General features: G+C 37.8%; 1 protein-coding gene across 1 annotated transcript; it reads left to right on the top strand.

The window, feature by feature from the left end:
* Positions 1-46301: 46301 nt before the first annotated feature.
* Positions 46302-54847, top strand: LRATD1 (LRAT domain containing 1). Its single transcript, XM_039569316.1, has 2 exons — positions 46302-46419; positions 47010-54847. Exon 2 carries the CDS (start codon positions 47047-47049, stop codon positions 47899-47901), a length of 855 nt encoding a protein of 284 aa, XP_039425250.1. The 5' UTR covers positions 46302-46419; positions 47010-47046; the 3' UTR covers positions 47902-54847.
* The last annotated feature ends 17242 nt before the right edge of the window (positions 54848-72089 follow it).

Here is a 72089-nt window from a genome sequence, read left to right on the forward strand (position 1 = left end):
GGTTACTTAGGAAATGAGACATTCCATTTCATCTTCACTCCTAGTAAAATTGCCATTACACAGGTCTAAGTCATTTGCTGGTCATGCCTTGTCTAGCTCAGTTCAATTAAATCATAATTTTGTACATTTTCCAAATCGGGGTTAAAGATCCTGTTACTCCAATATGATAAATTGCCATTGTTTAGATAGCATAACCTTGACAACTCAGTTCTAGTCACACAGTGTCTGACAGTAAAGCCCTAGACTTCCCATATAACTCAAAAATTTGCCAATCTCACACTTGATTTTCCACCTGCTCTCCTCTGAAGTTTTCATGCATTTTTTTCATGTTTATAATTTTTTCAGAATTATTTTTGATCAAATAATTAAGAATCATAGTCTTTAAATCCTTGATGTAAATGTTATAAACATGAAGTCAGATTCTGTTTCTGAGTTTGTCTTCCTTTGGATCAGTGGTTTCCAGCTATTCCCATGTTATAGAGAAGTTTGAAATCTCTTTTGTTTAGCTGTAAAAAACTTTGGTTCTGACAACACCCTGTACTAGTGGACATGCAGCATTCCTGAAAATACATGTTCTAGGAGCTCTTTTTATGTTGAAACACTTAGAGAGCTGAACTAGGCATCCTTGTGCTTTCCACTCTGCCCTCCTCTGCTAGAAATCCTGGCAGAGAAACTAAACTATAAGGAGTCCAAGCTTTAGACTAAACTACCTTTATACTGTCAAAGAACTTAGTCCCCTGGCTCCTTCTCAGAAACCCATTCACTAATTGTGTTGGAGCCTCTTATGGAGAGAACCAACTAGTGCTTCCTGAGATGAAACTTAGGTGTGCTTCAGAGAATAATTCACCACAGGGCCATTCTATTGGAAATTTGATTACCTTTCTTACTATTTCAGTGACTTCTGGACCTCCAAATGGTTATATATGCCTTTGTGCCTCCCCAGAAATTTCATCAGCTGATCTTAGTTTCAAATTATAAAAAAAAAAAAAAAAAAATCCCCCAGAGGCTTTCAGACATTTTAAAATAGATAAAATATATAAGCTAATGATTGTTTCTCACACAGCAAGAGATACAACATATGGTGCAAAGCAGACTTTTGCCTTCTCTGTTAACTTTGACTGCAGCAATGCTTTGGACACAGTCACGGCATCCATGAGCATACTTTTGACCAGAGTGTCCTTGAACACAAACTAAAGAGTCGGACTGGGTGGGTAACCTATGAGTTGGGTTGAAGTTGGTTTGTGCCCTGACTGAGCACAGGGCTCAAAGTGTCGTGATTGTCAGGAAAAACTCTAATTTGCAACTGATTACTAATAGGACTCCCTAAGGGCAGTGTCTAGGGATAATACTGTTTAATAACTTCATGCATGACCCAGTTTGCAGAGGACACAAAACTGATGTGGAAAGTGATCAATACACTGGCAGGCAGGCTGCTGTTCAGACACATTGACTGCACATGGCAAAAACTGACTGTCAGTAACCTCATTAACTCAGCAAAGGCAAATGCAGCGTCCTGCACCTGTGATGAAATAAACCAATGGAAGAGTAGTGCATCTCAGTATTATGAAATGTTCCTATTGTAACATACAGATTTGATTTTTCTAACTTGTGTTTCCACATATTAGATATTCTTGAAATTTGTTGGGCTTTGCTGACTGAGGAAGTTGGTCTAAAATTATTCTTCATTACTAAAAATATTACTAGTGTGTTTCATCTTTTAAACTATGTCTTTTAACTCACTGAAGTCAAAGAGTTGTGTTTGCATCCTTCCCCACTCTGCAGCCTTGGGTTTATGCTAGTGAACTCCAGGTCACTCACTGTAACTTAGTTGTCTACTGCTAAAATATTTTCATGTTTCTTGACATTATTTTTGCCTAAGCCACCCTCCCAAACAAGTCCTTAGAGTAATTCAAAATTTAGCTGGGTTGAGGGACATATTTAAATTGATTTAATTACTAGTAAACACACAGATTGAATGCAACTATCCTATATATTTGATCTTAGGAGAGTTTAGTAGCATTTATTTAATAAGTATTAGTCTGGCAGTCAGAAAATGAATACCTAAAAATTTAGTCCTGTATGTAGTCATTTGGTTGGGGTAAGGAAAAAAAGCAAACCAAAACCACACCACAAAACAAACAAAGAAATAAAAAAGAATCTTTCCAAGGTGTTTATAGCTTGGGTACATTAATTTTCTTCCTTGTCTAAATAATGATAATGGATAAGTGTAGTTAAATACACAAGCAATACTGCAGACTTATCCTCACATTAATGCATGCTGGAAAGGTTTTACAGAGGGAGAACAGAATAAAATCAGAATTGCACTCACACAATTAGAAGGACTGAGTGTTTCATTCCCATGAAAGCCCTAGATTTACACTAGTCCCTCATACATGATTTTTGTGATATTTCAAGCTGTTGAATTGGAAATGGCACATATTTTAAATAAATTCTCCCAGTGGGTTTTGGGTACTGTGTCCAGGAGTCCAATAGGCCCTCAGACTCCCTCTGGGCTCCACCTAAATAGAACGAAGATCAGCCTTCCCATACCTACAGAGCACAATATAGTTGTTGAGAATTTTGGGTATGAGTCACCCAATAAGTATGTTGGATCTGCAATTAATTTTTTACTAGCTTCAGTCGATGAAGTCAAGTCTTCTGTAGTATCCAAGACCTTTCTATTATTATATCTTGGAACTGTAAGTTTGAGAAAGCAGAGAAAGCCTTTTAATCAGAAAGGTTTTTAAATACTTGAGAAAAATGTGAGACCCCAAAATGTACTGAAAGGGCTAGAGTTTCACAAATGTTAATGCCTTTTATATATTCACGTACTTAATTCACAAATGAGCAATATTGATTGAGAGTGTTTCATTAGTGACAATGCCAGGCAGTGGAGTAGAGGTGACATGTAAATTGTCTTTTCCTCACTTGATTTGAAAATGGATTTTGCCATTATGAGCCATTGTTTCTATTCAGTAGGCAGTTCACAGCTGAAAGCATTAAGAACTGAGTTATCACAGAATAATGGTGACATCAACAAGTTCCACTTTTGTAAGATTGTACATTTAAGGTTTTTTTCTGAATAAATTTTATTGATTTAATATGTTTCACAAATGTTCTAACTTTAAAAGATTTATATAGTCAGTATTTCCAAGATGTAGGTTAACTGAAAGCTTTTTGCTGTTAAAATTATAGAAATGACCTTTGATTTCATAAACCTTAGCTTTTGAGTGCTTAGTACAAGGTACAGAAGGTATTTAATAGGCAGAATTTAATTTGACTGGTTTACTCTTAATAGTTCTACAAATCAATTGGTATTTTGACCATTTTTTCTGTTTATTTCTGTCTAATTTAATTTTCTGGAGGTTCTTTTGGTTTTGTTTTGTGGGGGTTTTTAATCTAAGATTGAGGACCAAATTATGTAATTTCTTGTAGGGAGTTAATTTTCATGTCACAAGAAAACTTATGGATCAATTAACTCACAATCATAAGTGCAAGAAAATGCTGCTTCTAATAGAACAATACTTATTAACATATATGTTTCTGTGTCTCCCTGTTTTTGGAAGATTTTCTTAGTGAAAGACCTAATTTGTTCTAAGTGTTGTCAGTCTGTTGGCAAAATGCTTTGCACCCCTACTTAAAACACACTAAAATTACTGACTTGGTCTTAATTGTCAAAATCTGCTCTCAGTCTTGCTAGGTTAAAGTCATCAAATATTATTATAGTCTGCCCAGAAAAAAAGAACATCCACCCTTGGAGATATTTACAAGGCCACAAGCAATGTATTGGATCAGTCCTCAACACACTTCAGGCTTCCAGAAATAATTCCATTCTGATTCCTCTAGAGAAACCCACATCAGCAGAGTTAATGTTTGAGTTAATGACACAGGAAGACTGGTTCCAAAAGTTTCTTTGGAAATGAATAGCCAAAAATTCCTGATGAATTGTTGTTCCTATTTTCAGCATAATTCCCCTCAGAATATCCATAATGTAGACCAAACTGACAAGCACCAACAAGAGAAATGAGAGAGCAGTTTGCAAGAAATTAAAAAATAATTGTCCAGAAGGAAGAGGAACATATGATAAAATGTGAAGATGCAAACTGAAGAGGTTAAAAAAAGGAAGAGTGGGGGATATGACAGACAGAAAGGGAAAGGAATATGAAACTGCAAATAGATGATAAATAATAGTCCAGCAAGAAAGGAAGAATATAAAGAATTGAATGGAAACGACTTACTGTTATCGCCTTTGCATTCTAATCTTAGTAGCTGTAGAACTCAGAATTACGGCACATTTCCCTGTCTCTACTATCATCACTCTTTTAATCCACTTTCTGCCTGCTTATCTTCTTAACCTTTCATTCAAAAACTTGGCCTTTGACTGGCTGATTTGGGTTTGTCTCACTTAATATGACACTCTCATTTCATCTTTTCCCATGGATCAGATATGTTAGTATGTATGGCCGTACATGAGGAAGTATATATAGCTACTTGGTTTTACCAACCTGCCTGTTCTAAATTTAGTATGTGTATTTCAGAGTCTGAAATGTCTGAAACACCTCTATCAGTATTGTCTGGATCCTTAATGGTATTCACAGAATATACAAGATGAGATTTAGGAAGTTACTGTTCAAATAGCTGAAATATTAAAAATTCTAGCATGCACCTCACTGCTTTTCTTTACCTTGATCCCTTTTTGTTTTGACAGATGAAACATACCAAACACACTCCCCAGTTTTATCTCCACTTACTTGAAACCTAATAGCATTATAAGGAGATTTGCTCTCCTGGTGCCTTTACTGCTAATCTCAGATTATCACACACAGAGAAATAAAAGAAAGCAACATTTGGATTCATACCTATCTAATATCTACCAGAGGAAGCCATATAGCAGTCTTATCAATACAATAGGTGACATCCTGACCTCAAAAATATTTTACTTAGTACACCTATCGATAAACATTTACTTGTAATAGCAGGGCTCATTAAAAATGTGTTTAAAGACTCTAATCCTACCTAAGAAGAGAAAGATAGCATGACTGTTACTAGAAGAGAAATACTAAAATTTATTTATAACTCCAGAGACTTAGTACTGCACACTTGATATTGCCATGTTTGCACTTGTCTCCAGCTAATAAAGTCCATTTGAAGAGCAGAATGGATGCTTTTCACTCACTGGGACACATATACTGGGATACCGTGTACATATAAATCACATCCTCACTTGTAAATTAAAATCTTGGATTTGCTGTCTCGCCCTTAGGCCAGGCTGCATGCTGACTCCCACTTTGTACCAAAGGACAAATGCCAGCTGGCCCCAGTCCTACCCATAGTAAGGGCTGTTGAAATAATTTAGCTGTCTAGATGTGGGTATTTCACTGGTCATGCAGATCACTAGTTTAATTTGCTAATACAATAGCTATGGATTTAACAGCTATTTGGAACATTATCAGCAAAGGAGCATTTTTCTGTCCAGATTCCCTGAGCTTCTCATAGTAAATCAAGAAATAAAAATTTCTGTGTGTTGTGCATCTCAGCTGGAAATAGACTTCCTAATGTGCTAAAGAGATTGGGTTCTAAAATATTTTCTTTGACTACAAAGGAAGATGAAGTTGGTTGCCAGAAAGTCAAAGAATACCCTGCAGATTTCTAAACCGCAGTAGAATTAATCCTCTTCTGGATAGGTGATATCACCCACATTTCAGTTCATTCAGAGTTGGAAAGAAACTGTATGAGATCATGAGCATTTTTTGCTAATTCTGGGAAGTTTGAGGGAAAGCTTTGCTTATTTGCATTGTTTAATGTATTTAAATATGCTGAATTTAAATAAGCTGTCTGTTGGGAATAAATTGATGTGAAAGCTATCATTTTATTCTATCACACGTGATGGAATGAAATAAAATGGCAAAACTCAGAAAAAAGCATTGCTGTATTTTAAGAGGTGCCTGTCAATGATTTGTAAGGCAATCCCTTCTATCCCCATTGACCAGGGTACAACACATTTGCAGTGGCACATCACTGTCAAAAGAGTAGTTTATGTTCTCACGTTTCAATGAAAGCAGTTCTGCAGCCTGTAACTGTTGTAACTATACCAACAAAATGTTTCTATAGCAATTTGTTGACTATATTCCCAAATGTTATATCAACAGTACTTAAATAAACTTCAGAGTAAAAACCAGAATTTTATTTGGTATCCATAGGTATATTCACTGGTATATCCATACTGTATATTGAGTCACAGAGCTGTTTTCCTCAAATTCAGTTTTACTCTCAGGAAAAAGATGGATAGGGAGCCTACACTGGATTGCACAAGCAAAATTAGGATCACAGGAAATTAAATATGTCTCTCATGTTAAATGGATTATGAAAAAATAGGCATAGGACTCAATGAATCAGAAACATATTTTGTTCACGTTTTGCTAATATGACTCTTCCAAGTTAAATAAAGCAGTCAAGAGAACAGGTAGATATTAACATAAGCAATTTCAAATGTTATTTTCCTGCTGCTTAGGGAGATATAAAATTCAGCCAAAATGTCACAGTAGTTTTTTAGCCCAAATTTTTAACACAGAAAAAGAAACAAAGAGAGGAAGAGCACGGAGTGAAGCAGTCAGAAGTGCATAAATATCAGTTTTATCGATTCCAAAGGAAATATAATGAGTTGTCTTTTTTGCATTCAGATTTTGATACAGTCTTTAATTACAGGTTCACATAGAGCTTTTTTCTTTACTGTTGCTGTCAGGGCAGAGAATGGCAACTGTCCACATAATGAGCAACTATTCAATAGCTGTTTTCTCGTTTATGCCCAGTGAGTGGTTCAACAGATTACTTACTGTGTGTTATTTAAACCCTGCTCTGAATACAGAGTTATTCATTTCCTGTGGGTTTTTTTCTGATACTTGTCAGGGTAGTATCTGAGTGCTCTTCTTAGACTAATGACTACTTCCACAGCCATCTGATGAAATTATCATCCCCATTTTACAGATTGAGAACTGAGGCACACAGATACAAACGTCCAAAGTGCCCACTAATTTTCTCATTCAATCAAAGACACATAGAATCTGATTTTTTGAAGTACTTAGAATTAGACAGCAGTTTAGATGTTCAAAGTAGCATCCCACAGACAGTCATGGCAGCTGTGACTGTACACAATTTCTGCAAATCAAACTCTAGAGCCTCAACAGAGGAAGTCAGAAAATAAGGATCACACAATTATGTGTCTACATGGTATGTTGCAGATATTTGAGAGATATCTAGGGCAGGAATGAACAATTTGGATACAAGAAGCAGCATAGCTGTGCTTATACAACATTCTAAATTAACTATGTAGCTCTGAGAAGTAGGGTATTTCAAGCCTGCTGCATCATTTTGCTGCTTTCCTCCCAAGACCTTCTCACCCCCTCTCATGGCCTCCTGCCTCACTCGCTGTTCACCTGATATCTTCTGCAGCAAACTACTCCAGCGGGCCTATGACAATGACAAGGAGGGCTTTTTGTAACTGCACAGTCCTGGGCTATTCCCTGAGGTGCCTCCTTACTCTATGCTTGATGAAACAATGCTCAGTGGAAAAAAAACAGTATGTAATTATGTAACTCTATCAAAAAAGCGTAGTCACTAGGAAGACAAACTAAGATAGCACTGCCATTTCTTTGACTGCTTCATGGTCACCAATCCTGAGCAAAATACTCTGGTTTAAAAAATAAAAACATTCCCTTTTTCTGGTGGAAAAAAACAAACAAAACAGAACTGGCTGCATGAACACCTCTGGGTAATTTTAGCCTAAGTGACTCACTTAGGAAAAATTCAAGCTTAGCAAAATTATCAGCAACTAAAATCGAGTCCAACATTTAGCAGTCTTGAATTTTTATTTAATACTAATTAATGTTAATAAATAAGATCGATTTATTATTTAATTTTTACGTTTTAGAACTGAATTTAGTAATTTGACATATTAGACATAGGCCTTTGATATGGACTGATGCTTATTGAGATGAAGCAATCATCATTACAAACTAAGGATATGAACAATATTTCCTTTGCATCCAGTTAAACATATCTAATTACTTGGTTAATGGTGGTCTAAAGAGTAAAGTGTAATTAAATATGGGACTTTCTTAAGTATATTTGGATGAAAGCATTCTGAACAGTGCATAATTCATAATGAAAAAAATTACTTTTTTTGTTTTTCACCTAGAATTTGGATTACAAAAATACAGAAATCACTAGAAAATACAATCTTCAGTGCTTTATTTTTCATTCTTATTTATCTTAGAGTCTTATGACATATTAACAGGGAGTTTTCAATCTTGCTTCTTTTTTTCCCAAAATCTTAAATCAGGAAGCTGGCAAATGTGCAAAGCAAACTCATGAATTTTAAACATGAGATAAATCAGGAATTTAGCTAAACTGCTGGCCTTTTTATTGTTTGAAATTCACCAGGTATCTGTTCCAGAGCAGTTTTAGGCAGAAGGATCATAGGGATTATCTAACTCTAGAGAACATTAATAAATTAAAAGAATTTTCAGCACTTAATAGCACTGTTAGCTTCAGCGTTTGGGACCATTAAGGAGAAATACTTCAAATACATGTTAAAATACTGTTAATTGTCACTGCAAATGGCAACAACAGCAGATAAACACATTTTCAAGGAGGAAAGAAGTGAAAGGAAATACTACATGTAATAGAAATATATTCATATTAAAATCTATTCCACTCAAAAGTAGATTTGATTTTGGGTAGAATTCAGCCCCGGTAATTCAGACACCTGACTGGCATGCAGTCTTACAAAACTCCTAGGTGCCTGTCTTGAGGGTGAATTGTGTTTGATGATCCAGTCTCCCTATCACATTCTTAACAGATGGAGAAAGAAACTGCTGAAAGAAGGGGGATCTCCCATCCCATTTTGTGTCCTTTCCTCTTTATATCAGACATCTCTGTATATATACATCCACTCCTTCTTGTGGAAAGTAGTGGAACCAATAGCAAATATCTCTGTGTTTGGGATGTTTGAGAATGGCATTTTTTGCCTCTTAGTCAAATTCCAGATTAGATAATAGCAATTAATAATAGACCCATTTCCCCAAGAAACAGACTTCAACTGCAGAAGACCAAATCCACTTCATGCAGTTCATCCATAGTCACAAAGTGCCCGTGCCAGAATGCCAGTGTCCATGCCAGCCCTTTCCTTGAAACTGGAGCCCTATCCAGACAGATGGCCTACTGAGTGTGCAGCCTAGATCTGGGCTCTCCCTCTTGTCTGGGAAGTGGTATAGCTGACAGGTTAACTAATTACTCAAGGAATGACTCCCAGCACAGGGCAAGTTTTGCTCAAAAAGCCATTCATTTATTTAAGCAATGTGTCTACAAGGCTTTGCACTGCAGTGCAGCAGGTAGGCTGATTACTGCCGACTTCGAGTGGATTTCACAACTATAACTCACAATTTGTTCAGCGTTCAGGAGACACCATATTTTTTTGCAATTAGAAACACTTATTAATACACAAAACGGAGTCTGATAAATAATGAGCAGGATTATGAAATGTAGTAAAAAATAACTAATATCTGACACCAAAAAAAGTTCAAACAACGTACATAATGATGTCTTTTGATATTTACAACTCCTTTTTGCTTCCTTTAGCCTTCCTGGCAATGCCGTTTTGACTTTGCCTCAGCTCATGGGGATGTAGTGTAAAATAGGCAGTATTCAATTTCTCATATTTTGCACCTGGGAGTTAAGGGAACAAACAGACAGATACTCAGCTGAGGTTATGTATGGGTCTCGAGTGGCTGCCTGGGTCAGGAGAGAAAAGAAAGAAAAGTCATGGGGGAAGTTTTATTATCTGGAAAGGACACTGGGAAATTGGAGGTGTTCTGTAAGGAGAGTTAGAAAGAAGGCATTAAAGCATATTAGAAGAGAGGTTATAATCTGAGTTTCAGAAAGGCTTGTATACCTGGAGGAGCAGGGTAGGTGTCAGAAAAAAGAAGGTGAACTCCTCATCTCTTTACACCCATGTGTGTGCACTGTTATTAGTGTCCCAAAAAAAAACCCCAACAAACAAACAAACAACAAAAAGAAGAAACAAGAAAACAACAAGAAAAAACCCCACCAAAACTCAACCAACACAACTTTAAATGGGAATATACTAACTGCAAATTCAGCCTCTGGGAGTGATTACTCTATAGAGCGGAGTTTCTTTATGAATTAAACCTTCCTGGCTCCATGCTATAGCAAATTACTCTCAGATGTGGAGAATCTTCTGGAAACGTGCCTTCCACCCACTGTTTATGACACTGTGAAAATGCTGAGTAAGCACTCCTTTAAAACTGGTATGTATGTGAGCTCATCTTTGGCATACAGCAGTATTGAAACAAATTCATTCATAGATATTAAATATACTGAGATAAGGAATATATGAGGTGCACTGTAAGCAGTATTAATCAGATGGAAGAGACATGATTAAAAGGAGATATTTAGAGACGAGGTATAAGGCTGGACCAATACTGTAAGAGGGAAGAAAATATAAAGGTTTAAAAAAACCACCGCACTTAGCACCATTTATCTGAGCAAAATTTAAAGTTATGTACTCCCTAGCTGTTCACGCACTTCTGGAAATTCTACTCCAGTGTGTCTGTGCACATGTTTATATTCAAATAAATAGAATTTTTATCAGAGTGAAGTAAACAAAAAAAACAAAAAACAAAAACGGAACAATAATTAAAACTGAGCTCTTTCCTATTCTCAAAGGATTTTTTTTTTTTAATGTTTTGTAGATACCAGCCATACACTTTCTGTAATAAAAATCAGTTTTAATTCACTCTGAATTCCTTGGGACATTCCAACTTCTTTTGTAGTTTGTATGCTTAGGAAAAAAGGCCTTAATCATCTGCAGCTGACAAAAACAAAGCCACATCATAAGTTAAAACACAAAATGGAAATATATTAGAATAAATTAATCTCTGCTCTGAAATTAGTTAAATGTCCTGTGGTGGAATTACAGCAGGGTGGACATTACAGGTGTCAGCAGTGTCAGGATACGAAGTTATGCTCCACCTTTCCTTTATTTCTTTAATCTGTAGGAGTTTTCCCCCACACAATCTGTGCTGCAGTTAAAAAAAGCAGCATGTTCTTGCAAGCGATAGTTTGAGTAGACAGTTGTTTATTGAGCTGCGCAGTTTTTCTGCAAAAAGTCAGTCCATGGCACGAACCAAAAGTTCTCAAAATTTTAAAGTCTCTAAAAAAATATTTGCTTTAACTTTTTTCTCACCCATCCTCCCCCTTACTCTACTTTTCTTACAGGCCATCAATCCTCTGCACTGAGTTCAGCACTAGGACCTTTAAAGTGAAATGCAACAGGTGTCAAATTCTTGGGGTGTGTTTGGAAAACTACTATTCTGGTGTGAAAACCATCCCTCTCTGAAATGGAAGAAAGAAATGAATTTTTTAAAGAGTCATCCACTTGCTGGCTTCACTTAAAATGAGCTCAGAAGCCCTCTCATGATTTTAGGTAAGCAGGCACAAATTTTTGTTTATATTTTTGCTTCATTTATCTTCAAATATTATTAAGTGCATCCCAACAGCAAAGCATTGCCAGTCAAGTCTCATGGATATATGGAGCTCCTAAAGATACTGAATTTTCTTCTACTGAGGTGTGCTAAGAAAGCCTAGCATCTGCTCTGGTATTGATATCATCATTTGTCATCCCTTCAGCACCAGCTGGATTAGGAAAAATACCTTTTATTACAAATGAAAAACATTCAGTAACTACTTTGTTTTCCACCCATTGTTCTCCAAGTTTTGTTGAAAAATCTGAGACCTATCTTCATAGATCATTGTGTGTCAGCTATTGAGCTATGGAAAATCTATTGATAAACCAATAGACACCATTTGAAAAAAAGGCCCATACAGTTGATTTTGAATAGCAATTTGTCAAGCACATTTGTACTAGTTTGAAAACAAACCAGTGGGAGATCACAAGTCAGAATTATCATTTAATAGGAAAATTAAAACAAATGCAGTAATACAAGAACACTGACAGTGTCAGAACACAACCTGACACCCTGTTAGACCGGGTGGTGGTCCAGATGAAGTGGTTCTGTTCAAGCAGTGATCCTGTAGAAGGCTCTGGTCTTTCCCTGAAGGTCCAGTGGTAGCTCTTGCTCTCTGGGAATCCAGTAGGTAGGGCTACTTGTGCTTTTCTTAACCCCAGATTATATCCAGGTGGGAATGCTTGGCTCCTCCCTACTGGGCGGAGCATCTCACAGTGGGTTGATGTAATTCTATGAGTCATGTGGTGGGTCCTTGATGGCCCATTAAATAGAGGTAGTCCCCAGAGGGAGTTATCAGGGATGAGTCATGGTAGGAGATAATGAACACTGCCCCACCTGCTTTAACAGCTTGTGAAGATAATAGAATACATACTTTTGGTTACATCTTACATTGTAACCTTGGACAACATTATGTACTGATTTTAATATGTCAGACTGTATTCCCTTAAATGTGAAATGTTTAGTATTGTTGACATGAGGGTTATAAGATTAGAGAATGGATTTCAGTGAAACTCCTTTTTTTCTGCTTGTATAGCTACTAGTATTGTAAATGATCTTATGCATGCTCCAGTTTTGTAGCTTTATAAAGCACTGCTTTTGTATGCACTCCTACACATGCCCACATGCACAGCCAACACTGACCCTTGTAGCTATGAATATTTGGCATGGAGATGTTTTATGACTGCATGATTCATTTATTTATAAACTAAAAATCTCATTTTTATAAACATCTAATTTACAAATTTAACACATTTGTTTTTATTGTCCAGAGAAATAAAATCAAAAACTTCAAAATTCGTCTTTTTATTTTGCTCCCATAAAAAAAAAAAAAGAGCAAAAATGCCAAATTTACAAACCCAACCACTGAAAACAGGAAGAACTTAGTCTTTGTCATGCTTATAGCCCACTTATTGGGCTTTAACCAGCTGTAAAATCCCCTTAACAAAACGCTTATTGCAAATTGATAACATTATAACATTCTTAAGTCAAAGATGTTCTCATGAACACATAAGAAGGCAGTAAGACAAGAACAAGCTATTCTATTGAATTAAATTGGCCTGATGATCCACTATATGATATGTCTTTTGCACAACAGAACACTCCTGATATTTAATAAAGTCACATCAAATTTGTGGAAAAAACAGGAAAAAATGTTAAGTGGATCTACAGCATACATATATATGTACAGATAATAATATAAAGCTGCCTGTTTATGCATATACACAATTTTTCATGTACTTATGTCTAGATACATATGAATATATATCTGTATACATCAATGTTATGTGTGTTTCTTTATATTTCACATTGCTATAACCATAGAGTTGCCATTTAGGTCATAAAAAGTGGCTGTAGTTCAGAATTCTGGAAGGTGAGAGGTTATTACAGGAAAGCGTTACAGTGTGCTCACCCTATTCTTACAATTTTTTACTAGGCATAAGCTTCTGGCTGCTGTCAAAGACAGGATATTGGTAGATTCTGAGTCTGACCCCATAGTGCTGTGCTTGCTTTTACGTGTAAATCATTTTTATTTTTAATACCTCAAAGTAAGATCCTGTCCTATAGTAAAATATATATATTACTCACTGCATGTGATCTTCAAGGGCTGTCTCAGCCTTGGACAAATGTTTCATAGTGGTGCCTTATACTTCAGATCTTGAAAACCAAACTTTTGCTTATCTGGGTCTTCAAAAAGGGATGATCTCTCTTCCTTCATGGCTTTAACTCTATGTGACATTGATTCAGCCATGTATCAGGAGCAGTTAAAAGTTATTTCAGGCACCTATGGAACTTGCCCTTTCTTCCCCACTGATGTCCTTGCCACAGGAACACATTCCCACAGGATCATGACACGCCATTACTCTTTCAACAAAACAGGCTTTCAGCAAGAGTTCCTTCATTTTCCGGCTTCAGATGAATTCTGCTTTGACAGCTTGTCCATAAAAGGCTCATAATTTTTGATTTTGGCTGCTAATAAAATTGCTTGTTGGCCTCAAATTGATATTGTCTGTTATTTAAAACAGTTAATTTTATATTTCTGACAAAATTCAGCATAATTGACTACCATCTTTCCAGACTGCTTTCTACTTTTCCATTCTCTTTATTTTTTTTTAATTTATTTTTTTAATTCCTCTTTTAATTAAAATGGCTATGGAATTCTCTGAGTTAAATTCATGCCTGGGTTAAGAATTTACAAAAATTCCCTTAATTCAGTAACTTCACTGTTAATTTGATTAGTGAAGATGAATCTTGCAAAGATGGCACTCCTCTGGCAGAGCCATTCTGAGCTGGAGGATTTTTTCTACCCATACAGAGATCTTTTCTATTTTAGCAAGATGATTAGCTAGAACTAGGTATTTTCTCGTTGTCATCTATCAGTAGAGACCTTATATATATAAATGCACAAATAAATGTATATTATGTGTGTGCATGAAACTGTAATGATGTTACAGACTTTTCAACAGTAATTTTTCTAATGATTCATAAGCATTCTGGTTCACTAAGATGAACAAAATTTGAGGTAGAACTTAAAAATGGTACACACAGGACTTTTCATCCTCTGACTAAATTCAAACTCTGTGTTAGAGACTGCACACTTATTAGCATGCAATATACTTTGCTCTTTTCTTTCTAAGCCTGAGTCAACACAGCCATGCTGTCTTGAGTCAGTGCTGCAAACATTTCTCATTTCATAAAGAGACCTTTTAAATTTTAGGTAACTTGCATATTCTTAAAAGCTAGCAAGATGAGTGGTAATTACCACGTAGAATTGCAGACAGTAGGAGACTTTGGTCTTCTACTCCTGCTGATATATGCTAATTTAAAAAAAGGAGAAGTGATATTGTTAGCAGTAATCTTGAACTCTGTGTGGATATAAGAAATAACGTGACATTACTGGTTCTTCTGTGTTAAGGTTGAATAGCATGTTGCAGCAGTACAGACAGCAGTCCCTAAGTTAAATAAAAGAAGGAGATACTTTTAGAAGAACTTCGCTGGATTTTTATCTCTGTCTTCAATACTTCAGCATAAGTAGACTTAGTTCCACTCTAGCTAGTCATACTTGTGTCCAAGATGAAGATTACATTTTCCCTTTCATGACAGAATCATAAAGAATAGCTAAGGTTGGAAGGGAGCTCTGGAGATTGTCAAGTTCAGCTCAAAGCTGGGCTTGTTAATTAGCCAGATTTTAACATTATGAAGGCCATGTTAATTTTGTATTAGAATGCAGTACCTGACCAAGGTGAACAACTCACAAAATTGTAAGTATGTTATTTTAATCCTGTTGCTGCTATTAATCATGATTGTCATTTCATCTTTCATATACCCATGTTGGCCACTCTTCCTCTCATTTTGCATCCAGTACACGTTCAGTTTATATTTCCTGGGAGTACCTCTATATCCCATTTTATTATTTCAAATATTGTTGTAGACATTTTTTCATTTCTTAGTGATAATAAATTAGTGAAATTCAAATTATATTTTAGGATTAAGTTTTCAACTTGGCTGACTTAAAAATGCTGATTTTTTAAGTTTCCATTTACATATGCAGATTTAGCAGCATTTCTAAAGAGGGCTCTTTTTGCTCCACAGTAGCGTCCAGAGAAGTGTGCAAGCTTTAAATCCTGTGACACACTTCTGTAGATCTAGCCTGCCATGGAAACCTCAGAGAGAATCCTCACAAGGAAAACTGAGGAGCTGGGAAGGTAATAGAGAAGCATTACAACTTGCTTTTACCTCATCTTGTTTTTGTGGCAGAGGGTCATCATCTTCCCCCTTCCCTAACAATAATATCCATAAAATACCTTGAAGGAAGAAAAATATCAGACCTTGCATCCAACTGCAAGCTTCCCAAAAGAAATGTTAGCCATTAAAAAAAAAAAAAAAAAAAATAGACATTTCCCTCTTTGTAATTTCTGCTGCTTTTCAGTTACATATTTTTAATTTTCCTTGTATTTGCCAGAACATGAAGAAATTGTTTCTTTAGGAAGGAGTTCCTGCTTATTTTCTCATATCAGATTGATAAGGACTAAATTAAAATTTCCAGTCTCACTGACGTCTGAAAATGCATAGAGATGCCACTCACAGAAAGTCTAATCTTTTTCAGGCTGAAGGAATACCAAAAGTCTCAGCTGTGGTCTCTGGGTCACATCTAGCTTAGTTCCACCATGACCTTAAGTCATTATCACCTGGCAGATGTCTTCTGACCTGTGGGAAATCGGTTTGTTTTCAAACTTCATTTCCTATAAAATGCTGGATTTCCTATATATCCATGGCTTGACAGCTAAGGAGACAGGCTGAGAATTGAGCAAGCACAGGCACTGAACACCTCTGCTCTGCTAGAAATGGCTTCTTCACAGCTGACATGAAACCTGGTGATGGAAGCTATGTATAAAAAGCTTAATGAAAACCTGGACAGTCCTTTGCCTTTGGAGAGGCAGGAGAGGCAGGTTTCTAATGCTGCCATTAAAAATCACCCTAAAAATGTCACTGTATGAAGGAATGCAAATTCAAGGCTTGAGGGGAGAAGGGAGAACAGCCTTTCTATTTGTTTTATACCCATTTTGGAAATGTGAGGGAACTGTTTCAAAATTAAATTGCCCGATCCTAAAAAAGGCTAATAATCACCAACTGCTACTGAAGCACTTAATTCTAATTAATTCCTCATTAACACTCAGTTAGGATGCCACTCCACATATACCCAATAGGAAGAAATAAATGAGATGAACAATTGATATTCTGCACTACTGTACAGGGGTTTTTTTCCATTAAGCTCTGTTCAGCATCAAGAGTATCTCATCTAGTAGTGTCAGAAATCATCTCCGTGTCCTCTTTGTGTTGATCAGAATAGATTTTTCTAATATTTTGGAAATAAATCTTATCTCAAATGAGCATATTCTCACTTTGTAAAAGAACCAGATACTTTAAAATTAATTTTAAACTCCAACAAAGTGTTATGGATTTAGGATGATAATCATTTGTTCTCTAAATTGGAGGGATACTGTACCAATTTCTGTTAATTGCATTTTGTGTATGGATGGAAAACAAAGTGCTTTTTGAGAATCAGCATTGAAGTTGCACTGTTAATTTAATAAACCTTCACTTCTGATAAAATTTGGCATTGACTTTACAATATTGCTAGCTGCAGTGATTTTACTGAGAATCTCACAATGTAGGGTGTCTTAAATCAAGCCACAGCCACTGGAATCAAATCTGCTTTTACTCGATAAAGTAAGTTTCTCTCCCTCACATCAGGAAAAAAGAATTTAGGAAGGGGAAAAGGGGATACTTGTCACAGTACATTTGGCTTAGTAGCATTGTTTAACATCTGCACTGAAGTGATATTTATAGATATCTCTTTCATTTGTTTTTGTCTTATTCAATGGTTAACCATGGTTTTGGAAACTTTAATGTACATTACCTGATTCCGTTTTACCTTTGTTCAAAGATTCAAACTTGTATTCTAAATTCAGTTTCTAAAAAATCATGAGGCTTTGAGTCTTCACACTGCTTGAAGTCTCGAGGCACCATCACTGTCTCATAAGAAACAGGTTATAATGGTGCTACATGAATCATATCTGTGAATATCTGCTTGTACATATCCTAATGCATGATAGAGATATATCACTGTCAATGTATAGATTATGGATTTTTTATGTATGTGAATAAAGATACAAAGGTTTATACGTGTAAAACCTATATCTAGCTACCTTGATAGCTATGGACACTTGCTTATAAATGCCATATCTCATAAAATGGAAGACAAGGTGAAAAAATCAATCTCATGCTCAGGAATACCAGTATTATTAAAAATGCTTGTTTGTTAGATTAATTTTGGAAACAGTTGTTCAACCTAATTACTGTCTATATTGGTCTTTTGATCCAGAGTTAGTTACAATTTCTCACAATTCATCATACAATATTATTATCAAGTCTTTCAATGACATTTAATTAATCTTGTGTTTCTAGCTATGGACATTTTTCAAACCATCAGATTACCAGAACCATTGAGAAAAAACATATAGGAACATCTGACATAGATAGTTGTTAAAATATGATACTTCTGGCAGTGAATTCAAATTTACTTCATTCAAAATATTTATTCTGAGACAAATAGTGTGCCTGGACCCTCAGAGATTTGGTGCATGCAAAAAAGTGGAAAGGTCTCATTTTCTTCATGGTTTTCCTGTCACCCTCCACAAAAAGTCCATATACACCCTTTTAAAAAACTCTATTAGAAACTAATATAAGTAGACCTTCTCACAACAATTCCCATAATAAGGACAAATTTTCTAACCAGATGGACCTTTTCAACTGCCTCAAACTACATTTTACAAGGACTATTAATTGAGTCTGTTGTGATTAGATAATTAATACAAGGAAAAGTACTTGAGGAAAAGGGTGGATTTAAAATTTTTAATGATGTATCATGAATTAGCTAGCAGAATGAAATAGTAGCTGAGCATCCTACTCCCCATGTTTCCTGCTGAAAAAATTAACAGTCCAAAGGTTTTCAGTGGCTGTTTGGAACATCTAAATGTACAATTTCCTGGTCTTAATTTGAAGTATAATAAAACATTTTCATGGAGTGTCAAAAATGGAAATGCATTAGTTCTCTCAGCAGATATGGGCTTATATTTAAAAACAATATATCTATTGGATGTTACATTTTTCAGAGCTGCAGAAGTCTTAGTGTTATAGATTTCTCCTTTTCTTCATAAGCATTTCAAACTCATATACACCTATGAATAACTCTGTGGATTCCAGTGGTTTGAGTTAGCTACACTGATGCAGACCTGAAGGATGGTGTGAATTGTGCTTCTGTCAGGTTTTCTACTATGCAATTCCTTTGACAGCAGCCTGAATTTGATGGAGTAATTGGTCAACCCTACAGCTGTGACTGAAATACCTGCCCAAAGTCAAGGACAAATAGAAAGGTGTCTGAGACATTTTAATCCTCAGAGAATTGTGAATTTTGAACTTTGTTGTATTAAGGGTTATACTTTGTTTTTGCTCTGTCTGAATGATTTACCTGTTTAGATATTGAAAGATTTTTTTTTTCATATATGAATATAAACTTTGGAAGCCCTAAAAAGGATTATTTATCTACCTTTATACTTTGTAAGGTATACACTTATGACAAAAACAGTGTCATTTCTATTATCCTGCAGTCTGATCCTGCACTATTTCAGAATGGAACAATTGAGGCAATTACTTTATAATCCTAGCACTACACCTTTGGGAATTTTTGGCATGTTCTGGTAGGGTGGAATTTTTTTAATCAGTAAGATTTATAATCCAAAATCTTGTTTGTGTAGCAGAAAAAATCCCTATGATCTGGTTCATGCTGAAAGCTCATGATAGAGAGTGAAGTGAAAGGATTGGATACTTAGAGGTCTTGCATGATGTGCAGCGTAGACTGCAGGGGCACTTGAGAGTGTCAGGTATGCTCAGCAAGCAGGTCATGCCCATTTTGTGTGCATCCTACCTTAACCCCAAAGTTTCCTGTTTCTATGGGTTATTTCTGAGTGCTACAGCTCTGCTTCCTGTCCATGTTATTGACCTATGTGAATTAAGGAGTAAGCAGACACAGATGTCATGCACACCCATGGATGAAAAGAGCTATAACCTCTGTAAGGTCTTCTGCTCATTTCAGAAGAAAACTATATTTCTTCTTTTTTCTATGAGGTATATTGGAACGTTCAGTCTTAATTAAAGTACCCAACTTTATTAACATGATAATATAGCAATAATATTTAATTTCTCTATGAAAATTATGACAGAAATTGATCATGTGCTCAAACACATCATGTCAGATTGCCCTTCCATTCCTGAACAGACAGTAAAAAAACATTCCAATGTAATATCAGGCTGTCTCTGATGATAGTATAAGAAGATCAGATAGAGTCTGTGTTGCCAAGCACAGGGAAAGAAAAATGGGGAAATAAAGGCCTCTGGGAACTGCCATCTACTTAGAGCTGCTCAGGAAGAAGCACATATATGAGCTAGGGCATGTGTCCTCTCTTCTCCTCCAAACAATTTCCAACAGTGTAAAGTAGACAAAGTACTTCTAGGAACCAGCTTGTGGGTTTCATGAACAAAAGTAGGTCCTTTTCTAATTATCACCTTTCTGAAGCCCCTCTTCTTTGCATATCACACTAACTTTGTGGGCATGAATAGTTAATCCAGTCTTGCAGGGGAGCAAAAAGGCCTCTTTCCCCACAAAACATAGGGAGTGCAGCTTACCCAGCTGGAAAGTGTGTGTATCACAGATCTTTATCATTCAAAGGTTTTATGCTTAAATTCATTAATTATGCATGATATGAGATCACAATTTATTCTTCCCTGACACGCAGATTGAAGAGTTTGGGGGAACCTGACAGATCCTTTCTGGGGCTTCCACAGCCAGTGAAGCTGACAGGGATTCATGTCTCTTTGCCCATGAATAACTTTTATCTGCTAAGATACACTCCACAGTCCTCCAAACTTTGCAGTGAACATGTTGCCTTTCCTCTGAGTCAGAGGCACATTCCTGTTGGGGCTTGCACTGCAGAAACATTGTGCCAATTTATTTACTCTGTTGCATGAGCATCTGCAATTGCTGAAGTCATATCATTTTGACCTATCATCCTCATTCATCAGCCAAGTTAAATTTCCAGATTGCCGGGACTATGAGAAATCTTAGAAGGCTCCATCCTAAAATATAGTTCCAAAACAAATGCCAAAGAAGAACCATGCAGGTGAAAATTTATTTAAAGTCTTTGGTTAAAGTGCTAGAGCCAGGTAAATCTTCTATGCAAATTTCTTGGTCTTCACCCAAAACAGGTATTTATCATAGCACCTACTACTTTTCTCATTAATGTTATTGTGTATCTAATACTCAAAACACCCTCAGTTCTCGTTAACCTCAGAAGAAATCTGTGATTTAAGTGAATTTATGTAGAGATTAATTTGGTAGGATAAAACCCAGGCGAGAGTGGGGGAGGGGGGGGGATATTGGGAGTGGTGTACTTTTACTAAATCCACTGTTTTTAAAATAAGATTTAAAATTAACAAAAGTTGGAAGAAAATAATTTTGGCAATAGTAAGAATGCCTCAGATCACTTAAGTGTAGCAAAAATGTGGAGGTCTTATTAGCAGTTTTGTTAATTAAAATTACTAGAAATACAGTAAAATCAAGTTTGCAGGGAACTTGGACTCTGCTCAATTTCAGTGAAAACAGTAAAAAAAAAATCAAACATATTGATTGAAGTGGGGGCCTGAATAATACATTTTTTGATTTAAAATTCTTGACTGACAGTAACCTATGCTATCACTACCAAATGTGTCCATGTCTTTTCAAAATGAAAGCTGAGATACATGTCTTAACAGGAATCTTGAAAAATAACATACAGTTAGCTGTTGCTTAACATAGAGTAACCATGCCCTTGTCCATCATTAATCTGCCTTTGCCACGTTGCATAACTGCACCTGGGAAAATACAGGCACACCCAGGCAAGAAATGAAAACACAGTGAGCAAATAAGCTTCTGCTAATCATGGAATAAGAATGAATTTAGAAAGCATGATGATTTGAACTCATCTAAGGCAAGCTCTGAAACTCTGTACCTTTAGTGGGGAGATGATGGAGATGGAGGAAAAACATTATGTGAAAAAAAATTAATTTAGAAGCCTGCCTGTATATAATTCTTCACTTAGTGGGATAAATAACACTGGGGAGCACAGAAATACTGTAGAACACTGTGTCCAAATGTGACTGATTCAGAAGGAGCTTGACACATTTCAGGGAAGGGAAACTGTGCAGAACTGGAGTTCCCAAGCTGGAAGGACTGAACTGGTGTCAGGCTAGTACAGATCAGATGAGGAGTGGCTCTGACTCCTTCCTACCTATTGCCTCAGGCCCTCTGCATGCAGAAACTGCAGGGTTAGGAACAACCCAGCCATTTCCTTCACACTGAAAGCTCAGAAGGCGCTCCTGTTGGAGCTGTATTTTCAGTGGTCAGCTCAACTTCTGCCTGTAAGGCTGTGGACAGTAGTCTCAGTAGTAGGGAGATTTTCAAACAAGGCATATCTCACTGGGACAACAGAAAATACACCCTTTTCATACTTTTCACCAAAAATCTTGAAATCATAGGAAATATGGCTGATATAATACACAATGACCAGCCATAGTTTCTGATCTAACTTAGCTTCCAACCTTAAATGAGCTTCCATAAAGCTTGGAAGTTACTTTAGTATTCTCTAGTTTGTATCCTTATAGCTTAAGACAACTGCAGAAAGCTATCCAGGAAAATGAAAATCCCACCTGGAAGTAAATCTAAGCTAAAAACATGGGAGTAACTGCAGATATTAATAGAGTAGGAGTTGACATCTGAACTGGTGGCCTAGACAGTGAAGAGAAGTAGGTATTTCTTGGTGCCATTAATTATTTCCTAACGTGGATTTATAAAACAGGCATGAGAAACTGTGCATTTCCAGGGTTGTCTACTCCACACAGGCTATACCAGGAAGTAAGGCTGCTTCCAAAACATAGGAGCTTCTCTAAACAACTAACATTAGGTGAAAATGAGATCCATCTCTAGCAAATGAGGCTTAACTTGCTGCCCTTGCTGTCCATTTTCCTTTTTATGCAGTCCTTGTGCATTGCTTGGATCTTATTCAATTTTTTGGATGGCCTGTTAAAATATAAAATGCTTCAGAATCCCATGCTATTCCAGAAAAACAGTAAAACAGAAGAGCCATTACACCAGTTTTAGCCATCTTGCATCACTTCAGGGAGAGATTACACTTTCATGACTGCTTGGTGTTCCAAGAGCAAGGCATGGCTATTACACTCAGTTTTGAGCTGTACAGCCCTCCTGTTTGATTTACACATGTATGAAAAAGTGAAAAATTATGACCTTTAAAATGCATCAATATGTACTGAAAGAAAATTGGAAAAAATTCTGCACTTCTTGATGTATCTAAGAGAATAATACAAAACTCAAAAATTCAATATTTTTCAAAGCTTTGTGGCTGTAAAAAGAAATGTTGATCTCAGCCATGTGGGTTGTTTGTTTCTTTCCTGAAAATTTATCCAGGAAGAAGAATTATCTTTTCCCAATTAAGCTCTTCAAAACTAACCCAGCTTCAGTCACTCTTCACAGCCAAGTAAAAACCACAAAAGAAAGGTTTAAAAAGGAAAGATGACATGTATTGTCTGGCGCTGAAATTAAAAATTTTGTAGTATCTTTTAAAAGTTCTTGGAAATTACTTCATTATTTATTTTTTTCTTTTTATATCTTGAGCTGAATTTTTGACAGACATATTAACATTTCCTTTGTTCATATTTGAGTGCTGAATTATCTTTAATTACCATGAACATTCTGCCTGCATAAAAGAACTAACAAACTACTACTGTCAACTTTTGCATACATATGTTCTGTTTACACATGACATATCAAAGACTGAGGAGAGGAAAAATTTACTGTAAGTAAATTAATATAAGTGGACCCAGGAGCCTTTTAGAATGTAGAATGGATTACAAGTTGAGAAAAAAATCTTCATTTCCCCATGGACTTTTCAGAATCTTCAGCCTCTTTTATCACAAGTCTGAGGAAAAGAAAAAAAATAACCTTTTCACTTAATGGCCAAAATAATGTATGATAATTTCTCTAGGACAGAAATGGTTTTTCAAGCTCTGTACTGGGGAGGGGTGGTGTAGGGGGGGAAATAATTTTACAAATCTTCCTCTGCTAACATGAGCAAAATATTTGAAATAAAATTCTGGTTGATCTACCAGAAAACACTTCTCATTGTTTATAATAATAGACAATATTCATATTATTCAAATATTAGTTACATATTATTCAAATAATAATTGCAGGTTATTATGCAAATAGTAGTTACATGTTGCAGATCTAACCATGACGTGGAGGGGGTCCTCACATGGGAGTTGTGTGAAAATATAAAATACAAAATTAATAACAGGATAGTTTGGCTGCGTCAACCTGTTTGGATTGTTGGTCAGCAATAATACACCACTTTCACAGGTTGCCTGAAAGGACAAATTCTAGCCCTTTTAAGACCAAGCTTAAAGTCATTGCTTACTTCAAGACATAGCAGAAGCAAAACTGCAAGCAGCCACTTTTCTGCATCTCCCTGTAGGAGTATCAGCAGTCACACACTGCACAGGACAGCATATAGAACGATATTTGAAATCTGTACAAGTCTATTTTTAATGTACCAAATTTAAATTAACTTTGGTAATAGCTCTCACATTATATGCATTTACTTTGAGTGCCTACAAGCCATGTAACTCAGTCTTTGCTGTCATAATCTTCCTCAAGTCCAAATGCATGATATTTGTTCTTACAAAATTTGTCAGAAACTGTAATTTTAAGAGATAAGAAATCATTTAACTAAATTTAACAGTTTAGTTAAATTACAGCAATAATTTCACCTGAGAAATTTAAAACTTTAGAAGGGAAGTTACTCTTTAATGAAAGAGTTGTGCTAAAAAGCTTGCTATGCTAAATGATTTTTTTTTCCTTTTAAAATCATATTGACTCCAACACAACTAATGAGTAGCATAAAACCATCTTAATAGCCTTTAACCAACAGGTCAACACTAAACTATTTCTTTGACGAATTTTTCAGCTCAACTACTACGCAAAACAAAAATCTATTCACAGGTATAAGCAGAATGTACAGTATCATTGTGTTTGGAAAATCTAAATGTTTTTTCATGCTGGAGCGACATCTGTGCCTCTCAAAGTGTCTAATTACCTCCTCTCCTTTCTTCTTCCCTCCATGCTCCTCTTCAGGCCAGTATGAGGGCTCAGGCAGCCTCTGCAAGCTGTGCAAGCTGCGGTACCGGCGCTGCGGAGGAGAGGCTGAACCACGGCTGCGACTCTCTCACTTGGTGACAGTGCAGCTGGCATCTGTGCCAAAGTGCTGGATCAAGGCCTTCCAGAGCATCTGCAAGGTCTCTTTTAATTACTCTGAGGTTTGCTTCACTGCCCCCTGATAAGCCACCAGACAGAAAACTGACTGAAGGATGTCCTGAACATTTTCTCTCTGTTGTTTAGCCCCCTATTCCGAGCCAGTTCCTGTCTTTTTTTCCCCAGTATAGTCTTCCAGAGTGGTGGTTAGCAACTGGGAAAGTCCTCTGACTCACCACTTTCCTGTGCAGCAAAAGTTGACCTCAAGGATTGTGTTTATAAGAATGAATAAAAGCACAAGGAGGACAGAGATAGGAACTGGATTCTCATGATCCATACTGATTTTCAGCACTCTCACTACTACAGCTTTTGTCCCTGCCACCTACCACCCTCCTAGGCAACCCTGGACACATTTAGGAGGGACAGTAGCACAGGTGGAGGACTTTTCAACTGTCCAGTTCTATAGCTCAGACTGAGAGGTTTAGTACTTTCTACCCCACAAAAACAAATGCACTTTTGGACTCATTCATAGCAAAGAATATAAGATCCACTCTTTGGAGTGTTTTTAAGGACGAAGTGGTTTTCACAGCAAACACAAGAAAAATTGGTTTTTTTCTGCTTAATTTTGTTTCTCTTCTTGCACTGAAGCTTTTCTCCCTTTTCCCATTATAGATGACATGCTAAAAATACTAACTCTTGAATTGTATTCAAGCCACCTTTATTTAGTACTCTTTTTCCAAGTCCCAATCCTATACCAAGATTTGCTATTTAGGAATTTTATTCGTGATTGCAATAGGAGCAGAAGAGGGCCCTAGGCAGAGAAAGAATGGATAGATCCATTTAACTCAAAATGAAACCTCATAGTTTTACATATTTTAAATAATTAGAACAGAAACTTGCATTCAATAGAGTCACTTATGAGAGTGGAAGACGAAAAAATACAAAATACCACCACTACAGTCTGGAAAATTAGGTATTCTCTAGTTAGGTTTTACTTGTCTGAGTGTGTTTTGATGCTTTGCTTATTTTGTGTTATTGCTTAGGTTTGAATTTCCCTGCATCCCTCACCTTTACTTTCCATTTACTTTCAGTTCCCTTCTGAGCATGCATATTGTCTCCCTTGCCAAAATCTCTCAATTTGTTTGAACTGCTGTTACATGAAACACTTTAATTGATTGGTTCATTTCTCAAAAAAATTTTGTCATGTGGCATGGATGAAAAATAACATTGAGACAAAAGAAACCCCAAAAAACTCACTCGAAAAGCAGCCAACCCATAGCCAATCATTACTTTAGAGTAGTTACAATACTCCACGCAATAATTCAATAACTTCAAGACATTAGCAAGGACACAATTTTTGATCCCAGCTTTGAGCAGTTATTAAGCTCAAAAGGAATCATCAATCAGGGTTAGGAAAACAGGATCTTTGAAACACTCTTTTCTTCCTCAGGCATACAGTGCTGTGCACTAATTAGGTTTATACTGTATTATTTGCCAGGTTATCAGTTATTTATGACAATATCAGCATTGATAATCTTCTGAAGTATAGGTTAGTTAATTATGTATGACCAAATTCTGAAGCATAGTATTAGTTAATTATGTATGATCAAATCTAGGATTAATTTCTACACTGTATAGCAAAGACTTCATAGTGGATGCACAGATGTCTGACCTTAAAGTAATTACAGATATTTGGGGATCAACAGGGTATGGTATGGTGATTTTGGAAGATATCCACTTGGGACTGGGAGCACATCTAATTCACAGCAAAGACTTCCTTTGTAGTTCTATGTTTTAATGAAGTTACTCAATTTCTGATTTAGTCTATTTAATTTCTTTTACCATCTTCCCTATTGTAGCATAACTGGTCTTATTGCTAATTTTCTTAATGTTACTCTTATCCATAAATTCCAGCAAGGCTTAGCTAGTAAATTCTTCTTCTGGAGCTATTTCAGGCTAAAATGTGTCCTAAATTGGTTGCAGTTCCACTGGGCTCCTAACACACGTGCACATAAATATACACACTCATGCATGCAACATACACACAGTCAGTCATCCAAAATGACCAACTATGAATTAAATATATATAGATTTGAATGACAGTTTTGCTTCTTTCAGGCCAAGAATTTATTCCACTTGGATTTTTCTTGATTCTTCAGTTCTCACAAATGCAGCAACTTAAATTTATTTTTATTTCTGGGTTGCCTGTCAAAAGAGTGTATATATACATGTATACCAAGTGTGCCTCTCTGTAAAAGCACCTAACACCTCATAGCCAGGTGAGTCAGGAGCACAGCTGTGCAGCTCTGGGTGATGTACTCAGACCTGATATGGCATAACACTGCTGGTCTACTGAGTATTGCACCTCCAAATGGGGTAGAAAAGATGAAGCTTCTTTCTTTCACAAACTGAAGCTAAAGACCAAAGAAGAAAATGATGATAAACAGAAAATCTTCAGGCTAAGTGCTGTAAAGAGTCAGGAAAGAAAATGAATACAGACAAAGAGGAAGTATTCTGAACATCAAATTGAGATTTATGTCGTTTTTTGGCTCTGTTAACGCAAATCCCAGAGGTAGACACCAATTCCAGTACAGCCTGTAATTCCAGTTATACAATCTTGTATTACCACTGCTTCTGTGTAGAGTGCATGGAGCTTATGGTAGCATCTTGCTGTGTCTTTGTGTGCTGTGCTCCAACTGCTCTAGCAGCATCATTATGATTATTAGTTCTAACATTCACTAAACATTTTCACTGCCTCATCTGTTTTATGACTCTTGCCGTGAATGTATTCCATTATGATTAGTAAAACAGAGGTATTTGGAGAAGTATTTATGGAATTAAGTTCTATTAAAATGTTAAAAGAGGATATTTCTAACAGAGCTTGTTTATTGTATGAGAAATATCAGCCACAAGAGCAAAACCAAGAAGAGCAGAATGCATTCCAGCTGCTTAATAATATTTCTTATTAAAAATTTTATAATAACTCTGCTAAATCCCAGTCTAAATACACATAAACAAGTGTGAATGCATGTACTCACATGGAAAACAATAGCGCTACAGCCACTTACACATTTTCAGCATTTGTCTCACATTGTGTTAACACATCTCCTAGAGTTTTTCAGTCCCAACTTGGAACAGCAGGTGTTGTTCCATGAATCATGCATTACACCCAATTACATTTGTTTTCTGTTGTGAAATATTTTTCACAGAGGAGTACATTGAGAGTAAACCTAATTGAAGCCTTAATAGACAATAACCTCATCTCAGGTAGAACAGCTTGAATCAGAAGTAGCTTTACTGAAACCAATAGCACTGATCTCCATTGCCTTGTAATGGATAAATAAAGCAGAACATGGATATTTTACACTTATTTAGACTGGTCCATGAAACAAGTTGATAACAAGGAAGGTCTGCCACAGCCTTTCTGTACTTCCTGTTTTGGGTTAACCCCGGTGGTTTGCTAGGCACCACACAGCTGATTGCCCACTTCCCCAGCTCTCAGTGGGATGGGGAATGAGGAAAAGAAAAAATAAAAACAATAAAAATTGGGGGCCAAGATAAATAAAGATAAGGTTAATAAATTAAGGATATGTGAAAGAAGAGAGGAAAAAAAACAAAAAACCAACCAAAAAACCAGCTGTTGCAAAGGCAATCACTCACCATCTCCCACAGGTAGAACAATGCTCAGCCACTTCCCAAGCAAAAGATTGCTAACCTTCCTAAAACCCCCTCTTTTCCCTGAGCATTCCTGAGCATGATGTTATACAGCAAGGAATATCTCTTTGGATAGTTGAGATTATCTCCCCTTCTATCCTATTGTGCATACCCCAGTCTAGTCTCTGGAGTGGGGCACATTAAGAACCGGAGAGAGCCTTGATGCTGTGCCAACACTGCTAGAAAATTAATGGTTGTCAGTTCTGTTTTGGTAACAAATCTAAAACAAAGTGCCATATGAGCACCTAGGAAGAAAATTAACTCAGTCCTAGCCAGACCCAGTACAACTGCCTGATTATAAACTGGCATCATTCTCCTGACCTTTTTTTTTTTTAATTCAAACTGGAGTTCTAATATCTGGAAACTGAAAAAAAAAATTAGTTTACACACTTCATTGATTATTGTTCTGTGTTATTGGAAACTAACTGTGCTGCTTAAACTATGTTATTTAAAAACAATTAACATTCATTCTCTCTTCTCAGTTTAAACACTATTAGCCTGTTTCTAATCAAACTGTGGAAGAGCTACCACTTTCACGAGTCTTTCAAATCATGCTGGCACTTTTTCTGGAAATAAACCAGTCAAATATCTGTGGCAATATATTACATGTATCAGCAAATGAAACATATTGGACACTTTAATTTCTGTATACCTTAGCATTGATAAAGAAAATACAGCAATTTTTCTGGCTTTAGATGAATGTACATGTTTACTAAGGGTATAACTTAAGTTGGTTTTCATGATATTTTTGGAATATGGAACACACTTTAGAGTTCTGTGGTGTGCTCTGAAGCACCAGTGACTGGTCTTCTTTGGAGGACAGACCTTAAGGCAAGTACTACTCTGAGAAGAGCAGGACTACACTGATAAAATAGGCCTTTCTCATTTCTAGCTATGAACATCAATCATAGAGAGATCTGAACTGAAAGTTAGGAACCAGAAAAATGGACCGAGAACCGTAGGGGGGCTGTTGTTATTGGTGTAGCCAGAGTGCTTTGTGGATGTGTCAATTCTCTTTCCAGATCCAAACTCGGTTGTGTGGAAGGGGGATGTTCACTGGGGCTCCACCATACCTCCCAGTACTTTCGGCTTTAGGGCTGACTCCCAGAGGAGCAGTTTAACTGCCTTTGTATCTACATCTGGGAGCAGCATCACAGGAGCAGTATCACATCTCTGTCTGGGGAAGGCTGGTGGGAGAAGACCTGCAGCACTGTTCTAAATGAGAGATTTCAAACTGCTTATGGATTTCAGGAAACATTAATCCATTAAAATATCATTGTTTCTAATAGAAGAAAAGCAGTATGAGAAAAGCAGTGCTTCTAAGAAGAAAAGTAGTGCTAAAAAGGTCCTACATTACCTCACACAGAAACATATTGCCCTTTGCTAGCATATTCCCTTTTGGGTTGGACCCAAAATACTCCTCCAGAATTAATTTTCTCTTTAAGTGGATTACTGTTGTTGTTTCCTGGCTGGAATGGAAGTCTAAAGACCATCAGTTCATTTTACTAACATTGATCAACACTGTAGAAGGCCTAAGGGTTACTTTTTATTGTAGTTATGTAGATATACTGTGGCCAGACTTTTGCTATGCATGCTGCTCCTTTTTCTTTGACCAGTTTATGCAGCTGTGATACTGTTTACAGAATAAATAAAACGATCAAAAGAATATGATGCACATTTTAATACAAGGTGGAACAGTATTTGCAATCAGCTTTCCCTTTACCCAACAGCAAAAAAAAAACCCAGCTCTGAAATTATCAGTCCTTCCATTAGCCATTCATAATCCCTTACTCTTCTCCCTCTGTTGCAGGTGTCATAACTGTACCAGTCATGTTTTAAAACACATTCTCTAATTGGTCCCATTAACCATCATCAGCGAGACATTTAATTGCTTCTTCTGCAGTTGGTCAACATATTGGAATTGTGTTTCATTTAATCTATGTCAAACCCCTACAGAAAGTCCAGTTACCATTCTTCACTTTTCTGTTTATTTTCCAGTGCAGCATGTGTTATAATGTGCTGCATGCTGAGAATTCTCAGGTTATAAAGTACACAACCAAAATCATTGCTTAAAAGCTTTTGGTGATTGCTTATGCCTCTCAGTCCTAATGCATCAGTGAAATCTTTGGAAGAAAATTACAGTGCATGGAGATTTTAGAAAATCCACATTGTTTATTTTTTATTCACATATTAAATATAGAAAATAATCTCACACATTATTATTTCTGTTGGAGCCAGAAATCTCTCACACTGTGCAGAAGAAGGGAAGGCAGTGTTACAGGGATTAATAATGCATCTAATATGAATCTCTTGGTAAAATTAAAGATGAAAGAAACAACATAAAAATAGCATGAAAGCTGAGACATCAAAACACAAAAGCATGGGCATTCTGAATTCAGACTGCCATTTCACTTTTATTACAGATCTTTTGTTCCTAGGTGTGTAACAAAGAACTACACAGATCCAGAGCATCTTTGAGCCAAATTATTGCATCTATTTATGAAAAAAAAAAAAAAAAATAGTTCAAGAGCTTTATTAAATACCCTATCACATACCAGTAACTTACTTGTGCAGGAAGGTAGTAACATAATGTACTAGTGAGGCTCCCTGACACTTCAAATTACAAATCCCTGTTTTCATAGCTTATAATTTTACAAAATATTAATGAATTGGGATGAAATTTTCCATGACAGATGCCTGCCTGAGGCTGTTTCTTTGGTGGGCAATATTCAGTCAAACAACTCAACCATTTGGGAGAATTGAATTAGGGGAAAATTAACATTAAAAAGGGTTAGCTACCTGATTTTGTAAAGACAAACTATGCTTTGAAGCCCAGACATCACAATTGCCCTCAGGGTGATTTTTTACCATCGTTTAAAAAATAATAAGAAATTTGTCCAGTTTTAAACATGAATAGAAAACTATAACCCCATTTCTGCATACTCTGGACAAAAGGTTGCTAGAATTTGTTTTGACTTAACACCGTCCTCAGTGCTGTGCATAGAACTGCACATGTTCTAGGCCTCAGAGTGGTGAAGGACACTGCACATCACTTGACCATGTAGGAGTCATCCCAAATGAATAAAAGAGCACACTTCATCCCTTGTGGTTCCTGCACATCACAACTCTGCACAACATTTGCTGTGGTTTGCTCATGGTTAAGAGAGAAAGGCTGGACTAGGATGATGATAACCAAATGCCAAAGAAGGCAAAGAACCACAATCTCCTGTGTGGTTCATGAATATTCTACTGGCAAAAAGAAGCTCAAAGAAATCACTATAAAAGTTATCCACTAAATGTAGTCAACCAATATGAAATAGCAACTCCCTTCTTTATTTCTGAAGTACCGAGTATTAGAAAGCTTACTGACAATACTTGTCTCCCACAGAACACACAACAGCAGGGTCATTTGTTGGGGATAATGAGACCACTGCGGGTAAGGAGATGCTACATGATTACTAATGCAAGAAAGAGTGCATCATTCAATGTGCTTGATGAACCTAGGGTATCAATTTTTGTAAAAGTAATGGAGAAAAATTAATTCAGCAACCAAATGAGTGAATGCTGATGGACGGGGATGATAACCTGGCAATGAATGACAAGGAAAACTGAAATATTTTGGGTTTTTCTCAGCCTTACCAGACAAGCCGGCTTCCAGCCGAGGCAGAGGGATTATTTAGAAAAACTAAATTATTCAATCTGCAGAGCCTGAAAAGAGCCCTAAGGCTGTAGAAGGATTGGCCATTGTAATTATAAAGCTGTTTCCTTGCTATTAAAAAAACATGGCAATAACAGATCATGCCTTTAAAAAAGGTAAGGACAATCCTGGGAACTGTCAGCTGGACACACCAAGTGCAATCTCTTGTGGAATGGAGGATGCATATCCTTCTATCGTCCATTTATGAGCATGCAAAAGACAAGAAGGCAACCAAGATCAGCACAGATCTACAAAGGCAAATCCTACCTGGCCAACATGGTTGTCTTCTATGATAAAATGATGGACTGGGAAGGTAAAAGGTAACAGTTCCCATAACTTTTACTCCACTAAGGCATGTGGCAATGCCTTCCACCACATTCTTGTGGCTGAGAAACTGTGCCAGGATAAAGAGTATTTTAACTGGGCTGAAAACTGGCTGCAGGACTAGGTGCCAAGGCAATATTCAATGGCTTGAGGTCTAACAGTTGCTAATGAAACAAATACTCTTGGGCTAGAAAGCAGTTCACTATTTCCTCCTGGATGATGAAGCAGAATGTTCCCTCAGAAAATTTGCTGAAAACCTGTTTGAGACATCATGTGATACAGATTCAGCTCTAGGGCCTTGAGAAAAGTGAAAACTGGGTCAACAGAAGGTTTGTGAAGCTCAGGAGGGAGAAGTCTTAAATTCTGCATGCGAGGTGGAATGACCTCATGAAGCAGAACTGGGCTGAGTGGCACCTGACAAAAAGGACCTGGGGATTACAGTAATTATCAAGCTGAATATGAGCAGAAGTGCACTACCAACATGAACAAGACAAAGTGCATATTGGGCTACACTAGTTAGAAGCAAGGCCAGCACTTAACATGTCACTCTACACAGCATTGACAAGGCTGCACCTGGAGTGGCATGTCCAGTTTTTGGCTCCCTGACTCAAAATGAGTGTCGGGAAACTGGAAAGAGTCCATCTGAAAGCAAACAACCTGTTCAGGAGACACATATGGACCACAATAAATGGAAAAACATGTAAGTGTTAGTCTAGGAAAGAGGAGGCTAAGGCACAATCCAAAAGCAGTCTACCTCCTCAAAAAGTGCCATTAAAAACGTGACCTGGCCAAACACTTTGGAGTGATAGACAATTTAATAAGAAGCAGCTATAACAAGTGGCAGCTTGAGAAATTCAAATTGGACATTATGAAAACTTTATTTTCTCTGTACAGATAGCACAGCACTGAAGCAGTCTATAAAGCGGTGAAATCTTCATCTTTTCTAAGGCAAGGTTAGAAAAAGCCACACCTGATGTCGATCCAGGATTGATATTAGCCTCACTTTGAGCAGGAGGTGCATTATAAGGACCACCATATATCCCTTCCAGCTACCACTCCTATGAGTCTAAGAGAGAAAAAAACCACCCCTTCTGCTAAATCTTAGTCCCTCCAAACAGTGTAATTCAGGAAATCTGAATTGTCTAGGAATAAAAACACAGCTGGAAAAACATTAGTAATAACTTCCATAGTCCACTCTTAAAACGTTTTACAGTAATTATGTTCAAAACTCCTTTTTCACTCCATTTCCACAAATCGATCTTATCTGAAGATTCAGTGACTTCTAACTACTTGACATCAGCTATGGCAAGTAAATTTTTCCTCTGTAGTGGACCATCTTAAATCTTTTTCCACCTCCCTCTGTGGAGTTTAACTTCTCTTCAGGGTCTTCAATTTATTTAGAAGGACTGCTCTGTCAAGAAAAGACTTACTGATACAGAGTTCTGCTAAGATGAAAGAATTTCTGAATATAAGCACCAGGGGAATAAGTTGTAGAAATTCACAAGATTCACAGATTTCAAAATTTTAAGGTCGGAAACAGGAATGTGGGAAATTATGTGAAAATGCTACAGTTTCACAGAAAAAGGTGTAGTTGGGTGACAATCTAAATGTGAATTAACAGTGCCACTCTGATGCAAAAAGGCATAGACCATAATAAAAGTTAGAAATAGTCAGACAGCCTGTAAACAATTCTTCTGTTCTGTTCTGCTCTGTTCAAGCCTCAGCTGGGTTTCTTTTTCCAATTTTGAGCACCACAGTTTGTGAAAGATTTAAAATTGAAGAGAGCTCAGTAGAATAGTATGAACAACTGGGATTCTAGAAAACATAACTGGAGAGAAGGAAAAACATGAATGAATTATGATTCTTTAACCTAAGAAAAAATAAAAACATTGAAAAGCAGAAATTTTTCAAATATATAAAATGTTGCAAGTAGGAGAGAAGGAATAATTTTCCATGACCTAAGAGATAGAACAAGAAATGATGGGTTTAGACTACAACAGTGTGTGAAATTAGGATTAGAATATTAGAAAACAGTAATAAAATGGTAAGAATAGTAAAGTGCTGAAATAGATTTTCTGGGAGATTATGGACTCTGGAACTGTAAAGATCTTCAAAAGACTGTTTGTGGTCTACCAGTACTCACAGAGATATTGCTCAGGAATGGTGGAGATTAGATAATAAATATGCTAAAGTGTTTCTTTTTATTTTTCCTTTGACTATATAGAAACCAATGAATTTATTTTCCTGTTCCATAAAATACGTTGAGCATTAGATTGTATCGCTCTCTCTATCTTTTTTTCCAAAGGGTTAATAATTTTTGTTTAAAAAATGTAGTGTTTTATCTCTCCTTTGGATGTGATTTGGTTTATCTTTCTTCCAGCTATCTTGTACTGATGGGATTTCATCCTGCTGCTATGAAAATTCCCACTATTTCATTTACAAGGAGGATGTAGGAGTTTGAACTATGTGCCAGAAACATTTCCATACTATAAATACTTCTCAAGCCTTTGTTCATGAGCACAAATAATAATCCAGAAATTGAATATAAAAACAAGATGCAATTTCTGTTAATGAAAATTATTCAACAAAACAATTTTGCACACTTAATACATTTGATAAAATAGCTATTTTCTCATAAGCAATTTGTGAGCAGAAGACAAGAAAGAAATAATGTGTCAAATAAATTATTCACTAAGAACCATGAGCCCAGTTAAAGCTGAGATGAACATATGTGATTTACACCATTTTCAGTTTAACTTATTATAGTTGGTTCTTCTCAGACTCTTTCCTCTTTATTAGCTTCATTTATCTCTAATACTCAACTAGACACATAATAAGGCTTAATAATATTTGGTGTGGGTAGGTTATCAAAGCCCAGTTTCCCTGTACAGGTATCTCTGGGGTTGCAAGGAATTATCTGTTTCTGGTCTGGAAAAGCATTCCTGTGTCAAACAGCATGTATGACTCCAGTCATAAACCCAGCTCACATGCTTCAGTCAGGATGGTTTATTTAAAACAACTACTTTTTTTTCCCCTTTGGCAAATACTCTGTGTACCAAGAAATATATTATTACTCAGTCATCAAATCTATTTTTCAAGTCCAAGTTAAATTCAGCAAAACCTTTCAGTTCAAAAATATTCAGCATTTTTGCAGATTCTAAATATTTTGTTTTGACATTAGCATTTAGTCTTTATAGTTAAGTAGAAAAAAACCCCTCATCTTTCAAAAGAAAATTTCACTTTCCACTTACTTATGCTTCAAATATAATTACCTCCTTTTTCCAATTAAAAAAAAGTGCATATTTTAAAAAATCCCATTCTTCAGGTCAAAAACATTGACATAATAGAAAATTTAATTTTCATAGGTTAAATTTCTTTGGAGGGGTGGTTTTTTTTTAATGTCTGGTAAAGTTTCAAAAGCTTCAGAACTCATATGCTGTCTTGTCTTTTTTTTTTTTTAACTGAGCTAAAAGACTCACTGGCCATATCAGGGCTGTGTAATTGTGAATTTCACCATATTCTGGACATGGGGTTACCATTTCGGCCTCAGGTGATTATCTCCCCATGAAATGGCCACAGAACAACAATCTCTACAAGCTTATCCCAGGGATCAAAGTCTTCAAAGGCCTTTTATCATTAGCAATTCCCTCATACTCTGCAAACACAGCACAGAGGCTGCATGGGCCATGCTTTCACACACAGAATTCCCTCTGTATTGTGGATTATTACCCCCCCAAACTTGATGACATCCAAAATAATATAATTCTTATAGCATTGCATGTAAAATATCAGTGATGGTCTAAGGAACAGGAAAGTGAAATTAAATTAGTATGCAGTTTTATTATTGAAGTTTATTTGTGTTTGACAATACCCCCATATGCCATGTTTGTTGTATTTCACTTATACCTCCCCTGGAGAGATGTCTCCCCTGGAGACAGCCCTTGTCCTATATAATTGCTATCAGGCAACACAGAAGGTAAAGTGAGGTGAAAGAAGTATGAATATTCCCATTGACATAGGGGAAGGTAAGCAGAACAGAGATCAAGGGACAGAGCCAATAATGGATTTAAACATCTAAAGAAGAATTTGGAGAAAATGGAGATGTTTAGGCAGAAACTGTAATCTAAAAAGCAAAGCAACAGCTGCTGCCTAAACTTGGAGGCACTTAAACCCAAGAGAGACTGTAGATTTGAGTTTACAAGAGGTTAGTGCTTCTTATTACAGGCATGCCTGAAGTTTTCTGGATGTAAGCAGCACAGCACCTATCAACAGGGCCTGCCGTGAACTCCTGCTAAATCCCTGGGGATCCTCCTCAGGGCTCTGTGCTGTGTTCTGCAACACCAACCATCCACCACATGCCTGAGCACAACACAAAATCATGAGGTTTTAAAACATGCCTGCCACAAATTGTGATACACTTGCCCACCCATTCCATAATCGGCAGTAAAATCCAAAACCGCGACACCAGGAAAGTAGGATACAGTCCTTTTCTCTGTTTTGTAGGGAAGAACGAAGCACCTATTTTTGGATGAACATTCTCATCTCAAGGCTATTTCCATTTTTATATTAAATAGTCTTTGAACTATGGGAACAGAAATAGGAACCCAGGTACCTTTGCCTTCAGATGAGTACTCTAATCTCTTAGTTAAAAGTTTTGTTCATGTTTCTTTGAATAATTTCTCAACAAGGGCAAGGTGACAACATGGTAACTGGAAAATAGCCAGGTAGCCTGTAGTGTGTCTTAACTAATAGCTACACTTAAACTGAATGACAGGATTTTAAACCACGGTGGCTGCATAAGCAACTAAACCCAGAACTCTGACACCTAAGATGAGTAATATGCCCATGTTTTAAACAGAAGAGTGCTTCTAGTTCTTTAAATAATAATTGATGGCACCAGCCTAGGCCTCAGTGACATGACCAGGGTCCCTAAAAGACTTTGTACCACAGCTAAGAGTAAAACAACTACAAAACCAGTCTTGTCTCAAGTCAGTTTTTTTTTCCTTTCCTTTTCAGTCAGATTTTTTCTCTACTAAAACAAAAATTTCTGCTTTTTTAAAGGGGGAAGGAAGAAGTTAAGGTACTACTGTCATACCTTATGCAGCTTGTCCTGAGTATATTCAAATCATGCTGCATCTTCTAAACTTAAGGATAAACATAAATTTTGCATGGCTTTTTTCTTCCATTATTATTGAAGGAACAACACAGCTAAGTAAAATGAGCTGTAGTCTACACTCATTTATGCATTATACATAAAGTAGTTGGTTACAGTTTAGTATGCTACATCTCTAAAAAATCCTTCTGTAAACAATAGTTTTGTATGGACACAATCAGCAAAAAAAAAGAAGAGTATGAAGATAACAGGGTTAACCTGCAAGTCAATTAGCTGAGCCAGACTTTTAGGTGAAAGAATTATATACATGAATAGACACGACCCAATGGACCTAAGATTGTTTAGAGGCTGGGAAAATGTTGCTTGGAAATTACTACTGGAAACAGTAATGAATTTACAAATTTGGGCCACTCAATTTTTGTTGAGCAGAAACTTATTTTTAATGGCACCACAGTGCAATCTCAATGACTTTATTCAATACTCATACACCTTAGCAAATGGAATTAATTCTAATTGTATACATTTGTCATTTCTAAGCATCTAGGGCTGTATTCATTCTTTGAATGCAGACAGAAATCTCACTGGATTCAAAGAAAACTGTGTGCATGTATCTCTGACAGCCTTTTCTGTATTGTAGGCAGGATGATGCTGGTCTGGCCATAAAATTGATACGCATTTTGAATGATTTAGGTCTCCAGGACTGGGCTCTGTATTTGAAAAAGAAAAATAGAAGCTTCCTCCAAAAGGTTTTCATATATAGCAAGGTATGACTCCCTTACTGAATCTAGTTCTGTAACTCAGTCAAAAGGGTTCAGCTAACAGCATAAACCACGAGAGTGAAGTTCCAACTGTTTATGAATAGCAACTGTCACACAGATTGAATTTCTGCTTTGCTATTCAGTCAAGGGGTATTTGTTAGCGCTTATGATATTTAGAAAGTAATTTTTGAGTTCAGGTATTGAAAGACTCACAGATAAAATATATTTTATGAAATATTAACTAGCCTAATAGAAAGAACCATTGGATGCTCATTTTATTTCAACATTTAATTTTCATGGGAGTCCTTCAGGGCAACAGAAATATCATACATATTATTAAAAATGAGCAAAATTATAATAGAATGCATTTACAGAACAATGACTTAATAAAGGATCCCAAAGCCCATATGAAAATGGAAAAAGCCAAGCAAATAACCCTGTTATAATACAAGCAGGCAGATATTAGGTTGCCTACATGTTTCCAATATTAAAAAAAAAAAAAAAAAAATTAAAAGACAAAGAAAGTATAGTGGACAATCTCTCTAGTTTTACATGGGAAATGCAAGAAAATGTCATGTCATACTTGAGAAAACATTTTGCCTTTTCTCTTTCAGTAGCTTGGGAAAGAGCTAATAATAAGATAATCATAATTAAGTAACCAGTGTGCACTTAGAAACATATTTTTAATCTATTTCTTGTAAAGTCATTTAGAGACAAATTTAACACATCATCAATGGAGAGTCATACACTGAAAATGAAATTTTTTTATTCCTTATGGTCTGATATTTCTAAAAAGGTTTCCAATCTTTAAAACTGATTTAGGAAAGCCCTGTCTGCAATTGCAAAATGTCAACTGAAGAAAGACATCAAAAAGTTTATTTGCCATGTGATAGTAGTCCACCTAACAAGATTGCATTAGAAGATAATTACATATACTTTTGAATTTATTTTTTTTCTGGCAGCTTATTTTTTGAAGTTGCACTACTCTCTGGAGATATTTTTTCCCTGTACAAACATTACAATGTCATTTTTATTTTAGATTTATTTGTAGCAAGAGCTAGAGGAGACTGTGGAAATTTTCCTAGTAGACTGCCATTATTATCCTCCCTTTACAGAAGGAACAATGTAACCACCTTTATTAAAGCCATGTCAAAATCCTATATTCAGAAGGGACCAATATTCATGACTGTTTCAGTTTCAAAGTACCAGCTCCAGAGTGCCAACACCTTTAAAGAAGATGTTTTTCTTCTGGCAGATATTCAACATCTTGTTACAGCAGTCCTGTGGATTCAAACTCACCCAGTAACTACAGGATCACAAGATAAGCTATGAAAGAAGTTGAGGGAGTAGGTAGTTGGGGTGAAAGTTTGCTATCAATTGGAATCCTCTTACTCATTATTAAATATAATATGAAACTGTCTTTACTGAAGAAAGCCCCAAACCAACCAACCAACAAAAAACCCCAAGCCCAAATAGGGGAAATAAAAATGAAATAAAAATAAGAGAATGAAAATTCTTTTACACCGAACCTACCTGGACCTATATATGATTAAACTAGCAAATTTAAGATCAAGCTTACTTTACCAAGATCTTTCAAACACATAGCCGCTGCTTCTGTGGCTACAATCACTTGGTTGGTTTCACCACAAGGCTAGATTATATTTTTTATTATTTCATAACACAGACAAAAGGTAAAATAAAATTTATGTAAAGAGTGTGAACTTTTACACTACATTCCCAAACCAAAAAAAAAAACTTGCATAAGTCTACTACGAATAAGTGAATTCTCCTTATTTGACTATGGTTATGTCTGCTTAGAGGGTTTTGATGTTGTTGGTTTTGTTGTTTAGTTTCTTCTGTCTCTGTACAAAAATGGTGACATTTTGGAACACTCAAAATAACTTTGAGAAAGACATACTCCAGAAAATAGAAGGATCAAGAAATAAAAATTCACTGTAAATTGATCTAACTGCATGGTCATTAACATCCAATTCTTCAAAAGTTCATAAAGGATATTGTTGTAATCCTGAGGAAGGCTTCTTTGTTTACAGTAGTAATTTAAGACATAACATCCTCTCCCTCCCCCCTGAAAAATAGCCAGTGCATTCAGTCCAGTTTCCATTTAGTGTACAGACACAGACATCTAAATGAAAATCTAGTCCCTCAGCTATTTTTCTTTCATACTCCAATGAATAAATATGATGCTGCTGTCAGGGATCTGAGTGCAAGATCTACAAACTCTTCCCTCGCTTCCTCGGGGTTTGCTACTTCTGTTCAAGATCAGGTCTGATAAGATGAACCTTGGATAAAATGTCCAGAAGAAAAGCGAAGTTAATGAGGAAGAGCTTTGAGGAGCTGGGATGGGGCTTCAGGCCCTGACTTGGGAGCTGCATCAGAACTCTGGCGCATGCTTGGGCCAGGCTGCTGAGTTGGGATGGCATTGCAGGATGACCATGACCTCCCTTGGCTTGGCCTCAGCTGGCTTCAGCCCAGCACTCCTGCTCTTCTCCCCTTGCCAGGGCACTGGGAAGCTGCACTTGGGTGCAACTCCAGCTCCTCAGACCCTGCCCCTGCCCATCACCCTGACCTGCTGCTCCCTGAGAACTTAAAGTGACTTCCCTATTTGGGATTCTGTCTACATAACAGCTTTAAAAAGATAAACATACTTAAATGAAGGTATTTCTACCCATTCCTTCTCAAAATCTTTCCTACTACTGATGCCATGAAGATTTTTGCCTTTTCTTTTATACCCCTGTTATACCTTTTTACAACTTCTGTATTCCTGGTGCTTTTTGCCTACATTCTTGGACTTGTTTGTCAAGCTAAGAGACTAAACATTTTAGAAGCTTTGTAGCTAGGGATCAGTGTGCCCCAGACCCCAAGGTCCTCTCCAGAACACATTCTGTAAACCAAGATAGAACCATCCAGGGGAAGGTTCCTTGGGGAGGGGGGTTCACTTGAGCCTCTCATTGGGGAATCTTTGATAGATATGCTAATTAGTAAAACTTATAATGTTATACCCACTGTTGGGGGGGGGAGACACAGAGACACAGAGAGAGAGACACAGGGATAGACTCAGTGGGGTGCATCTCGATGCATATGACCTGGACGTGTACACCTAAGGATCCTTAAAATAAATACCAAGGTAAAATCCCTTTTCCCCTTCTAACTGTGTATGACTCTTGATTTTAAGACCAGGAAAAGGCTCACTACAATATCTTTTTGGTTGTATCACTTGATCAGGAAGCAGAAATTAAGTCTGGAGTCTTTACAAGTGTCACTTGATAAAAAATACACTTGCTCATCCTCCACTTCTTCAGGAGCTGGGTAGAGTCAAAGCAGTTGGCTACACAGGCCCAGCTCACAGGTCCAAGGATCAGTGAAGTATTATTCATGCAACTAATTGGTAGCATGGCCTTTTGAAAAGCTTTGGCACGAGTCAGATACTAATCTTCCATACATTTTAGGGATTAAAATGGATTAGGAATAACTCCTAAGAGGTAGTTTGGATGCAGACATTTGGTTTTGGAGTTTAGAACGTTCAGACAGACAATTATGTGGTTATATTGTACCTCAGAGCCAGAGAACAGGTCCTGGACAATTTTATTTACAAGTGACCCTGTGAATGCAAGAATCATGAAGTCACCAGAAGCCAGCAGAAGAACAGAAAAGAGGCAACAGGAAAAACTGTCACCACAATTATCCTCTTAAGTTTTCACATTTTATATTTCACCATCACTGGATAAAAATGGCAAAAGCTGCCCAAGGCTGAAGGACCAAAATCTGGAAGGGACTACAGTGGGTCATCTGATCCAACCTCCCTGCTCAAGAAGGGTTATCCCAGAGCACATTTGCACAGGATTGTGTCCAGATGGTTCTTGAGTATCTCCAGTGAGGGAAACTCCACAGCTTCTCGGCAATCTGTTCCAGTGTGTGGTCAACTGCACGGCAAGGAGGTTCTTCCTCATGTTCAGGTGGAACGTCCTGTGCATCAGTTTCTGCCCATTTCCTCTTGTCCTATTTCTGGGCACCACCAAGCAGAGCCTAGTCCATCCTGTTGAGACCCTCCCTTCAGTAAATGATGAACACAGATGAGGTCTCCCTCAGTAATCTTGAGGCTGAATTGGCCCAGCTCCCTCAGCTTAACCAAAACCTCAGGACTCTCCCAGGCTACTTAGATATAGAAACTGTATTCAGCTTCTACCAAGTGTAGTGTGCCTGAAATAGATAAGAGCTTCTGGGCATCTGAAATTCAACATTAACAGGATTGTAATGGACAGATTTCTATAATCTAAAGTTCATAACAGATAGGAAAGTTTCCACCCTTATCATCATTTTTTTTTATCTCTGGTTTTTTTTTGAAACGTGTTCCTAAATTTTTCTGCACAAATGTTCTCCGCTCATTAAAATCAATGGTGGTTTCAGCTCCGCTTTTAGCAATAGGGGTCTAAGGCTCCAAAGCTCAGCTCAAGGCAGGATGATAAGAGCATTTTAAAAATAAGGTTTAAAAAATAAGCTATTTGGTATCTATTTTGCTACATATTTTAGGGGTTTTCACTGTATTAAATTAAACATAAATGCAACAGTTACAAAATGCCAAGTATAGAAAAAAGCATAAAAAGAAAAAATAGCAATGGAAAAATATAAATTCACTATCTCAGAGTAGATCAGGACAGAGCCAGAGATGATGATGTTATTGGGTTTCTTTCCTATGTTCAGAATGCAGAAAAAATCGTTAAGGTCAGTAATAACAGGTTAGGAATATTGTAAATTCCCATGTCCTGGTGCAAGGAGAGATTATGACCCCAGTTAATGAGGCTGAAGCTGGTCAGAGGGAGTGTGAACAGTGATGCTGCACTGCCAGTGCCATCATCTAAGAGCAGCCAAGCCTGCACTCACTGCTTTGCTAAGTAAGCCCCCAGAAGCTAAACATCTAAAGCAGATGATAAATTCATTAATCAAATTAGCTCAGAAAAAACAGGCATCTCCAGCAGTATCCATTAATCACAGTTATATAAAAGTTTGCGGTTTGTTGGTTGACGGGAGTTTTTTGTATGTTTTTTTATTTTTAAGGCAACTTCTTGACATTATCCTAAAACTGTGACTGAAGAGAAACTGAGGGAAAATTTCTTGATGAGGGATAGTGGTAGAGCACAAAGCACTGATGAGACGGTGTAGAGAGAAGGGAACTGAAATGAAACAAGAAAATGGGTGTTGGAGGTGTGTTGAATAGAGGTCATGAAGAGAGATGGATTGTAAGGGATTGTAAATGCTTCAGCAAGAGACAGAATATTCTCATTGAGCAGACTTGCAAAACCACAGACGATCACCCAAACATGGTTAAAATTTGGCAGGAGATACTCCACCTAGTTCAAAGTGCAGAGCCTTTCCCACACCCAGACTCCATCCTTCTGCACCTGCAGCTTGCTGAAGCAGTCTGTTCTCCACTGTTTTGCATGGAAAGGATGAAATAATGTTTTGTTTGTTTAGAACTATCTAAAAATTACTCCACATAGCCTTGATGATTGGCAAACGTGGGAAGTGTGAACTGTGCGAGCGCAACCTAAAAAGATGCAAACTTTAAACGGGAAAAATGTAAAGTGTTTAGAAAACAGAAACTGTTGATGAAGGGCTACAGAAAATGGCTTTCAACTTGGACTAGCTTTAACAATGAAGCACATTAACAGTTATTAAAAAAAGAAATCAAAATATTTAAACACTGTTTTACAGCCTTAGCTCTAAGCCTATTAGAATGTCTTCATAATTTAATTTAAAATGTTGCAGTTGGTGAAGGTCATGCTGCAAAAGAACATATAATTTCTGACAATCATTAGAAAAGTATTTACACAATTCCAGAGATAAATAACATCTGTTATGTTTAATCCTATAAAACTTTAAAATGCATATATTAGAAAACAATCTTTCTTTATTTTTTAATTTTTTTTTCAAATTATCTTTCTGGTTCCACAGACCCTGAATGTTAACTTATGTTAACATAAGTTTCCACGGACCCTTAATGTTATCCTTAACTGCTGTAAATCAGCTTAATTCCTGTGAGTCTCAGGCCATAACCCCTGAGTTTATGAGACATGAGAAGTCTGTAACTATCAACAGATTAGTATAACTGCCACAGTGAAAAAGTAACTGATGTCAGTCTTTGAATTTCACTAAACACCTTTTTTTCTCTTCCATTTATGATGTGATGCCTTTGCATACGTTAAAAAAAAAATGAGAACAAGAAGATGCTATTCTAGAAAGACAGCTATATCAATATTTGAATAGAAAAAGAAAAGAATCATTCAAAGTCAACACATTCATCTAAGAAACTCAGCATTTGATCCATATGAACATAAGTATACAGCTTGAACCCTGAAAAACTGAAATTCACTATTTTTATTGAAGGATGCATGTCTCTCTATCATGAGAATAAAGTGATGGCATTATTGTTCTCAGTTAACTAAACCTGAAGACTGGGAAAAGGACAGCAGAGAAGAGAGATATTATCCATAAACACTGAAAGCAGAAATACTTCTGTCTAGATGACAAAACTATTTCCACTGCAAAGAAAGTAGTAAATTTACTTCCAGCTAAAATTGGTACTTTAATATGATTCACATCTGAACCAAAGAATGTCATTAGATCTTTTTCATGAAGTGTCTTAAATATTTAAATTCTCACTTCTCAGAAATTCACATGGCTAGAGCAAGACTAAGAACACAAAAGAACCAGGTTACAATCCCATCATTGACAGTGCCTCATGGGGGAAGAGTGGTCAAACGAACTAATCATTTCTGAGTTCCATTTCCATAATGTGCAAAATTAAGTGTAAAATTGTGTATTGTTATTAGCTACTATGGATGACAGATTTTTAGATTTCATATATTTTCATAAGAAATGGACTGCTACTGCCAGACATTCTCATTTTTTACTTATGACAAACCATAGCATGCCTTCTATTCAAATCTGAGGACAACCCACAGCCACTACTTTGTCCAGATGTCGAAAGACAGTCATCTAACCTAATGCCAACCATCAAACATTCCAACTTCTCATCTAGGCAATCACAAGGGACAGGCAGTCCTTTGGGCTCTTCATGCCGTCCTAAAATAGGAGGTGCAAGAGGAGAGAGGAACCCCCCGTCTGGAAATGCCTGTCTCTCCTCAGCAAAAGGAAGCCCGGGGTATCAGCTCAGACTGCACAGGTGCAACCTGAGGTTGCTGAAGTGAGGCGAGGGGCACCCACCTCCAACCTCGAGGGACAGAGAAACTCTTGGCCATGTGCGTTCCTCCTGGGCGGGTTAGTTTTGGGGGTATTTTTCCTTTTTTTTTTTTTTTTTTTTTTTTTTTTAATATATATATATATATATATATATTTGCTTTTGTTTACTCTTTTTTACTTGGGTCTGGTGCAGGGGTGCCTTGGTAGCGGCTTCACGCGTTGGGCACGATCTCCAACCGCCTTCCCGCGAGACGCCCCGCCTGCCGCACCCCCGGGCCCGGCCGGAGCAGCCCGACGGTCGGGGCTCGGCGGGGGCAGCCCGGAGACGGGGCCCGGTCGGGGCAGCCCCAGGCTGGGCGCCGGTCGGGGCAGCCCGGGAGGCGGGGCCCGGGCGGGCAGTGCCGCGGCTCAGCCCCGCCGCCGCCGGGCGCGGCCAATGAGCGCGGCCGGGGCGGGCTCGGGGGCGGTGCCGCCGGTACTTAGGCTCGCCGGAGGGGCCGGGCAGCCCAGAGCGGCGCGGGCGGAGCGGCGGGCGGCAGCGGCGGGGACAGGTCGCGCTTCTTCTGCGGCGCCCATGGGGACAGGACGCCTTTAAAGGAGTTTGGGGGGGTTCTGGCGCTGGGCGACCACGGGTACGGAAGGGGACGGGAGGGACCCCTTGGGTGGGGGGTGCCCATCGCCTGCTCTTTGCCTGTGCCTTGCCGGGTCCCGGGCGGGCTGCGGGCACCGGGCGGACAGGGGTGGCAGCTCCGGGGCTGGCCGCTCCTCCAGCTGCTTCCCGCACGCAGCGCTGCCCGGCGCGGTTCGGCTGCGCGCCGGCGGAGGGAGGGCTCGGGACCCGCCGGCCGGAGCCTTCCCGCGGCCCCGGAGCCCTGTCCCCTCGCGGAGTGGAGACTCCCGGGGCAACTCCGTCCCTCCAGGCGAAGCCAGCGGATGGCTGGGAGGCTCCTCTGGCGGCGCTGGGAGCCGAGCACTCCGAAGTCTGGGCTCTGCACTGCCCCGCACCCCGGGGGTAGGGGGAAGGATCCGCACTGGGAGTTTCTTCCTTGCACGAAGGGGAGGGAAGGAGTCGGGGAGGGATGGGGACTTAGGGCGGAATCGCTGAAATCTTTTGTATGTGCCTTGATTTTTTTTTTTGTCTTTCGTTCTTTCTCTCCTTCCCTCTGCGTGCACTCTCCTACCCATCTCTTGTTCTCTCTCTGCCCACCCCACCCTCCTTCAGATCCGGCGATTTTTGCCCTCGCCTCGTCCTGTCATTGATGGGAAATCAACTGGATCGCATCACCCACCTGAATTACAGCGAGCTGCCGACCGGGGACCCCTCGGGGATCGAGAAGGACGAGCTGCGCGTCGGGGTGGCTTACTTCTTTTCGGATGAGGAGGAGGACCTGGACGAGCGAGGCCAGCCAGACAAGTACGGCGTGAAGAGCTCCGGCAGCCCTGGGCAGGAGACGCCCACCCACCACCTTCACCACCAGCTGGTGCTGAACGAGACCCAGTTCTCCGCTTTCCGCGGCCAGGAATGCATCTTCTCCAAGGTCAGCAGCGGCCCCCAGGCTGGGGACCTCAGCGTCTACTCGGTGTCAGCCCTGCCCACCCTCTGCAAGCCGGGGGACCTGCTGGAGCTGCTCTACCTGGGGCCGTCGGAGCACCCGCCGCCGCACTGGGCTGTGTACGTGGGCGGCGGGCAGATCATCCACCTGCACCAGGGGCAGATCCGCCAGGACAGCTTGTACGAGGCGGCCGCGGGCAACGTGGGCCGGGTGGTGAATAGCTGGTACCGCTTCCGCCCGCTGGTGGCGGAGCTGGTGGTGCAGAACGCCTGCGGGCACCTGGGCTTAAAAAGCGACGAGATCTGCTGGACTAACTCCGAGAGCTTCGCCGCCTGGTGCCGCTTCGGGAAAAGGGAGTTCAAAGCCGGGGGGGAGCTGCAGGCGGCTGCTGGCACCCAGCACCAGCAGCAGTACTATCTCAAGATCCACTTGGCAGAGAACAAGGTGCACACGGTGAGGTTCCACAGCCTGGAGGATCTAATACGTGAGAAGCGCAGGATCGATGCCAGTGGCAAACTGAGGGTGATCAAAGACCTGGCTATAGTGGATGGGAAAGAATAGGGAGGAGCAGGAGTACGTGGCTACCTTCTTTCTGCCCTACCCGGGGAGACCAGCCTGCCACAGAGTCAGGAGGCTGCACCCTCCTTTCGTGGGACGCGACTGGAAGCAGGATCCATGGCAACATTCCAAAAAAAACCAGCATTCTTTACACCCATAGCCAGTATTTTGTTTGGCTTTTAATAGCATTAATGCTGAAAGAGCGAGAGAGAGGAAGAAAAGAGGGGGGAGGTGCAGGAAGGCTGTTCTCAGAGTATGTGGACAAAGTCCTGTCAATCGATGTTGACCATTCTAGCAACATACCAATAAAATTTCAAATTGAAATTTATTTTTTAATTTTTATTTCATGGCTTTAATCCATGATAAGTTTTAAGCATCTGGGACTGTGGATGTGGATGTAGCTAAATGAGATTCTAGCTAATATTTGCCTTGCAGCCAACCAAAAGCATCAGTCATACTTTGCTAACTGGGAGAGAAAGGGGGTGTTGGGGTGGAGGATAAATGCCTGTATGTTTTGTTTCTCCACACTGCTGCTTCAGCCTGTAGCTGCAACCCAAATTTTGTCCCAGCCAGCTCTGGGAAGCTATTTGTAAGGAAAAAATACGTTCACATTTCTGGTTGAAATCTCTCACATTTAAAATATTTGTCTTTGCTTTCTGTTTGCAGCTCTCTGCTAAATGTCATCATAATGCATTAGCTCTTTCCACCTCTTCCCTCCTCCCACCCTCCTTGCTTTTTTTTTTTTTTTTTTTTTTTTTGGAAAAAAGTTGGTGAGCAGCTGTTTTCGTAAAACTAAATTCAGTAGTTAAAAGGAAGTGGTGTATTTTGGAGAATATTATACTCAGAAATCCAGCCACTAAGATCTCATGCTTGAGCTGTGGATTTTGTACCACTGCTTCAATATTCCTTCATAACAGGTCAACAGAATCCTGCAAGAAACAATTTTGAATTCTGCATGTTGCCTCTTTGGAACAGCAATTTATTGCGTATTTACAATTCCACTTAAAGAAATAGATGTAATGTGGCCAAGTTCATCTTGCATTTCAAATTCCCAGCAACTAAAAATTCTGTTCAGTGTCAGTTTAGAAATCCACAGCAGCATTTAAAAGATGCCTTTAATGTGATGTGAGCAATGCCTTGTCTGTATTTCAGGTCCTGTTCACTCATTGCTTAATTCTAAGTTTTGAAGTGAAAGATCAGAGAATTAAATATATTTTCAAAAAATCTAAACAAGTATACTGGGGCATTTCTTTTTATTATTCTGAGCTGCATACAACTTGTAATTTTGTCTTTGCATGTTTCAGTGCTGGAAAGAAAATGCATTTGGTTTTGTTCTGTCTTCCCACATCAATGTCAGATGACAGAAGCAATGCCCCTCTTTTGTATATATGATACACTCCACCCCCATCAATGTACTGTGTCCCCACTTTTTTTTTTTTTTATTAAACAATGTCATAAGCAACCTTGTTGCAACAGTAATTTCATTTCTACAAAGCATTTGCCTACTGTAGCTGAAGCTGTGAGGGTGGAGTGTACTTCATTATAATGAAAGTATTAGCATAAACATCTTTAAGAAAAAATGAACAAAAACCTGCACCCCTAAAACTGCGCCTCTTCAGTGAAGGTCATCTAATTGGCTTTGTCCTTACTGATACACATGGCAAAGTTATGTGGTAATAGGCAGTGTTACTTTTATCCCTTTCCCTAAAGTACCTTGTTTAGTACAATATAGGGTAAAAATGTGAATTGTAATTACTGTTAAGTTACTGTTGAAATAGCCTCAAACCACAGCATACTTTTTAATAAATGTTTAATATCTTAGCTTTATATAGGCGGTAGTTGCTGTCTGATGTTGATAGCTTTTCCCATAACATACACAAACACTAGGTAGAAGATGCTGTTTATCTTATTGTACCATGTTATATGGCCTAAATTGTCTGTTAGAACTGATTTCCCTGTACCACTTGGTGGGAGCACTGTGGGGTTGCAGAAAGGCACTGGCTTTACAACAAGTCACTTACAAAACATTAAAAACCATTAGGAGAAGGAAAGGTGAGCAAAGGCAATTTATTCAAATTTTTCCATGTAAAAAATATGCATTAGAGACCTGCAGTTGCAAGAGGCAGGGAAAATTAAATGAAGAGGACATAAGTACCAGAATATTTATCAATGAAGGCAAGAAAAATGAAGTAGAGTCAGTGTTATCTTTGATTTCTGGAATGCTTTTTCTTTAAATTGCCATTAGATTAATAACATAGGATTAGACAGAGATTCCTTAGAAGAACAGAATTTTTTGTTCTCACTAGTGAGAATTTAAAACATACCAGCTTTAAACTTTTCTCTGTGCTTCCTGTATACTCTGTCACTCGAAACAGCCATTTTAACTTTGGATTTTTTTTTTTTGCAATCATTTACTAACGTGGTTCATAAGACAATTTTCCTTGTCTTACCTAGCTAGATATAGAATGATATTTTGTTGTATATAAAAGAAATTACAGGAGCTAGTGTATACTTATTTATTCATGCTCTGTCAGACACCTTTGGTGTCACTCTGAATTTGTACAGATAAAGATCCAACAATGTAAGGCCTTAGTCCTTTCCGTAAGGACTTGCGAAAATATATTGGAAATAGTAACAGATGGTATTAACATAGGATATGGTATTGCCATGACTGTGTTCAAGTAGCAGTCTCTAATTAGCAACAAGGGTACCCATACAGTTTCTTCTGTTACTTTTCTTTAGCTAGATTTCAGTGCAGAGCTACTGGCAGCAATCTGGTCCTGATTCACAGTCCATTGGAGTTAATGGCTCTTGCTGACCAGTGAACTCTGCATCAGATTGTAGGACGTGGTTAAAATTTGTGGATCTTGAGGAAGAGTGAGATTTAAGTTAACACTTCAGAGACCAGAAGGGCCACATTTCTGAGATGGGAAACAGTGGACACAGGCAACATTGAGAAAATATGGGAAGAAAACAGATGAATTCTGAAACAAGCAGTGTTAACCTGAGTAGGGAATCTGTGAAAAAGACTGAATGAAAAGTGGATATAGAAAGCTGTCCAGTGCCTTGAAACAAGAATTGGAAGACAGGGAGCAGTCAGCTGCAAGAAAGGCAATGATATGAATGACTGACAGGTAAAAAATGTAATTGATTGTATTCATCTTTCAGGATCAGTGGCCTGGCAGAGTTAACATTTCCATTTCCAGCACTAAAGATATTGGCAAACTGTATTATATCTGTGGAATCTGTTTGCATTCTTTTGTCTAGCTACCTAGGGTAAATATTTACATCCCATTCATTGCTCTTGAAGTACTGACTTGTAATATGACAGCAATGTCAAGATACTTTGCACTCTTTCTTCTGTGTCATGTTTCAAGCTTTCTGTTAGCTGTTTGAGTAACAGTTCTGTAGAATTTCTTTGGCTTAGATATGATTCTCTTTCCAAAATGCAATCTTTTGAATTGCTTTGAGACTTAACATTTTATTAAAAACTCAGTTCATGTCCTCTTGAAACATAGAGAGCCTTTGTGGAATGTTTTCCTGTCATGACCAGAATGTTTACTGGTTATTGGCTGTGCATATTGGGAGAGGACTCTAAGGATGGGTAGCAAAATAGCCACTGTCAGATTTTGTCTCCATCTCCATCTTATGTCTCCAGAGGACTTTGTTTTCATGTTTTAGGATTCTTTTTCTCCTTTCAAGTGTTATGGTTGTATAAAATGAAAAAAAACCCAACCTAAACCAAAACCCTACTAGAATGCTTTTTATGGCAATATGCTACTGATCCATATAGTGGATTTCAGGTTAAAAGCAGGGTGCAACAAGACGTGTCCTTTGAGGTGTGATGAGAAGTGGCCCTTGGTCTGTGCTAGAATGTGCACATTCTTAATTATCTTGCCTCGTTTTACTTAAGTGTCTTTCATATTCAGGTAAGTAATGTGCAAAGCTGCCAGAGTTTATAGACCTGTTTATGCGATGTATTGAATGTCTGTAACTCCAGCCATGTTTGCTGGAGTTGAGGGAACACTGTCTCACACACAGCATCTTGTGGGATCAGGTGCCTCAGCCTGCCCAGCTTCCCACCCTCTGTTTGCAGCTGCAGAGGAAATAGTGGTCTGGGGAAGCTACTGCTAGTTTCAAGATTTAGTTATTTTCTATGAAAGATTTCTACTAGAGTAGCTTATGGACAGTATTCTGCTCATAATTTACTTGGATGTGATTAAAACATTTTATGTGTTGCTGCTTGTGATGTGAGAACACTGTGCTTTCTGCTTTATAACCCAGAAGAAAGATGGAAGTCCTAGTGCCAAAGAAATAATCCAGAAATACATAAGGAGGTATGATTGGGCTACCATGCTGAGGGAGTTTCACTGCAGAATTAGGGTCTAAAGGATAATATTACATGACTAGAGTGTGATCAAGTGCTGCTGTTAGTTTGAGTGTCAGTGTTTCCACGGCAAGTCTGGAATTTATTTGCTTACCTTTTTATTATGAAATATTTAGCTTTTCTGTTCTATGAGTTCAAATTTGATAGGTGAAATTGTCCTGTGTTCATGAATCTTGACTCAATGTTAGTTTGATCTGTCAGGGTTTTCTACAGGTTTATTGTCAAGAAAATTAATGAATACTGGGAACAGGTACTTTACTGAACTGCTAGTAAATCAAAAAGAGAGTAGTGTAGATGTTAGGTTGAAAAAAGGGAATGAACTAAGAATCTTCTGTTACGGGGCATATCCACAGATTTGTTCCAGGTTATATAGATATAATCTATACAGATATAAACTGCCTGTGCTTTATTTTTCTAAAGTGGTTGTGGCATTCTAAATTCTCTCTTTTGCAAAAGAGTATTATCTTGTCTAAATAATACAAATGTCCAGTGAGGTTCTATTTTTTAATACTGAAATTCCATTGAAGCTAACAGTTACTTTATCCATATTTGCCTATGAGAAATAAACTAGATTTTTTTTTGTTAAAGGATTTATAATGGAGCAGCTAGGAATATGCACTTCCATTTATTAATTTTAAATATTTTGCATCAAGCACAAATGAATTTAGGTTGGTATGTCTAGAGGAATGATAGAACTTCCATTAACAGAGTCCATTCAGGTTAAGAATATGTTTTTATACTTTTTTTTTTTTCATATTTTTCTTATGGAATCTTGGGGCATTTCCGATTCTGCAGATGATGCATGCATGTAAAACTGTTTGCAGGATCAGGACTTTTAAAATAAAAGATCTCTCCCCTTCATATGGCATTAAGTTTGGGCTAAAATCATGGAGTAGGACTTAGCCAGGATCAAGACCTCAGCAACAACCTCCAATGGAATTTAATGGAAGGCTCATGTGTGTGATGTCTACCATAAGGGCCTTAATTATATTTTCTTACTTGTACATACATTAATCATCTATGCAAATTGGCATTTTCCTAGGTAAAGTGGGTTAATGCTTTTCAAACATCCCTTGGACTTTCTCGTGTGTCTGTGTGGGTACATGTGTTGGGCACAAATTAAAAACTGGAGTTTAATGCTGTAGAGCCAATATCTCCAGCTATTTGGACAGGAACTCAGGTGGAATTTGGAACCAGTGTGGGTACAGCAGAAAAGGGTAGAAGAATTTGCAGTTAAACGTCAGGCTGTTCAAGGAAGATATTCAGAGCTAAGCTTGAAATTCCATTCTTTCTCTTCTCCAATGTGCAAGAGGGTGAGTAACTGTGCACCACTCACACATAAAACCATTCACACTTGGAGATCGATGCTACTGTCTAGGCAAAATAGGGTGAGTAAAATATGCAGTGTGTCATCAGCCTTAAGAAGCAAACAACTTTTCACAGTTTAAACACTATTTGGATACAGTGTGGCATTGGTAATCCATTTGAAAAGTCCCATTTTTAAGCTGATAAACTAAACAGCATAATGTTTATAAATGGGAGACCTCAATAAGCCTTCTGGTTAATCTCTATACAGCAGAGGTAAGAGCTTGATCCCAGTTTGTGTAAATAAAAGAGTAACCCTGATTCAAGAAAATTATCAAGGGGTAGAATTTGGAAATAAATAATCCAACCCAGATTTAATTCTGATGTGACACCATCACTACTGTAGGTAAATAAATGCCAAATACCTAACAGTGTGAATAAATACAAGCTTCTGTATTGTGGCATTCTTCACAGCAGAGTATTTTACCCCACAGAAGTAATATTCCTGGTATGTTATTCAATGTGAGTAAACATACCACAATCTGGTCTTTAAACAGATCTTTTCCTCCATGTGTTCTATTGTTTCCATATGCCCTTTCAGTCAGCTGAAAGCAATATAAAAACTAAGCCTGAAAAATATACTAATTGATTGTAAATATTTAGGCAGAAATTTATATGCATATTGACATATAACTAATAGATGTACTTGTATATACATACAGATTTGCTTACCGTGTGTTATGCATACACACACACGATAAGTCTTGACTATTTTGTAAGTATTGGTAACAAATGTCAGTCATTTCAGTATGTATACTATCTATGTAACAGATGGGTACCCAAGACGTTGCTGAGAGGATTTTAGCACTGTTCAAATATTTGTTCTTTAGGATATGCCATGGTCTTCTGACATCAAGAGAAGTGAGTTAAATATGTGAAGTTTGACATATTGCTACTTACTGGAGGAAAAGTATCAAGAAACGCTACACTTTGCAATAATGAAGTACCCTTTTAGAATGAACTATGCTGCTACTGACTTGTGTATTTATAAATAAAAGAATGATCCGGTGAAGTATCCATCCATCTTTCTCTTTGGCATCTTTAAATTATATTGCCACAAGGGTTTTTTCATAATTTGAATGTGCTTCCCCTCATTGTAATATTTTGGAATCATATCACTGAAATTATTAGTGTTGTTCAGACATGCTCAACTATTGTTGTGTAGTTTTTCTATAGTAAAGAAGTGGCTGGCATTGATATTTCTTGATTTTTTTCTCATGTTATCTTTCTTTGAATTGGTAAGTTTATTTCAAAGGCTAAGTGGTGTGACTTTGAAAAGCACTTACTACTGATTTGACATGCTTCATTGAATTCATTAGTGAACTTTCACCAGAGTTATTTGGGCTGCAGCTAGGCTTACACTAACTTCTTTTAGAAACTTTGCTTAATGGATAGAGGATGAAAATCTACTCTGTCAAGACCTGTGAGTGCTTTTTGTGGACTGGATTGCTGATTTTTTAATTCTGAGACCTTGAAAAGGGACATTTCATTTCAAGAAATAGCATAGCCCTATTATTCCGTGTCCTCATCCACAGTTTTTGTTGCACCTGGTGAAAGACTATGGATGTTTTACCTATCCAAAATTCTTTGTCCTCATCAAACCACCTGTGGGTAATATGAGGCCCTTTTCCATGCATCAAGCAACATCACTAGAAATCAGTGTTACATAGACTGTCAGAACCAACTCCTTGCCCAGAGATTTCTGTCATTTCCAGAGGCTGTGGAAGAAAGAGAATTCACTCACCTATCAAGCTGAAGCCCCTTAAAAAAAATATTTTATTGAAACAAATAAGTAAATATATTGCTACTAAAAGTAAATCCAGTGTAACAAATCATGGACCACCGTAACATTGCTGGTAATTAAAACCTTGGACAGAGCATCGGCAACACTTTCTTTAAAGAAGTTTAAATTGCATGTTCTGTTCAGTGAACAGAAGTACCTTAGATGAATGCAAGGACCTATTTATGTTTATCAGAGACTATATTGTACCACTGTTAATATGACAGAGCCTATTTTTGCTTTAGACTCAGACCTCGTTACATGATATGTCAGCCTACCTGGCAGGCTTTCTGGATTAGTATTTCCAGCCTGTTCTGACTTCATACCATTGATTCTTCAGTTAGGTGTAATCAAAGGTCATTAATAGTGAAAAGTTCACTTTAATTGACCCATTGACTCATTTTAGTTATGGCAATATAAAAGAGTGTCAGGTGCTAGACCCTACACGAAGGGTTAGTTAATATGCAGATTCATCCTGGCAGTAATACTGCCTGGGTCCCATTAGCTCTAGCTAAGGGCTGTAGAAGAGTTTCCCACTTTATCACTCAAGCTGAAGAAACAGGAAAAAAAAACTGGTAGAAAAAAAAAAAAGGTTCTAAAAAGAAAAGTCATACTCAGCAGAAATCTTGGGCTTGTTCTTTTACATTTGTGCTTTGTATACAGATAGAAACATGCAGATAAAACTTCCACTGTGTTAGGAGCACCAATTATAGAAATGATACCCTTTAAATTTTGTCATGCTAGAAGCTTGCATACACACACTGAATAGAGAGGATAATCTTTTGCTTTTCCATTTCACAGCATGCTAGTAACTTTTCTTAATCCATAGGAACCCAAAGTTCACCGTCTGCTGATAAGGTATCCCAAGAGCAATAGAAATGTCAAATTTTTGCATACTGCAGGAGATACCAGTACTGAAAACTGATCTTCAATTTCATTCTCCTGGAAGCCTTAATCTCATACATACCTTTGAACTTTTAATGACTTTCCTAAGAATAATGTCCAAGATAACAAGAAAGGAAATAAAGTAGGAGCATAAAATGTCAGGGAAAGAATTTTTTTCATGTTCATCTGTGGACTGTCATATTTCTTTTTTCCTTGAGATAGATTCCTATTGATATTTAAGGAGCTGTTTGGTTGGCAGCCTTCATAGACTTAAAAAAAAAAATCAGGTGTGCTTTACTGAAACAAACAATGCTAAGGAAAAGGAATACTTACCTTTTCAAGTTTAAAAGAGTTGTCATATTGGCAAAAAGACTCAATTCATTTTCTTTAACTATTCCAATCCTTATATGAACTAGTTCCAGACTGAATAGCTCAAAACCATGAAACAGTTGTTCATTGGTTTTGTTCTCAATGTTCAGTGTTTTACAAATATGACTAGTCATTTGTGGTACCTCAACTTCTCAGTATTTCACTGAACACCTGCCAAACTGGTTATTTTTTCCAAATATTGTCAATCTTCTGCCTTCTGAAAATAAAGCCCCCCAGCAGACTCCAGTCAGAAACTGAACACTGAAGACAGATGTGGAACTTGGAAAATATTACTCATATATTTTAATAAGCTTTCATAGATGTAAAATAAATCTTACAAAACATAGAATTCAATATTGTATCCTACTAAACATTAACTATATTAGGATTTTTAGACATACAAGTTAGCATAAGGTACTACATGTAAAAGAAAAGGTAGCTGCTAAGCAGTTTATCTTAAAAATGAACCCTCTATATCTTGAATGCAAGATGTAGAGGTTGAAAAGGTATTTTTTAAATCTGATTTATGAACTAATCTACCCCTTCTGGGTGAGGTTTCCATTATCATTGAAATAAATGTGTCTATGTAGATGAATGCTTGTGGCATCTCTATTATTTTTTTATATATATACTTTTGCAGAATGGCTCTGTGAGATCACAGCTAACCCCTACAAGGATACTGGCATCTCTATTATCTGTACATTGAGTGTGATCATTAACTGCTAGCCAGGAAGACAGCAGTAGGAAAATCAATACAACTTTGGTCAGAGGAAAAATAAGGCAGGGGTGATAATTGTGGGAATGATCCTTCTACAAATGACATTTTGTCCAATGTCTGAGTGGGGACAATGCATAGGTAAATGATGCAAATGCAACAGAGAGTGGAGATAAAAATCAATTCTAAGACTTACCAGACATAAAAAATAGTGTGTTGGAAATGACACAGTGGAACACATAATGGACCTCCCACTAGGGCCTGTAATATCATATGAAACTGACAAATGATCACCAATGGAATGATATTTAGAAATGTCATTGTCATCCCCATGGTGTCAGTGTCACCAGGTGATGTCAATATAAAACATGCAATACAGCCAATCAGCCTAGCTCTCATCTGGTTATCTGAGAAGCACCCTGTGTACTCTCAGACCTTGGGGAAATGCAAAGTGTTGTCACATAAAGATCTGATTCACCTGACTTCACTTATCAATATTGACTTAGGCTTTTTCAGTAGTTAATGGGAATGGGATGTTGGAGCGATGTCATTCTCTGAAGATGCCTGGATCTGCAATGGCTACAGGGAATGTTTAACACAGCTACAATCTTATTTTAGCATAGTTATAACCTTAGTCTACATATTGTAGTTAAGTGGGATAAAAACACACTCTGAACTCTGAACTCCCCTCCTCCAGTTTTTCACCTAAAAGTTGTACATATAGCCTAAGTTACTCATCTGAGCCATGCTCAGAGATCAACTCATCCCATCTCAACACGTATGTAATAAAACCGCACACTGAAAATGCCTTTCTCTCTCCTCCTGTTCAGTGTTTACACAACTAAGATTAACTGCTGGAGTAGCTCACAGAGATGAGAGTAACTGAGAAAAAAACTGTCCTGAAATTACATGCTTTCTTCTCTGCCAAACCAATAAATCTTGGTCTACTGAGTTGGAGAATGCTGTATGATCCCAAAACAATGAGAGTCTGAGAAAGATTATAGATAATAGATAAACCCTGCTATTAAACAAACATTAAATTACACAGAAATTATGTTGGAACTGTAAACAATATATTAATAAAAAAATTTAAAAATTTTAAAAGGTCTGCTGAATCATTTGCCCAATGCTAATCACATAGAGAGAGACAGGAAAACCTGCTGCCCTCTAGTAAGTTTACAGAACTCAGTCAATTATTTTAAGGATTTCCCAGGAACTGATTGCCGGAGCATCTGGACATCTTACAATAAATTAAAAGCAAATATTAATTGCACTATCCATTCAGATGGCTCAATGCACTTTAGCTGCCTTTTATTTGTCTCACAAAGGACCAACATACTGACATGTTAGTTAATTGAATGCTTGATTGAACAAGTAAACCTTACACTACACTACAGCCTGCCAAATTTAGATTCTGGTGGCCTGCCAGAAGAACAGTTTTCCACTGTGAGAACCCAGTACTGATATCTTAGAAAATATTAATCTGATGGCTTGTTCTAGGAGATTATAACTTTTCTGAGGTGATACAATGTGAGAAGTGCTCTAACTTATATAATGTAATGATATGAGAGATGATTTCCATAACACTTTAAGTCTTAAATATTGTAAATGAAATCATCAAGCATGTCTGAGAAAAAATTATCAGCACACATTTATGAATTCCTATTTTATGCTAATTACAGAAGATTCTGTTTAAAAAAAAAAAGAACAGATGCATTCTGTATTTGCTGAAGACTCTCAGATGATTATTGGCATTAGTCTTACCTTAATCTTAGGTAGCATACAGGAGAGAGAGAAGACATGGATAAATAATACAGATTACGTTTAAAAGGATGCTTTGTGTTAGGAAGAAGAAGTTCCTAGTCCTCTAGAATATCGGCTAGGTAAAATTACTAGTAAAGGCTTTATTATGCTGTGTACTTCCATGGATGATAGGATGTCCAGTCAGACAGACATATATTCACTTGTCTTCATCAAAACTCAGATCGTGTTAGTGATAGTCAGTACAGTAAGGAGAGAGCACATTGCTTTCTGGAGACTGGAGTGTAAGAAATTAATGTAATCACTTGTGATTAAGTTAGCATACGTTAATAGCTTAATTTAGCTGTTATTAGATGCAAGGACAAAAAAATATTTGAAAGTGATGTAAGACATTTTACCAGAGCTCTGAGAAATCTCAGATTCTAAAGTTGAAGTCCTGATGTTAAGCTAATGTAAGTTGAAGAAAAGTGAAGTTAAGACAGAGTTAAAGGCAGGCAGAAGACCCAGGACTGATACCCTTAATAGCACTGCAATTTCTCACGTGATTAATTGCTGTATTTTGCTCATATGTTCAGTGATTTATTCATTAACCAGATTCTTGTTTAGTCACTTGCAAGCAGAGGAAGAAGTTTGCTCTTCTATAGCATATAGTGTAGTTTGCTTTCTTACATCATCTGCAAAATTTTATTTAAAAGAATTCATGCAACTCCCACAATCTCCTCTGCTTTATTCTGGTGACATGTGGATTATTGGAGATGTCTGTGGCTCATGAGGGTATGGTGGCACACAGAGTAGATGTTCTGTGAAATCTATTTACGTGTAGCAAAAAGATTAACTTTTTTGAGGATTGGACATGGTTATTCAAGTGATTCCACTCTTATGGTTCAAAATCAGTTCACTAGCTGGGGACTTGTCATTGAAAAGTGCTATAAGTAGTCCATCTTTCAGGGTTTGAAACTGCCAGTTTCTATTAGAGGCAACATCAAATTCATTTCCCCATTTGTGTCTAGTACTTTTGAACTGATTGTCTTCCTGTCCTCGAACTTCAAAGTTACAGTAGCTGTTGCTTTTTTTCAAAGGAAAGATAATCTTATATGTTTTGATGGCAATGCCATTTCATATTCCATCAGTGCAAATCTCTTTGACAAGACTGGTGACCTGCGGGTGAGTGCTCAGGCAGCAGGTGGTAAACCATTTGTCCTCCTTGTCATGTTCTTAGATCAGCACATTGCACTCACAGAAGTGGAAAGAAAGACCGCAAACTTTCAAAGACAGTCTTACTTTGTAAAATCACAGAAACAGTCACATCTTTGTCTTTTCTAAAGCAGAAAAGCTGTTATTTCTCAGGTATCTTGTTCTTGGTCTAACAGTCCCTTATAATATATAATGTATAACATATAATACATGTATTGTATTATATATTATATATAATGCTTGATATGCTTGAAGTCCTGCCTTTCCCCACTGTCAGGCAGCTTTGAATCTGGTGAAAATGCAATTAAAAATGGTTTTTTGCTACAACTTGATAAGTCAAATTTTGCCCCAGCCCTGAATGTTTATAGAAGTAATTCTGATGTGGACAGTACTTCCTTTGCTCTTTTGTCCATAAGCATTCCATCTTACCCCTGGTACAGTGTGATGGCTGATGCAAAATTTGTGTCACTCTTCAGGGAATCACAGAAAATTCAGTAGCATTAAAAAAGGGATGATGTTCTTGCATTCACTGTTACATCATCCTTGAAGGCAAATGTCCTATATTCTTGGACCTTTTCCAAGTGCTGTTCAATACATATAAATAAGAAGCAATTGAATAAAATACATTGACATCATCTGGAGGCGTAATCAGAACCCAAGCCTGCCTGTAGAAGCTGGAAGAGTTCAAGCCAAACCCCATCAAAGTCAATAGACACTCTTTCATCTCTTTCAAAAGGTTTTGAATGAGGGCCAGACTTGCTTCTGAAGCTCTCTCTAGACTCAATTTGTTCATGGCTATAGTCTGCCTGTAGTTGCCATGGCACAGAACATGAATCTACTTAAAATGAGGGAGACATTGAAGTGCTAATGTTACACAGTTCAAAGTATCAAAGGTGAATTTAAGTAATAAAAAATTCTAGCTACCTCTCTGCAAGTTCTTCACCTCCTGATTTCTCAGTATTGAATTTTAGTTCATAGCTAACCAATGCAAGACAATGACAGGAAGAATTCGTATATCCTTACTTCACTACTCAACTGTACTTTTTTCAAGTTTATTGTGATGGTATATGCTCCGATTGATCAGATGCCATAAATCACTTTATCAAATCCCACCAAGTAATGACATTTCCTATCTGGAAAGATAGATGAATAAAGGATACCCAGATTAAAAACTGATATGCAGAAATCTTAAATGCTCCCTTCATGAATTTCAGATTTGACTGCAAATTATCAAGTGAAAATGGCTGCCTGAGAAATTCCAACACCACTCCATAGTCCCTGCCTCAGTTATTCCTCAAGAAGGATAAAAAAAGGATCAGAGATAAAGTCATTATTGAAACTGAAATATCATTTACAGTAATATAATTTCATCAGGTCTTTATTCACAGGCTTGAACTTTACTGTTTTTTTCATTACTGGAAAAATGTACAAATATATGTAAATAATCCTATCTTGAAATAAAAAGTGATAATATCTATTCTTGGAAAGATGTAGTAGTTAGCATTTGGTTTATTAAATTAAACTAGTTATTCATTCATTAATTCACTCATTATGAGTACACTTTAGAATAATATTTGAAAATGCATATGAAAAGTCAAATACTTCAGAAATCCTCATTGCTTTTATGAAAACACTATTTCAGTTGTAAGTAGATATAATTAATTTTATTTCCATCTTGCATTTGAAGATTAGAACATTGTAATAGGCAACCCAAACAAATCTCTTTTCTCATACTTTTAGATAGCACATTAAACTTCTGCTGATCAAATTGTCTTTTGATAAGTTCTTCTGAAAATATTATTTCTTGATCTGGACAAATAACAGTGGTTGATTGCTGATTCTGGTCATGGTATCAAAAACTAAATTATGTAAGTATTCACTTCACACGATCTTCAAAGTTGTCTCTTTGATTCCATCAGACATAAGCAGCAAACAATGGCACAGTAAAATCTGTGATTTCACAGTAAAATTTGGATTTTTGGGCATGTTGGACTTTTTTATGCCACATGACAGTAATTTATATTGGGAAGGATTGTAATCATCCAAAAAAGAGTCCAAACATCTGCTGTAGTAATGCTAGTTCCTGGACTTTTCACAAACAAGTAGAAGTACTTTTAAAAAATTTATTTGCTAAGTTGCCTATTGCCATGCAGTTTAATATATAACAGTGAACAGCACAGTGCCTGCTTAAGATTCTGAAGCAGCCATACCATCTGCTCTTTGATTCAGCAGAAAACATGAGAGCAGACTACATTTTGGGATTTATTGTAAATCCTCATCCAATAGTTCTCTTCAGAGGTCTGCACAATCTACCTGGTCAGCTCACTTGGCTTCTCAGGCTCTAAAATGCTGCAGATGTCAGCTCTGCAGTCAGCCTTGCAATTCATGATTCAGAATGACTTTCATCAAGACATTGCTCCATTATGGAACGTCAAATTAGAGCTGAACTTTTTACTTCCATACACCTGCATTCAAGTTCTTGTTATTAGGAACCATGGTATTTCTCTACTGGAGGAAAGAAGGAGTGTCATGGGTTAGCAAGCACAGCCCCAGAAGTGAGTCTTTTGCAAAGAGGTGCTTAAAGCTTCCTCTATGACCTAACAGAACCTACCAACTGGCTAGTTTGAATATTGACAAATTTTTAAGCCACTTAGATTTTTGACCGCCTCTGTGGTCCACATTTAAGAATGGACAAACCCTGGGAAGCTCTCTCTTGCTTCCGGCCGGGGGACAAGTAACTGGGCGGGGCCCATACAAGGCCCAGCGGGCCCTGCCGGGCCCTGCTGGGTCTGGGCCAGGACCTGCTCGGGCCAGGCCCGGGCCGGGACACGGCCATCCTGGAGTCGATGGGCCCTGTTCCACCCGTGGCCCACCCCCCCCCCCCCAGCCCTGCTACGTGCAGACGGCGTGGCTCCCCCTCTCCAGTGCGGCCGAAGATTCAGCTGAAGCTGGCCCGATGTCCTGCAAAAGATCATGTGACCAACAGTGATAAGTGAAATTCCAGCTGCAAGGCCCAGGTGAGATTAACCCTTTTAGTGCTGTAAGTGCTGCAGACATTAAGTAAAGAAAGAAGAGCTGAAATCCTGAGGGAGGAGGAAGAGGAGATGCTTAAAGCTGAAATTCTGTTGTAACGCTATGGTGGTGATGGACTATGATACATCAGAGTACCCGTTGTAATTTCATGAAAGCATGGGGGGTGGAGCGTTCAAACTGTACTTGTGAGCAAAAGTACCTGTGCTGAAATAAGCAAATGCCGAAGAAGCTGTAATTTGATGAGAAGTTTGAACAGGGAGAGATGGAAGCAATGAGGACTCTTGCTCCCATCGGAATGAGAAGACCTCTGTTCCTAGAGATACTCCCAGAGATAGTCCTAGAGATGAAGATGCTTTTTTCTCCCAGGAAAGGAGGGCCTCTATTCTTAGAGATGAAAATGCTCCCAGAGATGGGTGAAGAGAACTTTTGTTTTTGAACAGCTCAACCTTAAAATGGTACCCCAGTAGCTCAAGATTGGGCCCTTCAAAGCACTTGTGGGGAAAGCTGTAAGTCAGGGGAAGGGACTCTCACATGCAAGCAGAGAACCAGCCCAGGCAGCTGTCTAGTGATACTGAAGCCATGAGAGAACCTCTTGTGGAGATGTCTCCATAGCATGAGTAAGAGACACTCCCCTTCCTAAATGAACTGAACAAGGTTATTATGGAAGTGGTAAACTGACTGAACATCTCAAGGGTTGTCTTTTTACAGTGGGAGAAGGGAGAAAGGTGGGGGAGAAGTGTTCTGAAGGTGTGGTATGATTTTTTTTTTTTCCTTCTTTTAGGTCTGGTAATAAACTTCTTTATATTCTTTCAAGTTTTGTGCCTGCTTTGCTTTCTCCTGATTCTTATCTCACAGAAGTCAAATAGTAATGAGTATTTTGGACCAAACCACTACAAGGAGGCAGGAGGGAGAGAAATGAGAAGCAGAGCAACTGTAACTTTTATGCTACACAATCCTGAAGCTTTTCTTGGTGGAATAACGATATCAGTTCTAATGAAGTGATCAAAATTACTGAAGGAATTAATTGAAAATATATGGAGCTTTTGGGACCCAATAACAGCAGTGGAATGGCCATCAGACATAAATTTCCTATCAATAACTATTTTTTCATATGATGGTATCAACACTGGAGACTCACTTTTGCCTATTTAGTTTGTCAAGGTTGCTTATTTTCTCCTTGTGTGTGTGATTCCTTAAGTCCTAGAAGACTCTAGAAGGGGAAGACACCCCAACCAAACAAAAAAGGGGATTGGCTGTAAAAATAAGCCTGACTTTTGTCTTGACCCTTGGGTAGATTTTTCCAATGCTGACTTAGCACACTGAAGCACACTGATATCAATATCAAATGAAGAAACAAACCAAACCCTCCCTTGAACTTTCCCCACCCCACCCTGATGTCCATTTTTTATTCCCAGAGTTTACAGCTTTTCCTGCTATATTCCAATAGTTCAGAGAGTCATCTAGTGGACAAACAAAGGAATTCTGAATAAATTTACTACTCTGGAGGTCTTGCCTGTCCTCAGCTCTTGTAGGCTACCTCAGACACTGACAGCAGATGGGAAGCAGGCAGCAGTGGGTGAAATGGTTGTTGGAGAAAATAAATGGGGAAATAAAAACCTGTCCTCTGCTGCAGAAAAAAAATGGCGCACTCTCTCAGGGTCATTTTAAAGTTAATGTCAGCTGAAAATTTGAGCATGACTATATCAGCCACTGTAGAGTACTGAGAATTAGAGCCTTAGCTTGACCATAGAGATTATTCATGATTTGATGACACCAATGGCTTAATCTAAATTTTATGTATCCGTGTAACTGAAAGGTAGAAACTATTCAGGGCAGGGAGATAAAAGTCTTAAGAATTTATCTTTTCAGTTTCCCTCTGTAGGTACACAATGCAAATCAACAAACAAGCACTAGGCATTTCCCTAGGTTATTAGTTTTTGTGCTTTGTCCAACTGTATTCCCTAAATTTGGCTTCCTCTTCCTTTGGTCAATGAGTTGTTGAGTCTGTAAATTAAGTTTAAAATTTCAAAGCTTAACAGACAAATTTTATATTATTTACATTTAATTTTCAATGCATTTTTTTCTTACTAGATTAATCCATGTGTTTTTCTAACTCACTAAGCCATCTTTTTACAGTGACCAACACCAGAGGCTGTAAGAGAATATGCAGATATTTATCTTTTTCTCTTCTTATTTAAAAAAGAAGGCACAATATCCTTTCTACAACATCGATTACAATTGATTATAATTCCAAACAGTTTGGAGAACTTACGAGCATCCGTTCCCTCTCTGTTTTCTACTAAGTTCCTGTCTCACCATTTACCATTTTTCGATATCCTTCCTTCATTTCTCATGTAAAATTAATTCTTGTTCTATGATACAGCAAGAAGTTCTCAATCTACTTTCAATATATTAGTAATTATTTTCTATCCTAATTTTTTTCATCATGCTAAGAAAGGGAAACACTGTGGTTTTATGATGAGCTTTTATAGGCCTAATTTCTATGACTGTCTTCTGAGTCCTTCCATTAAGTAAAGCTTTTCTTGTGCCTTCAGGATACCTGATACAAGGCTCCAAATATTCTTTGCTAATTTGCATCACAAGTTTGTAAAAAGACATTGCAAATTCCCTGTATACTATATCATATTTTTTTATACCTCTTAACATCTTCCGTGGTTTAAAAGCAAATTTGTTTCCTTAAAGCAAACTCTTAAGTAGCTCTTAAATTCTTAAGATAATTATTAATATTCCTCCCAAGTTTTACTTTTCTTCTATAGATTATAAAGTCTTTTGGCAGGACTTCCACAGTATCCAACACAAATTTAGGGCCAGTAAGAAAAGGACAGATGAAGTGTTTTGGGGCGGTATCGTACACAGTTACTCCAAGCAAATTATTTCTTTGTCCTCATAGTCTATCTGCCACATCATGTTGTAAAACTTTGAACTCAAGAACTTAGCAAAATACAGATGAACTTTCAAATTATTTCCAGATAAGGATTTTTTTTTCCTCCCACAGCAGTTCAAAATATTTTAAAGTTCCTTTTTCAGAGGAAAGCAATAAATGAATTGCAGGTTTTCAATTATTAATCATTTAAATAAGCTCTTTGGCCTCAATCCCAAAAGCTGCAATAATTCAGTGTTAAAGAGAAATTAAAATAGTTAAAACTCATAAATAAGAGTGCAGAAAACTTGCCACATTATTTTGAAAGGTTTTCTGTGATCACCTATGTAACACTCTACCAGATCTACTACAAAACTATCTGAAATATCAGGGGGTTTGTTTGCAAAACATTACATACTGTATTTTAATATCTGCTGTCACTTCCTTTCATGTTTCTCTGTCTCCGAAGAGTACAACCAAAATTTTGACTTGCTGCTTCTTTTGATCTAGGCTGGTCTTCTACAGATTCACTTAAGCCAATGAGTTTTTATTTTCTTCTTTCAAATACTCACCCAGTGCCTGATAAATGCATGGATTATTCTGTGGTGCTCTCAGGGAATGGGCTGGCCATGAGAAAAATGCAGCCTAAGTTTTGAGCTATCATTAAACAGATTTGCTGAGAAAAGTGGAGCAAAGGTGCTCCTTTACCTCTCCTCTAGCTGTAACAGATGATACTGACAGGCACAATGGGACATTCAGCATGTTGCCAAAGCAGGAAAAGCACAACCTTGGCCAGTTCTGCTCGTGTGAGCTTACAAAAAAACCCACCCAGTGCTGGTAAGGGAGTGACATAGAGTCACTGTTTTGTTCTTTTCTACTTTTCCTGTTATCTTCTCTTTGCTCTTCTGTTGATGATCTATAGGGTCACCTCTCCAGACGCCCATTCAGGATACTTTCAGCAGTCCCACTGCCTTGGTTTGAGACAAGTTTAGGGGGAAACGCCCTGGAAGGGACGTCGCCTCCACAGAAGACAGGTTTCACCACTCCCTCCCCTCACCAATATGAAAGGAATTTCTTGGATGAAAGTGGAAAAACCTATTTATTTAATGAGTGCCAGCAGGAAAAATATGAGTAATGTCAGATAATAAACCTCCTCTCTGCAGAGAAAGCTGGTGGATTTGAGTTCCCTCTGTAGCTGGCTCGACCCCTCCCAAAGTCCGAGGCCAGGATGCGGTGTCCCCGCAGCCTCCCTGCCAGTCCACGGGGTCTGCTGAGCTGGTTCTCAGATCACAGCTAGGCCCAACAGTTCCAGAAGTTGTTACCAGAGGATTTCGGTATGCCGGTATGCCGTCCTGGGGAAAAAAGCTCTTGCCTCAGCTAACAAGTTAACTAAAAGCAGGAAGGTGCTCCCTTGGGTCTGCAGCGGTGAGAACGTGGGGGAGTGTGTGCGTCCTTGAACACAAACTGTGCTGAAGAATTCACCCGGCTTCTCTCCCTCCTCTTCTGGACCCTGCTTAAAGCTGCGGGACCCATTTCTGGGCAATAAGCAGACGACAGGGGAATACAGTGTTATCATAAAATCACCCCAAGACAGCCACCAACCAGGAATAGACACACAGCTTTCTTTGTCAGACAGGGCTAGAGATGTGATACCAAATACAGAGAAAATAAGACCCCTTGCTTGGTGAGAAGTGGCCAAGCCCATATTATAAGTATATAATGACTTTCCACTTTTATGGACCACCAGAAAACTACAGGCTCTCCACAGCAGATTTCTGGAGTTCTTAGGCTCCGAACACATGGGAAAAATCTTGCATATATTCCAGAGGGAACATTCCACATTTTCCCCAGCTTAAACCTTAACAAATAGCACATTATGATCCTTATGTACCACACTGATAAAACTTTTCATTCAATTTAACCTTCAAAACATCCTCGCTGTCTCTCCCCCAGATATAATTTGTGGGTTCAGCAGGGAATATCATTACTGAACAATGAGTGTTTCTCAGAAAAAGGACAACACAGTGAGCTTGGAGAATAAGCAGCTTTTCCGTTTTCTCTCACTAAAGCAGCCTTGTAAATTTACTTGAACTCTGATGAGAAAAAGACAGCTGCATTCAAGAGGAGTAAGGCCATGTGAGTCACAAGGAGCATTTACTCCCTGAAAGAAATGAGACAGAAGGCAGTTCTTTTACTCTATCATTAGCAGGGGTTCAGAATGTTGGTGATGCTGGCAAGGACATAACTGCCTGCTAAAAAACTTCAGGGGAGAATAATCCAGCCTTGCCTTAGACATGAAAACATTAACATTTCAGAAGCAGCATCACTGTGTGATTTCAGTCTAAAAATTATTTCAAGGAGAGTGCGAGTGTCAAACAGCTGGTACGAATAGACAAGTGGCTTACAAGTGTTTCTAAAGCCTGCTCTTTTTTATTCTTTTTCTTCTTCTTCTGGATTCTTAGGGAAATATATTCTTTGTGTCCATTTATAGCAACTAACATGTAATTATCGCTAAACTGAATGGCAATTCAGTCAGGCTGTCTTAAGCACTCATGAAAACTGTTAAATAAATAAATAAAAACACAGTCTTCTAAGGAGCAAATTGACAGCACAAGAGTAAGTGAAATTCAGTCATTAGGGAGGTAAATAGAAGTGGGACTTCATTTTATAAAGATTTGTTGTGATCAGCGTTATGCACAATTATATAGTAAGTTATTTTAAAAGTCGTAATGGCAGTACTAATGGCTACAGAGCTGAAAGAGCTCAGCCCACAACATGCAAAAGCTGACAACTTACTTTGATGCTTTAGTGGGAGTGATGCTGTCACAGATAGTGGCTAAAAAGCCATTAGGAGAGCATGTGAGCTGCTCTACACACAGGCTGAACATCACTAAAATGTGACATTCCCGTCTCCAGTCATTGAATCTGGTGTAGGTAAAATGTTTCCTTGTCAGCAGAGGAATCAGCTTGTATTTTCACTGAAGTTAAAGAATATGCTAGGCTGTGGAAGTTTGTAATGTTCAACACTGACTTCCTTTATACTTTGTTCATCCATCTGTGCTCAGAGAACTGCCCATTTTGAGAGTTACATGGTTCTTGCTTTTCCAGGCAAGTGTCAACCTTGATCTGCTGTCAGAATGTTTAGAGGGCTGAACAGCTCAGAAAGGGAGAGATTTACAGAGATAGCTCTAAGTCATAAAGTAAGAATTAGGCAGAAATATTATTCAGCGCACAATTTTAATATTTGGCATGTGAAGATGTTAAATATCAGTTGCAGACTGTGAAGAAAATGGAAAATCTAGATCTTCTGTAAATCCATATGAGATCAGTTAAGACAACGACTGTAATATCATTATTGTAACTATTTTCCTCATCATCCCTTCCAGTCTGATGTGAGAAGGCAGACTGATGGGTGACAGTCACAAACATCTGGACCTGTGGGAAGTAGCTTTACACTGACCACCACCAATGGCTCTGAGTGTGGAGAGATTCACAACTTTTAGAGATCTGAAACTTCATCTCAGTTGCAAAGAGAGTTTCTGCATCTCACATGACAATAATTCAACAGATATGTCTCAGTTTAAACCCTCCAAGACTTTGAAATAGCCTCGGTAGCCCAGTAGGGAATCATATCTTAGTGGTTTTCTTACAGACTTGAATTATGTCTGCAGAATTTAAAGGGAAAAAAATTGCGTGGAGAGTTACGTGTCTGATCGACGATTCATGTTAGTGTCTAGCTAGAGACTGGTGATTTAGATTAATTTTAAAAATTAGTTTATTGTCAAAACTCTTTCCCCTTCAGATACTTTTTATTAATGTCCTGTTTCTTCTTCTATGCATTTATGAAGATTTAATATCATTACTGCATGTTCAGAAAGAATCCTCTCTGTGTAACTTATATAACAAAAAACCCCATAAAAATTCAGTGGAAGGGAAAAGATGAATATCCAATATTTTAAAACTGTTTGAATATGGAAAGTATCATCATAAAAACAACAGATTCTGGTGACAGACAAAGCAACACAGATTCACTGTTTAAATTAAATGCTTGAAGGCTCCAAGACTCTTCTGCAAACCTGCTGTTTTTCCTGTATGAATCTGGTGGGTGTTTTTAGCCTTTGTAATTTTGGAATACACCGATTCTATTTTTCAATGAAATGGCATATTAATCTACAGGGAAGACTGGGCTTTTTTCTGAAACCAGTGGAACTTAGATGTAAATTACTTTCTGTCTTTTATTTTTGCTAGGAGGATGGAAATAGATCTATTAAGATTTTGGAAAACTGTTGTTTGCAATTATATGTGATTGTTATTTATACAATGATTCTTCAAGGGAATTCCATTTATTGATGGTTTTCATCTGCCACTGGAAGTGCATAAATCACTGTCTTGCTGCATTGTTGTCACTCAGCTAAGATGATGCATAAATCATTCTTTAGCCTCAGAAGGGCTTATGATCATGTTCTTAAAGTTGTCACAAGGCTGCCAACATTAAAAAATTTTCATAAATCTTTTTACTAACCCGTGAATTGTTTTGGTTTTGCTATAATGTATACATTACATACATGTGTTTTTCTTTCTTTAGACTGGAAGAATTTTTGTATCAAGTACTAAAGAGTATCATATTATGGAGAATGTAAAAAAAATTTAAACCAAAAGTCTATGTAGACATGATCTCTTCCAGAAGGGACTTAAACTCCAAAGTAGAGAACAGCTCTGAGATTTCAGTCCCCTGACTATCTGTCAGACTCCATTTCACTTGAATCAGGCACTTTGCAGTTTCTTAATAGACAAAGCAAACAACTTTCCATAATAATACTGCAGAAGCAAAGATTGTATAATGCAATCATGCACATTTCTTTTTAAAACTATATGATTTTGTGCTGTTGATTAGAAGTAAAAATATTCCTAGCAGTGAAACTTGAAATATAAAAAGTCCCCAATTCACTACTCACTCATCTTCTGAGCCAACTGTTTTGTCTTTCATTCCTTTTCTTTTTTTGGTTATTTAATACACATAGTGCTCAAGCCCAGCTGGTAGACTTACTCAGGAGTGCTTTTTCCCTGCTGAAAAATAATCATGCAAAACTATCTTTGATGCTTACTGTTTTCCAGCAAAGGAGATGAAAATTATTTGCAAATACTCTCTTCTATCTGCCTAAACTCTTTGCTCAGGTGTATTTCATGTTAATCTGAGGCTCATAGGAGGTAATGGTCTGAACCTGCACAACTAAAATTAAATCAGATTTGCAAGTGATGTCAGTGAAATTAGGATTTAAAGAGATTTAAAGTGTAGCTAATTCCCTTGCCAGTCCTCATTGCCTATAATCAGGGGAATCATTCAGGTACCTAATCATAGTTGTGCACTGCTGTTTCAAATGTTGCAGCGTATCTGAGACATCAGCCCAGAGTTGGCAGACATAAGAAAAATGTTATGCAAAAATCCACTCTATTCTGGAGTGATGGCTGGAAGCCAAGTGGAAATGGTATCTCAAATAGCACTGAAATTCCATATTTCAGAACCTACTACTCATTGCAGGTGGGAAGGACTCTCACCCAAAGGAGAGAGAAGCTAGAATTCTAGCTTCTAGAATTTTTCTATTCCACTAGAACAGGCAAATAAAATAGTTATATGAACAGTTTTCCTTGCTTCTCTCCACTGGCTGTAAAGGTAGCCTAGCTGATTCTTCAGTTAGTTATTTTATTTTACATTGCTAAAGTTACATGGTGCCTCATGTCCTTGGAGTAAGCCTTACTGGAAATCAGAGAAAACTATTTATGTGTGTCTGCCACTCTTATCTGAAAAGCTTGTCTGCCATTT

This window comes from Corvus cornix, chromosome 3, assembly GCF_000738735.6.
Source record: "Corvus cornix cornix isolate S_Up_H32 chromosome 3, ASM73873v5, whole genome shotgun sequence".
NCBI classification, from domain to species: Eukaryota; Metazoa; Chordata; class Aves; order Passeriformes; family Corvidae; genus Corvus; species Corvus cornix.

Bases quoted from the DNA above. Each gene is read 5' to 3' on its own strand.
- LRATD1 (XM_039569316.1), top strand. From the start codon at position 47,047: ATGGGAAATCAACTGGATCGCATCACCCACCTGAATTACAGCGAGCTG.